Raw genomic sequence first — 72,089 nt, forward strand, 5'->3', positions numbered from 1 at the left:
AATGATAGAGCCCAGCGCCAAGGCACAGACCTATTTAAAGCATACATGCCATAGTGCAGAGCACTTCCTTAGCCCTTGTCCAAGGATCATGGGCACAACCAATGTAAGACTAACTTCTCTCACAGCCTGACTCTCTATGCTAGTGCGAAGCCCTATTGCATATTTATGCCTAGTGTAGAGGATTCTATTACCAGATACTAGATGTTAAAGAGTTGGCCTCACCTCATCTTTGGCATATAAGGCCTACAATGTTGTTGGACCGACGGTGCTTGTGTACACCAAAGTCGTTACAAGCCTTCCTCTCTAACCCGATTGAGGACCTAAATGCTCTAAAGATTAAGGATCATGGATTAGGATTAATAATGTTATTCCCCAATGGGACAACTGTAATGCCTCAAAACCCGACACCTGAGTACGAAGACTCAAATCCCGAATTCGATAGTGTTAGATTAAGAGCCAGGCTGGCTTCTTGAAAAGAAGAGTGTAGAGAACGATAGAGCTCGGCATTGTCAGCAACCAACCAATTGAAAGGGAATTGGTTGCAAGTTTTTTTGGTGAATGGATAGAGGACACATTAAACTAAACTGAATTGCCGAGCGAGCAAATTCAGGCAATACTGTTCCATCCTAGCCTTTGCATTTTTGTCAGAATCAATTGTACCTCCATAGGGAAGGTCGCCATCGATGAGGTAATTTTCCCAAGCCAGGTGTGTATGTGATGCCTCTTGGTCGTTCTCCTGTGCAAATCAACTAGTGAACCAGCCAAGACCATATTCTCTATCATGAAATGAAGTGAACGACCGATTTCATTTACTTCTACTCAAAGAGAAAAATAATGTATTCATGTACACTGAAAAAGATTGAGTTTCTTAGGGAGAGTTGATGATGCGCTCGGCGGAAGAAGTATAAATGACTTTGGAATAGATGGAGTGATGTACAACGGAGGGGTAGAAATATTCATAAATCCACATCTGAATAAGCCACAGCGGTCCTCCTCTAATAAATAGACCTTTCCTAGTCACTTAATAAATACCTCTATACAAATGGTCGAGTACGAAAGGTGGCAGGGCAAGTTTTCGACCTTAAGCAAGGGTCTCGGCCAAAGGGACATATTTAATGGTGACTTGCAGGGTGTTCATACAGAGCAGGTGACGGTAGATCCAAAGCAACAAAAAATTTGTGTATTCATCGTAATCGATCGGTCCGCTGCTATTACGGAAGGCCTGCATGAAGTGAGAATAGGCTTTTCCAGCCTTGTTCGAGAAGCGCTTGGCTTCTTTTTGGGCGAAACTTGGATAAACAGCTTCAGCAAAATGGAGAAGTCAGGTTAAAGCTGTGATATAAAAAATAGTCAAACTCATGGGAGTGTAATTAAAGAAAAATGCGTTGGTCAATGTACTCCTAAATGTCAAAACTGTGACAAGAAGAGATGGATCTGATAGATAGTCATAGATGGAGAGCTTGCTTAATACACTCATAGACGCCCGATTCTCTCCATGTTGTCTCATATTGGGATGAAACATGGGCAAACTAAGCATCCCATTCTGGAAGAGGCTTTGTCCATGATCAAGGGTTCTTCAAAGCGTTGGTGGAATCAAGGATAGACTCATATTGAATCAACAAAGTTTCGCTAGGGAAGACGAAAAATAAAGGATCCATCATGCCAACTTCTTCAATGCCCGTTGTTAGAGTGAATGTTGGGCCCATACAGTAATAGTCTCCAATGGGCAATTGGAAGACTGTCTTGTTAATACACTTGTCAGTAAGAACATCCATCACTTTGACAAGATCATTTTGCTAGAACAATGGGGAGGAAGATGGGGAGGCAATCATTGCTCGAGAAAAGGATGAAGTTCAAAGTTGCTTAGAAGAAGAAGGAATAAGATTGTAAGAATGAAAAGGATTTCAAATGATGGTTATATCGGCCGAGAGAGAAGAGCATTTATTAGGCCATCATTACGATTGTGTGGGAAATGATGTAAAAGCACGTGTCGACGCAGGGTTCGAATCTTGCTTCGATAATGTGCAACTATCCCTGACGTGTTACAATAAATCGGCCGAGGAAGGTTATCGGCTCGCTATCTCGCGTAAGCAATAAATGTTGCATTAATGAGGGGTCGCACATTGTTTTCACATTTTTCTAAAGGCGAAGCGACATGAGAGAGCAATGTTCATCTCCATTATTGTTATTCCTCATGAGGGCCAATCAAAATAGATTACGTGTGATTTGTACAAATCTTCATGGTATATTTAAAGATATGAAAAGATTTCTTACTAACAATAGCAAGGACGTATCAAATAATGCCACGTCACTTTCTAGAGCGACCGATATAGGAACAATTGTTAAGGAGCGGTTACGGGACAGATGGCAGAGGAAGCAAGTAGTGGTGAACGGTTATACTAACCGTCAGAACGTGAGAAGGATTTAAATGAACGGATTAAAACTATAAATAGCAAAGGAATTCAACTAGAAAAATCGTCTCATACTAACCAATCAAATCAAACATTACCTTTCAATTATCCTTTCAACTACCAGTCAATTTACATTCCATAGTGTAACCATTTTATCTTTTTTGCCAGACAAATTACATTTCTTAGTGTAATCCTTTACTTTTTGGCCTGTTGTTTACATTTCATAGTGTAATCTGTAGCGTTAATTAAATAATTGGTAATTTTTAGGTATAATTTGAATCTACGCTTGCACATTGGATTCGGTTCTTTGCTCGGAAAGGTGTTTTGTAGTTGTTCATTGTGATCGACTGTAAGAGTCCCTTTCTCATTTTTATTTCATCCGTATTGAAAAGTCCTTTCGTACGAAAGGCAAAAGTGTAACCCATTATCAAAAGACGAACTCAACCCTCTGAATATCGCCTGATCTATTTACACAGAATCGAGTTGCTGAATAGGCAACTGATCTCATCAAATCTCAGTCATACACTACATGTCTGCCTATCTCGGCACTTGGGGTCACAGCTATTCGGTTTGAATTGAGCCGCAATTCCAATTTTGGCACCCCCACACACTTAGAGCCAAAAACTGACGACCAACAGTTTCTTCAACTAGGTTTTATGACCTTATGAACTGGTTGGAAGAAGATATTTGTGTGGTCTCTTCAACTATAGGTTTCATGACCTTATGAACTGGTTGGATGGCAAAAAAAAACACTCCAGCATAATGCATGCAGTTTTATTTTCGCGTGGGATAGAGGCAAATGTGTTAAATTAATAGATTTAAGGCATTTTAGATATTTGCTAGCAAACATATTATTTTATTTGATATTCAATACTTAATTTTCAGATTTAAGCATTTTTCTTAGACAGTTGCCAAACAGGTTTTCTGACTTCCAATTCAGATTTCAGATTCATGCTTGGAATTCAGATTTAATAAACGATACCATCTCTGTTGATGACATATCTACGGTATATCTGGCAATTTACATTATGGAATTGGAGTTAATGTGGTCTGTATAATTTCTTAGTGGCCGAATGCAATTTGGAATTCAATCGTTGTATAGAATGCATTACCCTAATTATGGTTCACAGATTAATATTATAGTAATTAAGAAATAAATTTACAAATTGAACCCTTTATGGTGTAATCCTGGCTCTCCATCCATCTTGAATGCAATCTATTGGTTTCATTCTCCTAGAATGCTTATATCTTTCTGCATGTCTGGCCTACCTGATCAACGGATACATTAAGAACATTCAAGTGAGAAATATTTTATCAATTTTTCAGGCGGGGATGGATGGAATTGGATTGAGCCTGGGCCCAACCAATTTTTTCGTGCACTAGCTTGGGCCAGCTCGGCAACCTAACCCTGACCCACCTGAAAAGTTGGTTTGTGGGTCAACCCTATTTCCTGTGTATGGGTTGAGTTCCGGCACTGTCTTGTCAAGCTTCTTTGCCCGTGGAGTGGATTAGGCATTGCCTGAGTAACACCCACAGTGGGTGTTACCTTTACCGTGCGAGGCCCACCATGATTTTTTTATTTTTATTTTTTTGTAAATCCACGCCGTCCATCCATTTTTTCATCATATTATAGATTGTAATCCCTAAAACTTAAGAGATCTAAATCTTGGTGGATGACGCCACTGGAAAAGGTGGTGAATAGCCATTAAAAACATTTTGTTTGACACGAGTTTTGGATCAAGTTGATCTTTGTATTTTCTCTTCACCCAGGTCTGTTTGACCTTATCAATGGCTGGGATAGTAAAGAAACATTACAGATCTGCTTATGGTGGGCCCTGGGAAGCTTTTAATGGTGGGCATTCAATCACCACTATTTCCTCTGGTGTGGTCTACCTGTGATTTGGATCTGCCTTTTTTATTATTATTTTTTAACCATGTACTAAAATGGGCTGGAAAAACAGATGGACGGCATGGATGTACAACACATCACCTAGGTGGGCCCCACGGTTGTTACCGGGGTACCTAATCCTCTTCCCCTTCCTAAATGTTAGCTGTGTGTGTATTCTATCTAATATAATATAAGTTCAAAAAAATTCTAAACTTGATTAGGGTGGTTTAATTTGAAATATAATAATTTGATTTTATATTAATTAAGAGTTTTGAACGTGTTGATATTTTTATATTTTTATACAAAATAACAATATTGTGTTTTAATATTGTTTAATTAAATGTGTAGGTAGGTTAGGTTCGGGTTGACCCATCTTCACTCTGACAAGAACCCAACCCATTTCTACAACCTTTTTTTCATCTAAAGAATAAAATTTGGTTTGAATTTTTTTTTCCTTTTAAACAGGGAAAATGGTGGAGGTGATCACTCCTGGGAAGAATATTAGCTATAGAGCTTTGCTAAGCCACACGAATACACACAACACGTGCGGAATGGCACCACTACATTGATGCCCAAGCCCAAGAAGCAAGTTGATCCACTATTTACAAAACAAATGTAGAGCCCAGAAGGAAAGAAACAACTGCATTTTTTAACAACAAATTCCTTTCTAAAGAAGATTTTAACCTCAGATTCATTTTGGAAGAAATTTGAATTTTTCGGACATGCAGTTGCGCTTCATGCCCCAAGGCCTATTTCTGCTGCTTGGGACCTCCCAACCGCTTACTTCCCGGTCCATTTTCCTTCTCTCCTTAAGAGTGGAAAGGGCCTTGCTTTCTAGGAATGATTGAATCCTTGCCTGCGCTGAAATAATCCCATTTTTGGTGGATTTCCTTTGTTTCTCTTCTTCCACATGAACTATTTGGGTGCAACCTCTGCGTTCAGCAGCTCATTATCTGAGGCACTTCAATGGGCGAGTCCATATCATCTCCAAACAGCGCCGATCCCTTATAGCTAAGCATCCCCTCCAGTCGTATCCCTCACGTCGTTTCTCATGTGGAGCTTGCCGATTTCTTATGGCTAGGATGGCTGGCATCCCCTCCGGCCATATCCTTCGCATCATTTCTCATGCGGAGCTCTTAGTATGAGGCCTGTCTTGTTTTGGCCCTGTAGAAGAGATTCTCTTCTCTCATTAGCCTGGGGTGTGAGCTCTCCTCTAGTTGTATGCCCAGGATGTGGCTTTCCTTGGCCCAGGGTGTGGGTGTTTTTTTTTCCTGCTCTCTGTTCTTTCCTGACCCAGAGTGTGGGCTTCAGGTGCCTCTCAGTCTTTTTTTTTTGTTTGTTTTTTTTTGGACTACTGGACCTTTGATATTAATGAAGAAGTTTACTTATCTTCCCATATACCTGTTTCCATTATTGGGGCGCACATGCTGATTGGACCAGATTAATTTTGGGAAAACATGTAAAAGGTCAGACCAACCTGATGGATGGATTAGATCTCGCATGCATGTACCATGTAGGCACGTGTGGTGCGTACGCCAGATTTATTGGGTGAGTGCGCACCCAGCAAAGTTCTTAATTATGTACATTTTTCATAGAAGAATGATGTGGTGCAGCAAAAGGCAACACCTTACGTGGGGGGAGGGGGGGAGCAACCACCTACTTGGCAATCATATGATTCTTATCCATGGTGGGCCCACTAGGGGTCACTGTCAGATCATATTCAACAAGAAATGGAAAAAAAAAAGTATATCACTAATCAGCAAAGCATGATTACTCTCATCCTATCAAGCTACAAATGCAAATGGGAAACTGGACGCATAAAAAATTCTACAGAAATTGTGGGAGGGCACAAATAAAATGTCAGTTTATAACTAATTTATACCAAAATCTGTTACAATGGCATACGTGCTTTATCCCGCAAGGTGGTTCTCAGTGATGTAAAACAATGGCATTTGTTACCTGTATTAGAAAAAAGCTTGGAGATGGACCACTACTCTTTCTTGCTAGACTTCGTATCACCACCGCTCGTCTCTCCCTCTTGCAACAGAGAACTACAACTGCTGCTACTACTACTAGAATCAGCTGCAGCCTTTGACTCATCGAACTCCAACAGCTACATCAGATCACATACTGATCAGAGAGGCTCTTCACCATCAATTACCACATACAATAATAACACATAAAAAGAATGGTTTCTAGCTTGAAATTTTGCTCTACCTAATAGAGTAATATGCACTGTAAATAACCCAGAAGCAAAATATTCCACCATATACGACATTGATGCGTTCTGCTTCTTTCATTTTATATAACTGCATACTGATATCTACATTCTATACCCACCATCATTGATTGGACCAATCACCTACAACCTACTGTAGGTTGACGTGTCCTATACATAATTTAAAAACTTGAAAATTCAGCTGGACTGGTTATCCCACCAGATTGGGTTGACTTGAATACTCGATCCAACTCGTCTCAATATTAAATAATCAAACTAGGAATTTAATTAGTAAATTTGCAGTTTTGAGCTTAAAATCAGCTTGTGGTCAGCTGGTAAATGCCATGGGCTGGCTTGGTTGTGGTTGTGAGTTCAAATCACTCCACCTTTTCTTTTTAATTTTTAATCAAAAGTCTCTTCACTCAATCAGAGTGACTCAGTTTTAGTCATCCCAAGTTGTGTCGACTAGACCAGGTAGGTGAACCAGCTCGACGAGTCAGGCTGAGTCAGAACCAAATCAGACTCAGCAAGTTTCACACAGAATCAGCTCAATTTCTGGTCGAGTCAAGTTGACTTGGCCAAGGTTGAGCCACTACATTCCTACAACCCATTTTACAAACATTCTTCTCGCAAGACAAATTCTGAAGGCATAAAACATGGGTTGGCAGTTGTAGGTGATTAGTTCTCGATTGGTAAGTACCCGTTCCAATTCTAAGTTTTCGGATCATGATAGTAAATCTAAATCTTGAAAGAATGGATTTATCGACCAACAATCAACCAACAAGGGTGGGTGTAACTAGTCAGTCCTGATGAAATTTTATTTTGTTGAAAAGAGAAAGCTATACTTTGCTCATCAAAATGCATGAGGTCAATGCTATTAAGAAAATACAAAAGAAACATCAAACTTGTTGTGTGGGGGGTGATTTCAATGTGATCAGATTTACGCATGAAAATGCATGAGGTCAATGCTATTAATGTAGATGGAGAAGGATTCTCAGATCTTGTCAGAGCTGGGCACAGGATGACTCGACTCGGCAAACTCAACTCGTCTGACTCGTTAAGATCCAAACCAAGTGGCTGAGTCGATCCAAATTGAGTTGACTTTGTCCAATCCGAACTCAAACCGAGTCGAGTTCGAGTCACCCAGTAACTCGACTCAACCCGAAATCCAACTCGGTACTGACTCAACTCGATCCGAAACTCAACTTGTACATATATATTTAAAATTAAAATAAAAAAATAAAAAATAAAATAAAAAACCTCAGATATAAAGTTTCGGATCTGAGATGCGTGTAGCTGATGGAGAGGCTGCAATTCTGGCAAATGAATCTAGGTTTTGAGTGGTGATTTCAGCCCGTGAATACCCGCTGCACTTGACCTGACTCAGTACTTGTGACCAGGTCGGACTCGGTCTGTATTAGTCCAGGCCAGACCCGGACTCGGATCGGGTCAAGCATGCTAGACTCAGTACCAAGTCGGGTTGAGTTTGGGTCAGGCCAATTTCAAAATCGGATTGAGTCAGGTCAGCCCTAACTCGGTCCGACTCGACTTGATACCCAACTCTAGATCTTGTGGAACAGTGGTGGAAATTCTTTGAGGTGGATGGTTTCCGGGAAACAGGTTGTATCGAAAGTTGTGATCAGCGCTGTCAAAATCGTTATTGTATTGCAAATCGTAGTAGGGGTCAAATCGTATCGGATCACAAATCATATCATAAATCGTAAGATTTTTTACAATTTTCTTTAAAAAAATAAAAAATATATATGAAAAATATAAATAAAACAGATTTTTAAAAAAATAATAAAATAAAAATAAAATAAAATAAAATAAAAATTAAAAAAAACTCTTCTTCTTCTTGCCATCAATACGCACCAAGTAATACCATGTCATGATAGTGTTAAAGGATTCATATTCCCCTATTTTTTGTCTTCCATGAAATTTCCCTTAAAAGAACATACAAGGGTTCTTTAATAATTTATAGGGTTCTTTAATAATTATGTTCTTGTTACCTTCTTGAATGTAGAATCATGGTGGAAAAGCAGCCTTTGATATTGTAGACCAACAAAAAATGATATTTTGATTTCTAAACATCATTCGATAATACATATAAGTCAGCATGACCATAACCATCCATAAAAACATTACAGGTAAGTCATACTGATACATCAATTTGGTTTTTCGACCAGTTAAGGAGTAAGAAATCACAACAACAACAACAAAAACCCTACATGATTTAACGTTGAAGAGAATATATATCGTTTAATCTCTTATAAAGAACATAAAAATAATTTACCATTTCTAAACAATTCTTAAAACCCCCACCAATATAAAAGCATAAAATGAAAGCCAAGTGAAGCTCAAAATAGAAGAGAACAAGTATAATTTGAATCATAAATCGGGATTTGTATCATAAATCATAGGATTCAAATCATAGAATCATAGGATTCATATAAAAAGGGATTCAAGGTTTAGGATTCAAATTTTGCTTAAGATTCGACTAAAATCATGTATCATAAATCGTAGAATTTTGACAACATTGGCTGTGATTACCAGTGGGGAAGTCGAATGTGTGGAAGGGGGAAATTTTTGCACAGAAAAATGCGGAAGCAGATTGTATTTTGAGCAAAATTCACACCATTAATTTGAAATAAGGAGAGTAGATGATGGAAGAAGAGAGACAGTTGCATAGAAAGTTGTCTTCTACTACTCAAGCCATCTTAAGATGGAGGAAATAAAATGGAGGCAATGCTCAAGGGCTATTTGGTTAGAAGAAGGCAACATGAATACCCATGCAAGATCAACAAATAATAGAATATGTAGTTTGGTGGTGGATGGGAATAAGGTAGAAGAGAAGGATCACATATGCACAGCTATAATGCAATTTTACTCTAAACTGTTAACAGGGGAGAGATGGAGAGGCCCAGATTGGACAACCTGATGTTCAAGAAAATATCAGATGGAGAAGCAAAGAATCTGGAAAAAGCGATAACTGAGGAAGAAAATCAACGCAGCAGTCAACTCCATGGGGAGGAATAAGGCGCCAGGTAAAAATGGGTACTTAATGGCTTTTTACCAGGTCTTTGGAATGTTGTGAAGAGCAGCATGGTGGACTTTGTCAAAGAGTTTGAGAGAGGTAAGCCATCCAAGGAAATAAGGGCCTCCTTTATTGCCCTTGCTCCGAAGGAGCAGATAAAAGATTTCAGGTTGCTTAGTCTTATAGGAGGCCCCTATGAGTTAATTGCAAAGATCCTCACATCAAGGTTTAAGGCAGTTATGGTGAATGTTATATCGGAAAATCACGGGGCTTTTGTAGCAGGTAGGCAGATTTTGGATGGTGCGCTCATGGCTTATGAATGTGTCAATTCAAGGTACAAGGTAGTGGAGGCGTAGTATGCAAATTGAATATTGAAAAGGCATACAATCATGGAGTTGGGAGTTTCTTGACTATATGTTGGAAAAGGTGGGTTGTGGTTCGAAGTCAAGAAATTGGATTCGAGAGTGCATTCACTTGGCAGCGTTGTCAATTTTGGTTAGTGGATCAACACAAGAATTTTTCAAGGCTACAAGGGGGCTTAACGTTGGGGGGTCCGCCATCTCCATTTCTGTTTGTGGTGGCACAAAGGATCTAAGTAGGACTTTGGACAAAGGGCAGGAAGTGGGTCTAATTAGCAGATTCAAGGTGGATAGAGATGGGGTTTGGATTTCTCATCTTCAATATGCAGATGATACCATCTTGTTTTGTGATGCGGAATCATGAACGGTGGATAAGCTTAGGAAGAGGAAGATGCTAAGATGTTAATAAGCAGTTCCAGGTCTGAAAGTTAATATGAATAAGTGTAAGACGCTAGGAGTGAGATTATCAAAGCTTGACTGATATATTTAGATGTGAAGCTGGAACATTTCCTTTTACATACCTTGGTCTCCCATTATGTGTGGGGAAGCCGGTAAAGCATCAATGGAGTAAGGTAATCGAAAGGTTCGAGGGGAAATTATCTTCTATGGGAGAGCTGTCGTCTATTGTTGGGAGGTCGTATAACGCTCTCTAAGGTGGCCCTTTCAAATATGCTGCTATATTTTATGTCATTATTCAAGTGCCTTAAATCAGTTAGTATGACTGGAGAAGTTAAGAAGAGTGGCAGAGACAAAAGTTTCATCTTCGAAATTGGGAAGAGGGGTGGAAACCTATTGCTAAAGGGGGAGCGGGTATAAGTTTTGGCAATGAAGAAGGGAGAATGTGGAGAGAGGCGGTTTGGTTGCAGCCAAGTACAGGATATTGTGTTTGTGTCTTGGGGGGGGATTCCTCAAGTTCAAGAGCTTCAGGAATATGGAAAGCTATTATCTCATTGGCTTCTATGTTTAAGGGCGGGGTAGCTTTTTCACTTGGGGTCGGGAACTGGATCCAAATATGGGAAGATATTTGGTGCGGGGAAAGGCCGTCACATGTTGAATTCCTGAGGCTTACATGATTGACGCCAGATAGGAATGTCACAATGGCAAGTTGTTATTTCAGGAGTGGATAGACTGGAATATGGTGTCCTCCTTGCCATAAGGATTTATTGGAGGGGGAAATGGAAGACTTCACCAGGTTGTTGGACAAGCTTAAGAATTATTACCCGAGCTAACCAGAAAAGGACATGATGGTTTGGAAGGTCCATAATTAAGGATGTTTCTTGGTACAATCATTCTATATGTTATTATGAAAGCCATTGCTTGTGACAGGATTGGACTATGATCACTTATTTTGGCACAATGGGGGCCCTCCCAAGGTGGCAGCTTTTATGTGGTTGGTGGGAAGGAAGAGGATTCTTATGATAGATAATCTTCAAAAGATATCTATGATCATTCCCAACATGTGTGCTATGTGCAAGATTAATGCTGAGACGATAGACCATCTATTCATTCATTGCCCTCTCGTGAGGAAGGTGTGGCATAAATTCTTAGTTATTCTCAACATACATTAGGTGGTGTTTTGAAATATTGGGGGGGGGACAGAATAGACGATGTTTCCAAAATAGGGATGGTTCAATGGAGGAAATTGTGTGGAAGAAAAAAGGAGGAATTGGTGGAATGGGTGTCAGGCTTTTAGAGAGTTGAAGTCTGCAAGCTCGAGTCCACGTTGCTGATTTAATATCAGTGATGTATTTTTATGCCTTGAATATTGCCTTGGTAGTTAATGAATAAAGGAACAGCTATAGAAGGCATCTTTTTCAACTTCATTGATAGCTACTCTCCCTTGGCAACTTCTTTCTCATCCATGGGGTCGATTGAACAAAAGGAGTATTTCCTCAAATGAAAAAATAAAATAAAAATAAACACTCCAGACAAGAACACCCAGGCCAGCTATAAATGAAAACAGAAGGAACACATTCCAAATGATGGAACCCCCATTAATTCATAATAACCCACCACCTTATTCTTTTTATTCATCATAAGGAGAATAAGAGAAAGAGCTTGCCAAATTAGTGGCCCCAACCAAACATCGTTACCCTATCTCCACGTCAAACAACAACTTGAATCCCTTCCTCGAACAAACACCCGACTATACCAAGAATTTACTGCTCCACCTGGTTGAACTTCCTACCAATCATGCTATTCGATCCTGCATTGCAAGGAATGTCAATGTATACCCAGATCCACGGGTGCCCAGTGGACCCGATCCAATTTAATGTAACCGACCCTAATTAATTGGGAAAAGGCTTTGATGATGATTAAGATGATGATCGATTGTTTGGACCTATCAACAAATCGGGTTAGGTTTGGGTCTCACTTTCTAGACTAGGATAAAATCGGTTCTATCCAGGCTCAGGTCAGGTCCATCAACTTGGATCGAGTTCAAATCAATTCAAGTTTAGTCAAGTCGGGTTCGGGTCTGGTTCAGTTTGTTTTAATACTATATTAAATTATCTTGATTATTATAGCAACAAAATGAGGTTTCCTAAGCCACATGCATGCAAGAGAGCCCATTTCCATACCATGCATGAGTCATAGCGGCACATGTGTGATCTAATCCATCGGTCAAGTGGACCCAACCATGTAATTCATGGTATTAAAAAAAGGTAATATTACAATTGTATCAACCATTACGGAAAGAAAATGGTCACCCCATTACACGATACGAGTGTGAATCAGTCCATTACCAAAAAAAATTAGAAATTAAAAAAATAATAAAAATAAAAATAAAAATAAAAAAAAGGGCCGTATTGGCTTATATCAACAAATGCAACCGCTATAGGCTAATACAATAATGAAAATTTTCATTTCAGTTTTAATTTTCTCATTTTTCCACTTTTTCCTTCATTTAACTATGAAGGAAGCTTAGAAACTAATTGTACACTAGATCTAAGATTGAGGATAAAAACACAAAATTTGAGTGGGATTCGATGAACCGAAACGAAGGGGACCATTTTGGGAAATATTAGAAGGGGTAAGCCATCACTTTATTTGTTGTGTTTATATGTAACAGGCCCTAATCCACCCAGTGTTGGAAATATCGGTATTGCGCAATGTATCGCACCCTTGGGATACAGATACATATCGGTTATTGCATGGGATATATTGTTTGTATCGCATAATTTATTGCGCTTTTTGGGAAACATGGGGAAACATTGGGAAAATGATTGAATTTTTCAATGAAACTTCAGGCATCGTTAAAAAAGATCTTAATTCACACTTTTAAATCATAACATATAATAATAAATAAATAAATAAAAAGGTGCACACAATAGGTTTCCTTTGTATAGGGTCCTAAGTTATGCGTTGTCTGATTGAACTAAGGCAACTATATTCAAATATAATGCATAACATTTATAAATGTATTAAGACATGTATATCCACACCGTCTATCTGTTTTGCCACCTTAATTTACGGCACCATCCCAAAAATGAAGTAGATCCAATTATCTAGTGGACCATGCAATAGGAAACAATAGGAAATAGTATAGATTGAAGGCCCTACCATTAAAACTTTCTTAGGGCTCACCTTAATGTTTTTGTAGTGTTATTTACCATCCAATCTATTGATAAGTTCACATAAGCCTGGATGAAAGGAAAAAAACAAATATATGATATTGATCCGGAACTTTTGTGGCCCATTAATAGTCAATCACCACTTTTTCCTTTGGTATGGTCCACTTGATAATTGGATGTGCTTCATTTTTTCGATAATACACTAAAATGATTTAGAAAAATGGATGAACGGCGTGGATACAGAATACATACATTAAAGTGGGCCCGCAATAAGGGTTGTACCATCCCGGGTGAGTCCAGGTCTCACCTAAACATCTTTACTTTTTTTTTATAGGAATTGGCTTTATAGGAATTGGCTAAATAAAAAATTTATTAAAAAAATAAAAAAAAAGAGGTAGATTGTGTGGGCCCACAGAGTTCCCTTGATAAAATAAGGTTGAAATGTGTTCGTAATTCCATTGGTTTCAAACATAGGAGGTACCTAAGGTGGGGCCACCTCGACATAATATGATGTATTTACACCGTTAATTCATTTTGACAAATCATTTTAGGGTATGGGCCAAAAAATGAAGCAAATCCAAATATTAGGTGGACCACACCACATGGAAAAGTGATCATTGAATGGCCACCATTAAAAGCAAATCCAAATCTTAGGTGGACCACACCACCCGGAAAAGTGATCATTGAATGACCACCATTAAAAAAATAAATAAATTGGGGGTTACATAAGTTTTGGATCGAGCTAATATTTATGTTTTCCCTTCATCCAGGTCTTTCCTTTAAAGCTATGTGACGTAAATAGAGGTGGCGTGTGGCATACAAATGTGAATTGCGTACCGAGTAGCTCAATCTTAGTACGTTCACTTAGTACTAGCGTATTGAGTAAACTCTGTGGGACCCACCATGATTTATGTATTTTATCCACTCCCTCCATCCATTTTAATTTATAATTCTAGTTCTTTATCACATAAATGAAGCACATCAAAAGTTTAAGTTGACCACACCACATGAAACAGTATTAATTGAACGTCTACCGTTGAAAAAATTCTTGGGGTGCAAGGAAGTTTTGGATCAAGCTGATACTTGTGTTTTTCCCTTCATCCATGTATTTTTTATCTTATGAACAGGTTGGATGACAAATAAACATCACTGTGGGCCATAGTAAGGTTTCAACGGTGGAAATCATTATTCCCAGTCTCTCCTGTGGTATGGTACACTTGAGCATTGGATATGCTTCAATTTTGGGCTCAACTCCTAAAACGAGCTAGAAAAATAGATGGACGGCATGGATGACACACAGACATCCACAAATGGCCCAATAGAGATTACTCGATACCATTGATGGTACAGTACACGCTACACAAGCCAATCGACTTCCATAAAAAAGTCACGTGGAAAGCCTTTCGCATAAAGCTCATGCGCTGATGTGGTAGGTGGGTCCACATTGATGTTTTTGAGTAATCCACCCCATCCATCCGTTTTCCGATATCATTTTAGGACATGCTTCAAAAAATGAGGTGAATCCAAAAATCAAGTGGGCCATATGAGAGAGAACTAGGGAAAGAGTATTCTACCATTGAAACCTTTGTGGGCTCCACCATAATTTTTGTATGGCATCCAACCCACTTATAAGGTCTTCCCACGGAGATAAGTGAAAACACAAAACCGTTACGACTGATACAAATTCAAAATGTTTCAACGGTGGTGACTGAATCCCCACTGTTTCCTCTATTGCGGCCCACTTGAGTTTTGGATCACCTCATTTCCTGTCACATGTCCTAAAATGATCTTGAAAAATGGATGGACGGAGTGGATTTCTTAGAAAAATCAAGCTGAACCCCATCTATCATCCCAGCAACGTCAGACGTTATATAATGCATCTGCGTCCATCGATATTGCGAAGGTTCAAAGCCCATTTTATTTTTCAGAAGCAGCAGCAGCAGCCAAGCAGGGAGAGGGTCTCAGGATTCTGAAACCCTAAATCCCCACAAATCCCGCAAATCAGAGAAAATGGACATTCGAATGCCCATCGGAAAGCTTGGGATTTTATTTTCGATGCTCGAGAAGGAATCTCACTCACCTACAAACGGAGGTAGGTGGCTCCAGTAGCGAAAAAATTGCGATAAAAGTTGAATATCGCATGATTTTTAGTGATATCGTGCGATGCGTAGTAATATCGGCCGATATTTAGCGATATATCGATCGATACCAGCAATTTCTTGATTTTTTTTCCCTAAATATCTTTCAGATGGTTTCATATCACTAGAGAGCGATACCGATAATATCGGCCGATAATATCGATATTGTGAACACTGAATCCACCAAATTATGCTTGATTTGTACACAATTAAAGCCAACTGGTCAACTTTCAGCAAGTCAAGTTGACATTCCTTGATAGACAACATTCTTACCAAAGAATAAGCTTGTCACACCATCAAGGACATGCACACAACAATACATATTTGGGATGCTCAATTTTTTTATATAGAATTTTACCAATAATTTTTAAGATTTTTGTTGATGGGTACTCGAACGCGATCGAATCCAGGTCCAGGTCTTCAAGAATGAGAAACAGACTCGACAAGACCCAGTTAGCCCTTCCAGAAAACGACATCCTCATATAGCACTTCGGTTCTTCCCTAAATCTCCACCGCCATTTACCAAGAAGAGCCCAATTCTTTTCCCTATCCTGTCCAACCCAAGACCACCTTTCCCCAACATTTGAATGCCCAACAAACTGTACATTTTCTCAATTTCCTTAGAAAGAAAGTACATAGGAATATCTGAGAGAGTGGGACTCATAAGAGTTATTCCCACCAAAGAGGTAAGGTTCCCCGATTCCCCACCCCCCCCCCACAAAAAAAAAAAAAACACCTAGTTTGTTAGCCTGTATCAATTCTCTCGACTATCAGATCTCAAAATGAAGCAACATTCTCATTCCCACCAAGGCGAACCAAGCTACCTCATTGGAAGCTTCTCTGCCCTACACCCCAAGACCTCCAAAAAGCAAACCATCACAACTCCGTCAATGCCTACCCCCAATGACACTCTTCCTCAAGTTAACCCAACATAAGGAATGCCAAAATTAAAAGCACAGAACTTTGATCGTTATAAAGCAATTGCAAGTTTTTACAGGTAAGTGCAAATTCGCCTGTTCCACACAGATGGGAAATCAAATCACTCTCTACAGGTCAAACCTAATCATCAACAAGAATATGATTTCATGTGATTAGGATGGCCAATTAAATCATGAGGGAAATGGTTTTCCTTTGAAGAAGAAGATACATAATCCATCAGAAGCCAAGGGTTCTAGTCGTGTTGGGGACATGTTCCCAACACATTTTGGTTCATATTGTTGCCTAAAGATCGACAATGAGAATCGTCCTAATGGGCACTACTTGCTCCCATGGAGGTTGCAAGCAGATTCACTCCTGGCTGTCTGTTACAACGGGTCTGGCCAGAGCCCAGGTGACTAGTGCATCCAGAATGAATTCAACAACATTGTTCACAATTGCCACTGATGTAAGGAAGATATGCATACTAAGTTCATATATGAGATTGGGTTAGAACAAACCGGTTTCACTTCCCTATTCCATACACAGTGAACAGCAACTGATCCAATAACGGCAGGCACGATATATAGAAGAGCAGGCTGCAAGTACAAGAAGTAAACAGTAAAAGACAAGCTAGGAAAGATACGGAAAAAGGAAAAGTCAACACATTCCAAGAGAGGAATAATAAGTAAATACCTGTGCAGCTTGAAACCAATTCATCACAACAATGGTGAGGATCAAACCCAGTGTGTATCCAAAAAATGCACTCTTAAAATATCGAGTTTCTTTCCCCCTCGACACATCAAAACGCAGTGCCAATGCAACAAAAATACCTGTCCAAAGAAACAAAACCATTTTAATGATGAGAATCAGATTTGAACTACTACATGCTGAGCATCAAAAACTGTTTTGTAGACGAGGGCTACTATAAAAGCAATAAAGCTAACCAACTAAACAATGATTTCATAATACTCTATACAACTCAATAAAACAGCCCCACGCCAGCATCATTGTTGTCTCTTTCCAGCTTATTTGCAGTCAGCTTTACAAATCCTGTTTCACCAATCATCACAATCCAAAAAGGAATTCCCATGGTTGCATGGCAGAAGCTTCCCCATCCAGCCAGCCTCCTGACATTAGTCACCCTTTCAAGTTCCCACTGCTGATTACATAGCTGCTGTGTGTGGTTGTAGTGGGTAGTTGCTGGTCATTATATATAAAAGATGCGCAAGGTTAAAGAAAACTTTATGGAAATAAGGGTCATCTAGGCCATCTGGGTTAACAAGAAGACACGGTATGGGAACAGAATTCCCTTCTAATCTCGTCGTTCTTACCATGCAAATCTGCAGTCTTATGTGCGTCTTCATGTATATGAAATTATGACTGAAAGAGGGGGCATTGTACTCTCTAATATGGGTTGTTCCTTTTACCCCGAGCAATGCTGAAACAATTCATGCAGGAGAGATTGGAAAAAGGTGATTCGCCTCACAAACGCCAACAACAGCTGTGTTCAGGAATGGCCACTCTAGATGGGGGCCACCACAAACATGCACTTTCCCAAAAAAGAAAGGTCCACTCAATCAGACAGACCACATGTGTACATTGAATATCGATCATCGGTGATCTCTTCCTAATCATCCATCTCCCCATATACTTGAAACCACTTGATGAGTGATCCAGCCTGATTTTTTGGGCCAGGGCATGTTCAGTGGCACCACATGATGACTGGACCAAACCTCAAACACGTGCACCATATTGGCAAGGGTAGCGTATCACCTTAGCAATTTCTCTTACTTCTCCATTTCTTATGTGTCTTTACATTTTACATTCATACAGGTTGCTGCTATCAATAAAAAAGATGTTAGCAGAAAAAAGAAAGCAAATCCTGCACAATAAAGAGTATAAGCAGTACGTCCTACAAGCTGAGAACAATTCCACATGAATAAAATGCAGAGTGTCACAAGATAACAATCTACAGTTGAATTTCTACCAAGGAAATCTACAAAGACCCTAAAAGGGCAAATGAAGGCCAAAGGGACGTGGGTGGATGTTGTAAGAAAAGATTTGATGTATCTTTCTAACAAAAAAAAAAAAACTTGATGACTGATGGTCTAACTGATATTATGGCCACTGACTTAGTGGAATGGAGGAACAGGACTTGTGTAGCCGAGCCCAATTAGTTGGTACAAGGTTTGATGATGACAGCAACAACAATGGTGATGATGATGATGGCTATATGAATATGGAACCAAATCTGCAAGTACTTTCAAAGAATCTACCTTCTAGAAAGAGTCAAGAAGAAACAAGAGGAAACAAAAGTATGAATGAAGGATCCAAAATATCCAACCATATAAACTCGTATCAATTACTCAATTCAAACATAATTACAGCTTTTGTAACATCCCCAAGAAAATGATTGTAGGTTGGTTTGGTCCAGCTAATTAAAACCCTGACCTGGGATTACAATGTCCCCAAGCCCAAGCATGGAGAATGGTCTTGCAGTGTCCGATGTTGGAAACAGAAGCTGCAATAAACGGGAAAAAGTTACAGAGGCTGCATGATAGAGAAAAATGAATTTGACTTCAACTTGAAATCACACTGTTCAGAAATAGGTAAAACAAACTGTTCATCTTACTAACTTACTGTATTTACTAGAAGCGAGAGCTAACCTTTATAGGGGCATCAAATGACTTTGCAACACTAACCATCACTGGGGTAAAGAAGACCCAGAAGATATCATACACAAACAATCCAGCCTGCCAAAAGGATATCAAGTGTGAAACAAAACATATAATGAAGACCATGAGGATCTTTAAACGGCAACAATGTTTCTTTGAATAATCTGACTCGCTGAAGAAAGACACTATTGCACAACATCTTCAGAAAGTGCTAAAAAAATTTCATGAAGATGAATTGCAGTAGTGCCTGGATATTTTAGAAGCAACACAACAGTAAAGCTAGAACACCCTCTAGAGTGCATAACAAGTAAAACAAAACCCAAAAGAGGGCTACATGTCCCACAATAGAAATAAAAGCAATAAATGATCTCTAAAGTTGGACAAAAAGTCATGAAAGTTACAATTTCCAATCAAGAAATCATTGTGTTAATAAACTAACTTGGTAGAAAACTAACAGTCTGCTAACAGGAATAGATGTAAGAAATGAATAATCTTCTCCCTAAAGAAGCTGCGCTCATGAAAAATATACATACTGAGATCATGAAGATGATTGCACAATGGTCTAACTGATAAGATTTACTATTGACATCATCAAGCTGACTGCAAAAGAACATCACCAGTGTAGGCTAAACTTGTCCCGTCTAGTGTTGGAGGGGTTTGAGGCAAATCATGGCCTACTAGAGCTAAGGACCTCGAACATAAACTATGGTACGAGAATGAAAGTCTAAATGGGAAAAGGAGTTACGCAGATTGTGAAGTCCGTCAACTGGAGTTAACAATGGAGATGAGGTTAAAATCATTCAGGCATTGATGGTAGCAATAGTTTACTGTCACTTTCAAAATGGTGGTGACTGGTACGCAGTACACGTGTCATGTATCACAATCTCAATAGTCCAAATTATGGGTCCCATTGCGGATGAAGCAGAGCCAATAACCACACTGATTGGATGATCTTAACAATCTGTCTGCATCCATTGAATTTGGACCACTGATCATTGTATTTTTAGGCATGGAATTGACAACTGCAAATTGGATTTCTGGGATCTCTTTATCAGGGTGATTTTCAGTATGTGTTCCATCCACAATGGGACCTACCATTTGGTTGGTCCAGATGAGATATCATACAGTGCTCATGCCAGGAGTTTGTCCAGTATGTTGGGGTTTTCCATTTGTATAACTGAGGCCCATGGTTCAGTAATCCAAATTGCAGATACGATGGACCTCATTGTGGATGGTGCATGCACTGGAACATGCTAGCTATAGAATATCTAACCTTTTGGGGTGAATGTCAACCTTTGTTACATTTTATTTATTAACCCATATTTTAGGGGGCTTTGTTAACTGTATATTTGTTGGGCCACCTACTAAAAGGCTAGGATTTTTCGTCTGGGAGATTTTTTCGTGAGCAGACCATCCAGACTGGAACACGTGGTATCAGTGGACCCAACCTGTACACACTGAGAGCCTGAATAGTACTATGCAACATTTGGCCAAACCATCATCATATAAGTCCTGATAATTGCATGCCACTAGTATGAAAATGGTGATGAAACTATCACTATCGCACAGCCCGTCATTCAATCATATCAAACAGATTCCCCAAGCACAATTTCATTGAAATATAACCAAGTCTAGTTGTAGAATTTTGAAGTGTTTCCAGTAAAATAAAATAAGATTAAATAAGATAACCTTAATCAAAATAGAGGAGGCTGGTTCGATTGAAAGAAAAGAAATGTACCACCAGGGAATGATCCCCATAGAATACGGTTCTATCAAAATTTAAAGGAAAGAAATCAAATGTCAAGAGTCTATACTACACTAGCGGAATAAACATGTCTCCATTTCTGAACAAATAAGCAAGAGTTCATCGGACTACATGGGAAATTTCAACAGAATGGATACGAGGGTGAAAGACTACACATTGGAATGATGAATCCATACAAGCTGACACCAAACTTAAGGATAACATATGATTCCAGGTCAAAGACATAATCACTCAGGTACTATATTAGAGAGAGAGAGAGAGAGAGAGAGAGAGAGATGGGTGCAAACTGCAAAATTTCTTCAAAAGCAGAGGTGGGCACGGGATGACTCGATCCGGCTAACTCGACTCATCCAATTCGTTCAGATCCAACTCGACCCAAACCAAATGGGTGAGTCAGTCTGAACCAAGTAGGCTTCGCCCAATCCGAACTCAAACCGAGTCAAGTTAGAGTTACCTAGTAACTCAACCCGACTCGACCCAGTTATACTCGACTCGATCCGAAACCCGACTCAACTAGGATTTCGGTATATATATTTAAAAATAAAAATAAAAAAACAATAATAATAATAATAATTTATATCATCTCTAACCCTACCCGCCGCACCCTACCCCGACCCGATCCCAAACTCTCTCTCTCCCTCTCTCATCCTCTTCATCTTCCAAGCCCGGCCTCTCTCTCTCCCTCCCTCATCTTCCAAGCCCGGCCTCTCTCTCCCTCCCTCATCCTCCTCATCTTCCAAGCCCAGCCTCTCTCTCCCTCCCTCATCCTCCTCATCTTCCTGGCCTGGCAACCATCCACCATCATCACCGTCCTCCTCCGCCTCCTCTCTCTCCTCTCCACTCGCTCAGTCTCTACCTCCCTCATCTCTCAATCCGACTCGGTGCCAACTTGACCCGACTCGGTACTTCTGACCGGATTAGACTCAGTCCGGATCAATCCAAGCCAGACCGGACTCGGATCGAGTCGGGCGTGCTGGACTCCGTATCGAGTCAGATCGAGTTCGGGTCAGGCCTATTTCAAAACCGGATCGAGTTGAGTCAGCCCTAACTCGGTCCGATTCGACTCAATGCCCAGCTCTAACACAAACCAATTTTCTCAAATTACTCCAACCACACTTACCTGTGATGATTTCAAGATTTAGGAAGTATTAGGCACTACATAATTTTATATTATTAAACACACCAATTAACATTCTCCAAGAGAAATATCAAGAGGAACATAATAAAAATGATATAAACCACATAAGAGACTGAGCCGTATGGTTTCCAGTGAGCCACCATGCTGGTAGGCCACAGCCTAAAAACTCACAACAAGGAAACATCTTATCCATCCAGCAAATAGCCAGAAAATGTATACTTTGAGCGCTGAAGCATATTCAATGGGCAAAATTTAAACCCACTTGACAGTTGAGTTCTTTCATTATTGCCATTTTTGGACTATAGCGAAATTGGAAACAGATGCAGGTGTGGGAGCAGGGAAGCATCAGTTTCAAAACATTAGAAAGCATAAACAGCTAGGAAGCAAAATCAGGAGTGCGAGTCCAAAGGACAATTCAAAGAGAGAGAAGCGCCTAGTCAGAAGGATGATGTATATGCGGCAGGATGATGTACCAAGTCCCAACAGTATATGCAGCAGGATGATGTATTAATCGGGATTGGTTATCTAGTCGGCTGTAGTAAGGACAATGCATCAATTTATGACTGAAGACCAATTCTATTAGCAACCTGCATATGCACATGTGAAACTCAACCATTCCACGTGTGCAAGATCCAGGAAGTCCATTTCAGTCGTTCAGTGCCCAGCTGAAAATCAGGCTATAAGCGCGCTAAATGCAGATAGTCTATGATACTTTCCCAACCACACGTTTTGTCATACACACACAGCCCATCTGATGTGTGGACTGGCTGGCATTGGTGCTAACGAACATTCAACATGGAGACACACCTATTGAACAGCCCGGATCTCGCTCTACAACAGCAGGTGTGAATCCACGTGGGTTGAGCAGGTGCATATGAGCTGCTGCAAATAGCATGTCCACATAACCAGAAACAGTACATGTCATCTCAGGTCTGTAAATGGAATGATAAAAATATTGTGGAATAGATAATACGGTAGAGCCTGAAGGAACCAAAATATGGTAGAGCCATCTATCCATAGTACACGTAGCAGGGTGATCAAGCTATCAGGCCCATCCATCTACTGGGCCCATGAATGCCAAGTTGGCACATGTGCATCACGCATTGCAAGCGGCACATGTGAGATGGACCAATATAGCAATGTAAAATGACCAAGATGGGCAATGGGAATGCATCATGGATGGTATTTAGACATACATCAGCAAGTTATTAAAATTGGGGGGGGGGGGGGGAGGGGGGTGCGCGAATTTCCACCTTTTTTGTGAAAACAAACAACAAAAATGTCATTTCCTTTCCAACCCATTTCCTGAAAATCATCCCTTCTTTTTTTTTCTTTTTTCGTGAATCCAAACAGGCCCTATATAGATACCTTTCCTCCTAAAAGAAAAACAAGAATTTAAGCTTGCTGCTAGTTTTCTGCATGCGGTTCCACTGACAGCCTTATACAATACAAATTATTCAGTAAAAATGTTTTACTATCTCCCAAATGCACGTACCAGAATAGATCTGATGTCATGAAAAAATAGAACACGATGCTGTTGGAGTATTTTGGCTTGAGCCAGAAGAAAGGAGGACAATGAATAATTCAACTTAAATTATAAAGGAAACAAAAGTATTCCTCAAAGAGCACAGTTCAGAGCAAGTAAAAAGAGGAACAGAACACATTTTGGAAAGACCGGCCTGATTGGTACTGTATATTCAGAGACTAGAGCAAAACTAATAGAACCCTAGTTCACAGCTACAAATATATTCTTGGATAAAACATTTAATATAGGATCCAGTTCTTACCAATAGAATGCCACCAGTTTTAAAAGACCCAAGAGAGAGCATTTCTATTCCCTGCAAAATAAATTTTGGAATGAATTTGCCAGACATCTCATAGTGCATTTATCACATAACCAAATTCTGAGACAGACAATAATAAGCAGAGGAAATACGACTGACAGAAATTCTCGATCAGTTGTCATACATTCCATGAAAAGAGAGAAAGTACATGAACCAAATTCTCAGGCATAGTCAATGATAAGCAGAGGATATCCAACTGATAGAAATTTTCGTCGGCAATCATGCATTCCATAAAAATAGAGAAAGTACATGCCTTCCCAAGACATTAGATAACTAAAGGTGTATCATCATCATCATCATCATCATCATCATCATCATTGCATCCTTGTCCAAGACATTAGATAAATTTTCTAATCGATGAAAATTTTCATTGAGAAAGAGAAAGCAGAATAAACACTGGGAGAACAAGATCCCAGAACAAAACAGCGACCAAGGGAAACAACTGCCTCACAACCGAAATTGTGGCTCCAGAGTCCAGATCCAGGGAAAGGAAATGCTCGACCAGGACATAAGGACCATCACCCCAGCCCCAAAACATTAAAAAAATGAGTGGCAGTTAGAGACAATATCATCCATGATCATGCCTTCAAACTCTTTGCAAGAGAGAGCTCAATCGATAAGATTCCTAGTTCTACACCCCCAACACCTCTTGTGTCAAAAGCATCATCACCCAGCCCACCAGTTGAAATTCCTTCTAGTTTTGCACACCCCCTTCTTGAAATACATGAGCTGCTGAACCTTTCAAGCACCCATGAGATTCCAAAGAGAATGAAAAAAGGCACAAAATGTACATTGCCATTCCGCAATTGACAAAGAGGTGGTGAACTGACTCCAAGCACGATAGATAACTGGAGGCACAAGATTTGAAAAATAAGATAATGAAAGACCACAGGCTTCCAGACCAATTATCCATGAACCATGAAAAATCAGCAACCTGCAGCTAGCAATAAATTCATCAAACAGTTTGCTTGCCTATAAATCTTGGATCACTGAATTACACCTCTACTTTGGGCCTTGACACTCAATCAAATCAAATAGGAGAGCTACATGAGATTTTCATCTTGCACAGCTGCGGAGTGATAAAAGAAAGAACTCATCTTCTTTCTTTTTCTATTACCTTCCTCATGCATGTATAAGAACGAAACCATCCACAGTCTGCCTACCCAATAGCATAAAGGGAATTCCCATCGATTGCAGAAGAATAATATGGCAATTCTCTGAAAATACTGTACAACCCTTGGTAGTATGAAAAGGGGAAAGGAAAAGACGCAAAGGAGAAGGGAAAGACCGAATGGCCAATAATATAAAGCATTCCTATAGAACAAGAAAGGAAACTAAACAGATCGAATAGTGAAATGCAGAAAATCACGGACCTAAGTCTCAGTAACATGGGACCCTTTTTTTTACACACTCACTCACACCCACAAAGGTTAAGCGATAAAAAAAGCTTAAGAATGTAAGGACCCTTTTTTTTACACACTCACTCACACCCACACACACCACATGGGTACTCGAACCCATGACCTCGGTGTGGAAACGCACGCAGTCTACCACTGAGCCATGAGTAGGGACCCAAATGTTAGGACCCTTATTTCTTAAACCCCTTACCCCTTTTAACCAGCATACCCAATCGCTCCTGATTCAATGACATATTCTAGCCTCCCCCTTCCCTTTCCTTAAAATGGATAAGAAAAGAAAAGAGAAATAAGATGGAAAGGAAAAGGAGAGCTTAATCAGTTCTCCCGATTAACATTTTATTTATAATATCATCCTAAACCAAAAAAAGACATGGTGCACAGTGGGGGTACCAAAGACCATATACAATATGTAACACTTCTAACAATTTACAAGCATGCGCGCCTTCAGTTCATAAGCTGATGAAGTACCAAACAAGATTCTTATGAAGAAAATTTATCCAGTAATGGGCTAGTTATTCAATAATATGGATCACTTGTCAGTGGAGGTAGGCCCAAAAGGAGTGGGTGGAATTAGTAATAAAAGACCTGGGGACCTATGGTTTACCCAAGGATATGGTCCATGTGACAGAGTGCAATGGAGAAAACAAGATTCATGTAGCTGAGCCCAATTAGTTGGGATAAGGCTTAGACGATGATGCTGATGACTCTGAACAGAAGTGTACTCCTACAGAAGTCACAATGTTGTAGATGGTATAAGTGAGAATTTCATCCAAAACACATTCAAACAGCGGGCCCACACCTTTCCCTTCAAGGGTTGAAAGGTCACCAATCAATTCGCCATTTCTTTTCCTGGATAAATTCATGAATTAGTAAGTCAGTCTGCTTAGACATTTATTTAGATGGTTTTGGCTAATTTTCTTTTTCTTTTATTTCCCAATAGAGGTGCTTTGGAAATATGTTCAACTTTCCAATTGAACCTATGATGTTTCTTACTTCTATTTGTAGATAGCCTTAGTTGTCCCATGTTGCCTCACCATTACCACCACAATCTTTATTCATTTTTTAAGATTGTTTTGAGATCTAAGTGGTGGTTTTTTAATTGGTAACAAGCTAGCAGCTGATTCGTGCTGTAGCAGAAGGTAAATATATGTGATACTAAAGCTATAAAATGTTTGATGAGATCCTATTATTTGCTTCAGACCAAGGAATGCCAAATCGGTTACGTATCGGCCGATACGGCCGATACGTAACGGTAACGGTACGCACCGTTACCCGATTCGGGGCCGTATCGGCCGATACCAATTTTTGTACCCGTATCGGCCGATACGGGCGTAACGGCTGATACAGGCGTAACGGTCACCCGTAACGGTCAGCCCCGTAACGGTCGAAAAACGGCCATTTTTTTTTGCATTTTAAGGTCCGTTTTTGATGTTTTTTCGAAACTTCTTGCTTCCAAACTCCTTCTCACTCCTTCTACTGCTAATTTCGACCAACCTTGGCTGGATATTTGAGGAAAAAACACATTATATTGGCGGATTTTGTTGAATCAAAGCTTGGTGGGCCATTTTTCATAAATTTATCAAAAATAGGTATTTATACTTTTTTTAATATGTTTTGCTGTTTTAATTATCTCATATGATGTGTTAATCATAGTAGAACATGTTAATATCCATTTTACAGATTTGGGGTGCCATTTAATATTTTTTTAATATTTTTTTCTATTTACGCATGAATTTTGCCCCTTTTTTTTAAAATTCAAAAAATCAATTTTTAATGATTGTTTTGCTGTTTTAATCACTCCATATGATGTGTTAATCATAGTAGAACATGTTAATGTGCATTTTACAGATTTGGGGCCCATTTTATATTTTTTAAATATTTTTTTCTATTTACGCATGAATTTTGCCCCTTTTTTTAAAATTCAAAAAATCAAATTTTAATTATTTTTTTGAAGTTTTTAGCACTACATATGATGTGTTAATCATAGTGGAAAATGTTAATGTGCATTTTAGAGATTTGGGGTCTCATTTTATATTTTTTAAATATTTTTTTCTATTTACGCATGAATTTTGCCCCTTTTTTTAAAAATTCGAAAAATCAATTTTTAATGATTGTTTTGCTGTTTTAATCACTCCATATGATGTGTTAATCATAGTAGAACATGTTAATATGCATTTTACAGATTTGGGGTCCCATTTTATATTTTTTAAATATTTTTTTCTATTTACGCATGAATTTTGCCCCTTTTTTTTTAAATTCGAAAAATCAATTTTTAATGATTGTTTTGCTGTTTTAATCACTCCATATGATGTGTTAATCATAGTAGAACATGTTAATGTGCATTTTACAGATTTGGGGTCCCATTTTATATTTTTTAAATATTTTTTTCTATTTACGCATGAATTTTGCCCCTTTTTTTTAAAATTCGAAAAATCAATTTTTAATGGTTGTATTACTGTTTTAATCATGCCATATGATGTGTTAATCATGGTAGAATATGTTAATGTGCATTTTACAGATTTGGGGTGTCATTTTATAATTTTTTTCTATTTTCGAATTAGTGACTTTATGTTTTTATTTGCTTATATTGGACAGGTTTTGCCTTGGAGCTTCTTAGGGTTTAGTTAGAATATAAAATCATCTTTATTAACATAGGTCATACACAGATACACTCATACTCAAATCTAATTATCTAGTGTCTACCTAAGCCTAAAGAAATGTCTGGATCTGGCCAACAACAAGTAAGTGATGATATTGGATGGCAACATTGTGAGAGGGTTGGTGGTACTAGGCACCAAATGAAGTGCAAGTATTGTGATAGACTAGTGACTGGTGGAATTACCCGTCTCAAACAACATTTGGCACATCGAAAGGGTCAAGTTGCGCCATGTAGTAGAGTACCGAAAGAGATAATGCTTTTAATGCAAGCTAGTCTGGATGAGTCGAAGGGTAAACGTGCTGCTGTACAAAAGAAGAAAGATGATATTTTGGATGCAGCTCGACAGGAAGTGTTTGGTCCTGAATATATGGGCATTCGTGATGAAGATATTATTGATTCAGACGAAGATTCAGATCGAGAACTTACTATAACTAGGAGAGAGAGCTTGCGTCTAGCTCGTGAAGAGGAAGAACGTCGCCGCATGTTTGGCACGCATGGGTCAGTGCGTGATACGGGGGGGGGAGTGGGTGTGGGAGTGGGAGTGCAACTGGAAGTGCAACTGCTTCTGCAAGTGGGGGTGTGGGGGGTAGGTTTGGTGGGTTACGACGTATGTTTGGGAGCCGACGATAGACATCTTCACATGATTCCCCTATACGTTTGGATGAAGAAGTAAATGAGCCTAAGAGACCCTCTATTGATCCAATCCTATTTAGAAAAGAATCAACTAAACAAAAGAAGATAAAACAAATGTGGAGTAGAACTTCCGTTGAGAAATTAGGTAGAGCAGCAGCAAAGTTATTTATACATGCCAACATACCTCCTAACGCAGCCAATTCTCCATATTGGCAGGTGGTAATTGATGTAGCAGCAGAAGCAGGTGAAGGAATAAAAGCTCCTACGGCTAAGGAGATTAGGGAGAAATGGACAGATGCAGAGTATGCGGATGTGAAAGCATACGTGGCTACCTTTAAACCTGTATGGCAAGTCAGAGGATGCACAATCATGTGTGATGGTTGGACTGGCCCAACCAGACGTAGCATGATCAACTTCATGGTATACTGCCACTTAGGAACTATATACCACAAGTCAATTGATGCCTCAGAGGCAACCAAAAATTCTACTTATATTAATGAACTAATGGATAAAGTTGTGGACGAGATTGGAGAGGAGAATATAGTGCAGATTGTGACAGATAATGAAGCAACATATAAGCTTGCAGGACATATGTTGATGGATAAGAGAAAACATCTTTTTTGGTCACATGTACTGCCCATTGTATTAATCTTATATTGGAAGATATTGGGAAGAAGAAGAATATTAAGGAAATGGTCGAAAGGGCAAGGGAAGTGACGACGTTTATTTACAACCATAATCAAGTAGTTGCAATAATGAGAAAGTTTACGAAAGGACGAGAGTTGTTGAGGCCTGCGGCGACTAGATTCGCAACAAACTTTATAGCATTAGAGAGTTTATTACAGAATAGAGAAGAGTTGAGTGAGATGTTCGCTTCCCGAGAATGGCTCAACACAAAACATGGGAAGAAGACATCAGGAATACCGGTCGAAGTTGTGAACACCATACGGGACAATAAATATTGGAAGAAGGTCAAGGCGATCCTAAAGGTGATGGAGCCACTAATGAGGGTACTCCGTCTTGTTGAATCCGATGAAGCACCTACCATGGGCTTCATATATGATGCCATGGATAAGGTAAAGCTTGCAATTCAACGTGATTGTAGAAGTTGGCAGACTTATTGGAAGATGATCGACAAGAGATGGACAAACCAACTCTATCACGATCTTCATGCAGCAGGTTACTACCTAAATCCTAGGTATAGATATGCCCAATCATTTGTTGTGGATGATGAAGTTCGTGTCGGGCTAAAAAATGTGATAAAGAGATTAGAGCCTGACTTAGATCTGCAAATAAAGGCATTAAATGAATTAGATACATTTGGAAATCGCCTTGGTAGCTTTGGAGATGCTCTTGCACAGCATGCAGTATCTAGATTGCAACCGGCCGAATGGTGGATTAATTTCGGAGAGAGTACGAAGGCTCTCCAAAAAATTGCAGTAAAGGTTTTGAGCCAGACAACATCTTCCTCTAGCTGCGAAAGGAATTGGAGTTGTTTTGCGCTCATTCATTCAAAGAATAGGAATAGATTGCAGACTAGAACATTAGATAGACTTGTCTTCATGCACTACAATATAAAACTAAGAATGCGACGACATCATAGGAGCATTACAGTTACTGATGAGGATAATATTTATGATGAGGATGACCCACTTCTACCTTGGTTGGAAATAAGGGAAAAACAAATTGAAGAGGATAGTGAAGAATTGGAAATTGATGACCCAGAAATACGCAGAGCGCAACAAGAGAGTCGTGCAGATGTGTTGGACCCAGTAAGAGGGGCAGCGTTTATGCCACGTACAGATACGGCTCAAGATCAACAAAAGAGTACGAGCAGTGGTAGCGTGACCGTGTCGGATGAAGACGATGATCCCCCTGCCCCTGGTGCTGGCACTTCTGGTGTTGCTCAGTGCCCTATACAGCCGTCTACAGATCACGATGTCGATGAACAGCGACGAGGTGGTACACGAGGTTGGACTTATGAGTGTACCGAGTCACGATACAGCCAGCAGGAGGTGGGTACATCTAGTGGTGCACCGGGTCCGGGAGGTTCGGAACATCAGCAGGCTCATGGTCTTGGTTATTATGATGGATATTCTTATGGTGAATTGAATTATGATGGTTATACTGAGCCTGTTCCATCACATTCATGTTGGAGTAGCCCTCCTGATCAATATCCATATGATTATAGATATCCGATCCAAATCTAAGTTACTCATCACAAGCAGACGCACTCTCAATCTCAAGATTCTCAACTGAGTATGGGCACCAGTATGGCTATTCGACGCACTCGGTAGATATCCTTATTCCGGTCGAGTCGTTGCCTAGTCGAGGATCACCATCCTCTAGTTTCGTTGATCTAGTATTTCCTTCCACTGGATATTATGGATATGTAGCACCTACACCTATCGGATAACCTGATGGTGACGATGACGATGATGTGGAGGTCGAGCAACCACAAAAAAGCGATTTTCATTTTGGTGGTGACTTGTGATTGTGACTTGTGAGTATATATTTGTGTTAAGGTAAGTATTTGTTGCAGCAGACAGCTCACAACAGTATTATTGCAAGACGCGAGTACACACTTGACACTGCCGAACTTGTATTTAAAATAGCTCCCCTGACAACCAATCAAGTAATCCTTAATCAAGTTGCAGGGGAGTATATCAGACACTACTAATTATTTTTTTTAATATTCTTGACTTGAGGATGGATGATAGGTCATAGATAGGAATTACACTATCACAGTCACGTGCATGGTGCACCACACTGCACAGGACCACAGGTATGTTCGAGAAATTCCTCAAAAATAATTGCAAACACCTGATGTAAGATATTTTCATTTTACATTCATTCTAATATATCTATCATTGATAGTAGATAGTTAGAAAATTAAATATATGATCAAATTCAGGTTATCTGGTTCATAAATTCATCAGACAGTCCGATACAACTTCTCACCAAAGAGTGGACCGTTACACCACCATAAACATGTTCCAATTTATAAATGAATGCATATTTGGAATGCTTAGAATATTCTGGATTTAATCCATATTTTTTCATATTTTTTTGGCAAAAAAAAAATTTTGCGCCGTTACGGGCCGTTACGCCCCCGTATCACTGTTACGCCCCCGTATCCGTATCGGTTTTGGAAGACACCGTTACGCCAACCGATACCGATACGGGATACCTTGCTTCAGACCCTTAGGGAACCTCATTTCTTTTGCTAGAATAACCAATATTTACTAATATATAGAATAACCAAGAAACTTGCCAGTTAGGAGTGAGTTGATACGAGTTGAGGGCTCTCAAAGGGCAAGGGAAAGTCCCAAAAGGACATGGATGATTGTAGTAAGAAAAGACTTGATAAGCTCTTGTCTAACTGGAGGTATGGCCCTTGATAGAGTGCAATGGTGGATCATGAATCATGTAGCCAACCCCAAGTACTCGTGATGATGATGATTTTACAATTAAAATTAACCAGACCCAACTAGACTCAGCCCAACTTTAATTGTGTCCATCACATGGACACAATCTGAACCTGACTAGATCCGATTTTTAAACGGGTCCAAAAGGCGAGACCCGAACCCGACCCTTTTTCTTAACAGGTCCAATAAATGGGAGCCCAGGCAATTAAAATCAGGTCGGTTCCATAAGGTACCCACAGGTCTGGGTACGCATTGGCAGCCTGCATAGAACCTCATATGGAATAGCTATGGCCATTTACAGATGATGTTCAGAAATCCTGAATCTCTGGAGGAAAACGTGAGATTTTTAGAGCATTATCATTGAAAAACTGAAGCAACACTGATGATAAATGTTTGGGCATATGGTAAAAATCACAGGTCCAAAGGAAAGCATTAGAATTTCAAAAGCAATGTTGCAGGGTAAAAACTGAAGCAACGCGGATAACAAATGTTTAGGCATATGGTAAAAATCACAGGTCTAGAGGAAAGCATGAGAATTTCAAAAGCAATGTTGCAGGGAAAAAAGTGAAGCGAAACTCATGACACATGTTTAGGCACATAGAATCACTCACTAGTAGCTCTTACTGAAAACCATTTTCCCAATGCAATAGAAAAGATAAAACACACGAATAATATATAAGCTCCATGAAGAAATTATCAGAAATGCCGCTTTTTGTTGATGGGGTGCAAACAAACCTGAATGCAAAATGCAAGCCCCAATATATTGTTTGCAAGCCAATGCTTTTTTGAAGCATACCATGCACAGAAAAAAGTTCCGGGAATAGCTGCAACAATCTGAGACTTTGTGAACTCCACCTCCACAGCTGTTAAAGAAATGCAGGAAAACATCATCGGCAAACGAGATGCAGAATATAGGTATACCTACAGCTCAACTAAGTTGGATGACAAGAAATAAAAAATTGAGAGAACACCACCGACACACTGCCCAACTATTGCAGTCAAAAACAAAATCTATCGGCTTCCCTCGGCAATCCTTTTACTGTCACAACTATGTAATTCATTCAAAAATGGATGTGCTAAAAATCTATTACACTGGACAAACAGAATATGGAAGTCACTGTTTTCCCTTCATAAATAAAATGCAAAAGCATTTATTACCTTGGGATATATATCTTGACAGATGAATTAATTAAATGAAACTGCATGTACATCCTTTCTAGGGTGTTTGAGGGTTACAAGTAATGCATAAGATCTTGCTGCAATCAATCATCCCATGCCGGGTGGGTTGTCTACACAATCAAAATTTTAGATGATAGCACATCCCCCATACATGCCACGTGCCAACATGGCACACGTGTGAGACCCAAGCTGTCTGTTAGGTGTATGGTGTGTGCACTAATGGATGACCTGGCCCAAGAATCGGCTGGTCCACTAATCATGTGGACCACGATGTACAGAACAAAATAACAGTCCAAAGAATAGTTGGTGAATAGTCGACATTCAATGTCTATTTATGCCCACCTGATGAACCCACCTAACGGATAGCTTGGATCTCCCAAATTTGTGACATGTTGGCATATGCAGAGGTGTGTACAGGAGATGGGCTATGCATGTGGGGGATCAGCAGATGTCTAAACTGAAGTATTGAAATAAAATAAGATATCGGTGTGATCTGATGTACAAAATTTCAATATAATGATATTCCTCGAAGTGTAACATGAGAACAATTTCAGGCTCCACATGCTACAATACAAGAAAAGCAGCACAATGCGGCAATCGACATTCTTCATACCATTTAAGTACACTGACGCATGGGGAATGAACGTCATTCAGAAGCCAGAAATAGTGAAGGTTGCTCAAATAATGTTACAGTTTGTTTACGTAACTCCCACTAAGATACTGGAAATGCTTGGCATGGGATGGATATCAATCCAACAAAACATTTCTACAATAAATGCATTCTTGGTTTCTAGAGTTCTGTGCACAACCAATGCAAGATTGCCAGAGCAGACATACGAATACGAGTAATCAAAACATCATATGAATGACAAAACTAAGCAACCCAGATGAGGAATCAAGTATGCAACTTAGACATGTGGTGTGTGTGGGTGTGTGTGGGTGTGAGGGACTCTACTCATGGCTCAGTGAAACCAAGGTCATGGGTTCAAGTACCCATGTGGTGTGTGTGGGTGTGAGGGTGTGTGTGGGTGTGAGGGTGTGTGTGTAAAAAGAAAAGTGTACGACGTAGACATGATGGAAGCAAATTGGTCAATGTGACATGAGAATCTGCATAGAAAGAATGAGAAATAGCACACATACAGTGGAAATATGGAAGATGCCAGCAAATGAGGTCCTCGTTCCAACGTTTTGGAAGAAAACGCCTAATAGCAGGTAGTAAGGTCGCACTGCTCAGAAGAATCAAAGATGAATGAGACATCAAAGCAACAGATTGCATAGTTCCAATAGCCAACATCAAACAAGAAATTTTAGCAGTAAGAACCATACGGAAAGAACATACGAAAGTGCGATGATCCCAAGTATAAAAAAGTAGCATGTCAGTACAGCATTAACCAAGTCTTTTGATAGAAACTTGAAGAGTAAAAACAGCGATAGAAGCATCGCACTTCCAACCAGAGGAAAGCGCATGGCGTGCTCATTTGACATCATCTCCTGCAAGTATTAAACATGTCACAAGAAAATCCTGATGAATGCACATCAATCGAACTGAGACAAGGAAGACTCTACCTACCGAAGGAGGTGTTGGCTTGACAGACCGATGGCAACCCACATAAACTGCCAGGCATGCTGTTAAAATTACATTCAAATTTGGATCTACATTCACGACAAGCGGTGCCAAAGTTAAACCTGCAATACCATGAGCATTAGTATCACATCTACATGCTAAAACTCTTCACAAATGAGGAGGATTATTACTGAAAAACCTCACTTCAAGCATTACTATAATAAATCAAATCAAACTATTTCACGATACTTGCAAAGATCTTGTCATAAAAATAAGATATCCAGGTCACATCAGCATAAAATAGAAAATAATCCAAGTAACAAGCTTCCAACTACAGGCACCATAAAAAGAAAAATGATCTCTGCAAAAACATGACAAACAAACCAGGCAGGTACTGGTTCCATAATCAATAAAGATTATCAGAAAGAAGAAGAACAAGAACAAGAACAGGAAGGAGAAGAAGAAAAGGAAGAATAAGCAGGCCAAGAAGAAGAAGAATGAAACAAACATGTGCATCAGACAATTGAATTGATCAGTATCAACCACTTGCAGTTGACTCAATCAGTCAAGACCAAGGTTGGCCGTGGGATATTTCAATTTTGTAAGAACTTGAAAAGAAAATCAGGGTGCATTTATTGCAGGCAGACCAATACTGAATTGCGCCCTCATTGCCAATGAATCCATTGATTCTTGCTTCAAGGAAGGTGTGAAAGGCATAGTATGCAAGCTGGATATTGAAAAGGCTTATAAAGGGGTGTTTCAATCCTCTTGTAAATACCCAAAAACATATAATCATTATTTACTTTTGTAATTCCATCAGCGTTCCCAATGTAACATTGGCATGTACGTATGCCATCTCTAAACCCAAGGCAGAAAACATAAAATCAATGGGGGCCATTGTGATATATGTGACTTATCCACGCAGCCCATCCCTTTCGCAAGCTCATTTTAGAGCATGAGCTGAAAAATGAGACAAATCCAAAGCTCGCTCAAGTAGACCACACGATAATAAACAGCGGGATTTGAACGCCTACCATTGAAAACTTCTTAGGGGCCCAGTAGTTTTGGATGAAGCTGATATTTGTATTTTCCTTTTATTCATTGTCTTTGTGTCCTTATGAACAGGTTAGATGACAAACGAACATTAATGTGGGCCCTAGGAAGGAAATAACTTTCAATGGTGGACATCTTTAAGCTCATTGTTTCCAGTGGTGTGGTCCACTTGAGCTTCAGATCTGCCTCATTTTTTTTACTCATGCCCTAAAATGAATGGACGGCATGGGATAAGTCCCATACATCATGGTGGGGCCCACAAATTTAAGTCAGCCCTTTCTGAACCGATTTTCGAGGACAAAATATTAATTGATCACCATCTCTTGGGAAACATTTGTAAAAAGTAATAATGGCTTATTTCTATGCATTTGCACAAGGATTTGAAAAAACAAACACCCCCATATGACCACATGGATTGGACTTTTTCGGATTATATGCTAGGTCGCATGGGATGAAGCAAGAATTCGAGAGGATGGATCAGGGAGTGGATTCGGTCAGCTAGTTCACTATTTTGAGAATACAGATGTCCACCAATGTGTTGAGGCAGTTGGTGGGAGGTTTTGGATGTAAGGCAGGGTGTTTTCCTTCCACATATCTGGCCCTCCCTCTATGCATTAAGAAACTAGCAAAGCACCAATGGGATAGAGCAGTAGAAAGGTTTGAGAGGAATTAGCTGGTTGAAAAGTAGATATCTGTCATTGGGCAGTAGGGTAACACTCATAAGCCAATATTATGGATTTGGGAAAGGAACTTGGCACTATTGAGCAAATGGTGGTGGAGGTTTGTGACAAAGGAAGACTCCATGTGGAGAAAGGTTATAGCAGCGAAATATGGATGCGAAAGGGGGGGATGGTCAACTAAGGACTCATCCTTATATAAAGCATCAGGAATATGGAAAGGGGTGTCAAATGTGAAAGCCAAGTTTAAGGGACCGGATTTTCCCTAGGTAATGGGGAGAAGACCCGATTTAGCGGCAGAAAGTGACATCTTGGTTTTAGAGATGTTACTCAATAGTGCGTTTGCATGGCTTTTTTTGTAGAGATAACTGAAATTTTATTAAAAGACTTGCCAAGCAATGGGGAAAGAATATAACCTGAAGCTAGGACTAAAACCAAGAAGAAAAATCAGCAGATTTGAGGAAGGAATCTTTCTGATGAGAAGATCTAAGACTTTGTGACGCTCCTAGATAGTATCCAACTCAATGCTCCATCTATAGGGAAGAGAGACCAAATGGTGTAGTGCAAGGATAAGTCTGGTAGTTTCTTGGTTCTCACTCTTTCTACAAGATGTTTTGCTACCCTTGGATGGACAGCACAAACCTCTTTCAAGTGGAGCTATGGGGCTCCTTTGAAAGTGACAGCTTTTGCGTGGTTAGTAGGAAGGAAACATATGCTAACAGCTGACAACCTTCAAAAAAAGGGCAAGTATCGTATCAGTGGATACGGCCATATCGTATCCGCATCGGCACGAGATGATATGTGATACAAGTCATATCGGCCTGATACGAAAAAATGGACCTATAGTGGCCATATCGGCTAATACAGGGTGTATCGGCACTCATATGGGGACGATACGACTGATATGCCTATAAAAGGCCATTTTTTATTTTTTTTTATTTTTTATTTTTTTCAAAATTTAACTCATGTATCCTCTTCTTCTTTTTTTCATTTAAACTATGGAAAGAGCTTAAAACTCATTTTGGGCTAGATCTAGACCTATTTTGGGATCAAAACAAGTTATTTGAATGGGATGCGACAAATCGAAGCAAAGTGAACCATTGTGGAAAAACTTGGAAAGTAGGGTAAACCTTCACTTTCTTTTTTATATTTCCATCTTCTTTTTGTTGTATTTCAATGTGTGGACCTAATGGGCCCTAATTCACCAAATCATACTTGATTTGTGTTCAATTACGGCCCATTTAGTTGACCTTCAACAAGTCAAACCGACAAACAACATTCTCATCAAAGAATAGTCCGATACACCATCATATGCATGTCCAAAATACCAAAAAAATGATTGATTCTTGAATATTTTATTATTCTCTTTTTTTCCTAATATTTTTCTTAATTCTTTGACCGATATAGGCCGATACAGTCCCGATACCAATACATGGAGCCGCATCGTATCATTTTTCCGTCAAGCCGATATGCCAACCAATACTGACATTCAGAACGATGGCAATGATAATTCCAAATGTATGCATTATGTGTATGAGGGACTTGAAATCAATAGATCATTTGTTTATTCATTATCTGTTTGCTCAAGAGGCGTGGTCTAGTTTTTTCAATTCATTCGGTATGTCATGAGTGCTACTAGGTATCATGGAGGTGATGTTCTTATCGTGGCATGGGGCTAGCCTTGGGAAGCAAGAGAGGGCTGCATGGAAGTTATCATTGTTGGCCGGATTATGGACCATTTGGGAGGAAAGGAATGGGAAAGGTTCCAATAATTTGAGTTCCTCTGTCTCATGTGGTTTGTAGGGCTAAGCTATGTTTGGTAGGGTGAATCTCTTGTATAGAACCTTAAAGAGATACAAATTTTCTTTCCTTTGACTGGGTTGTAAGCTTTTGAGCCATCTCGGCGCCTTTTCAATAAATTCACATTATTATTATTTTTTTTAATGAATTTGAAAAACTCAAGTAATGCAATCAGGTTTTTTGAAATTCAATAACCTTACAAGTCAAACTCAAATGACTTGATCAAGAATTCAACCAAATAACAATCCACATTCAATCAAACTTGAATCCTTGTTTTTGGATGTCCACCAAGTTTGATGGTACAGACATTACGATGAAAGGGATGCTTAACATTTACAACAGCACAGTTTCGAGATAAGCATCCAAAGTTAGCACACTAAACCAAACCCCTTTTTACTCTCGCTTCTTTTTTGCGCAAGGAAAAGAAACACACCTGCTAGAGCCAGATTTGCAACCCGTTCGCTGGTCTTCATTGCCAACAACTCGAAATCAACAGCTATATTGTAGATTCTTGAACACAAGAAGAAGAGATATAGGATCAGTTTGTCAAATTTGCACTGAAGAGTTTGCCATGTGATGTTACTGAATGCATACAATTCTTGAATAAAACTTCTACAATCAAATCAAAGAAAATCTCAAGCAGAGATCTTTCCCCTTGACACAGGCCCTGCAATAGAAAACAAAAGTAAATTAGATGGAAGCTAAATGCATTTGCTTAACAAATGCCTACATTGAAAAAATTTTCCTATTGCATGAATGGTATATACATGTATGATACCCAAAGAGGGTCACTTATTCAGCAGCCACTTGCCATGTGTGTGGATATCCTGGGCCATGCATCAGGTGGGCCCCTCAGCCCTCCATGTAGATGCCCTGGCCCAAAAATCAAGCCGTTAACTCTTTGGGGATACCACCTATGTATGTATGTTTAGTTGTTTACATTCATCTGTTATACATTTTTATGAATATGCACATGCATATATGAAGTAAGGGATTCAATGCCCCCAGAGGCACAAATTTTGCATGCCTCCTTATCATGTACCATGCAAGTGGCACATGTGAGTGTTGATTTGAACCATGCATCATGAGGGCTCTGAATTGATTGGGTACCACCGCCAACGTAGTCATCTTAGCCTTTCTCCTAACAATTAGGGGTTCGCTTCTGAACATAGATTCACGAAGTTATACAATCGGCTTCCCAAACAAGCCTCAATAATCCTCTTTGAGCTCTTGGAACCAGCGATATTAGAGGTTCAAATTCCACTTACCAGACTCGAAGAGCCAGGTATTTTATTTACTATCACTACCATCAAACAAACTATAACAGATTTAATAAGCCACTCATGGTTTCACTGTTTGAATTAATTCATGCTTACACATGAATGGTTTGATCTTGAGACAAGCCGAAAATTTGCTTGGAATATCATAACCAACTAACAAATGAACATTTTCTCACTGAATGTGAACCATGCTGATTTTTATCTTTTACTGCCAATTTAAACATGACCTATTAAAAGGTTAGGACTGTCCAAGCTGTTTTTTAAGGATATGATCCATTCACAACTGGACCTGCTGAATGAACAGTTCTGGCCTCATTCATGTGTGCCACATGCACTGAAATGATGTGGAGGCACGGTAACTCCATAGATTAGGCAGTAGATCAGTTCTAGCATATATACCAGAGAGATGATGTAGGGATCCCATTGCAGAATAGCATATGAACGCATGGGCAATACAATCAATTGATCTATACTTCCAATAGGGCCATAGCACACTTCATGGGCCAACATGCCAAAATCTCACTATCAAATGATTCTATCCACCCAACTGTTGGGTACCCTTTTTAGCCATTTGTTTTGCAAGCAATCGATCGGATGGTCAGGATTGTGTAATCAAAGTGATTCTATGCAACAATAAACAATCCAAGATGGTCACCACCAGATCAATGATCAAATTGAGAATACCTCTTGTTTGATTAACAACCTTGATCGTCCATTTTGTGCTTGATCAAATGTTGGTTAGAATCATCCTATGATTAGTGGGTTGAACAAAACAGACAGTCCACACTGACTGATCGATTTGTCCAATCAACAAGTCATAGCACTGCAACTTATAGTGCTTTGAGAGCCCAGGATCATTTCACACACATATATGGATATGACAGGAAGCAGATTGCCTGTGGCACGACATGGCCCAAGTTCTATGGGGCCCACCGTGATGTACGTGTTTTATCCACACCATCCATCCGTTTCACCAGCTCATTTTAGGGCATGAGTCCAAAAATGATGCAGATCCAAATCTCAGGTGGACCACACCACAGGAAACAGTGGTGATTGAATGTCCACCACTAAAAACTTTCTAGGTCCCACTGTAATGTTCATTTGCCATACAACATGTTGATTAGGTCACACAGACCTGGATGAAGGGAAAACACAAATATCAGCTTGATACAAAACTTCTGTGGCCCCCAAGAAGTTTCTAGTGGTGGCAATTCAATCACCACTATTTCCTATGATGTGGTCCACCTGAGACTTGGATCTGCCTCATTTTTGGGCTCCTACCATAGAATGAGCTAGCAAAATGGATGGACGGCATGGATAAAACACATACATCACAGTGGGCCCCACAGAGCTTGGGCCACGTCATGCCACAGGGATATCCCTGTGGCACCCACTACAGGCAATCCGCTTCCAATTTGACAACATTCACCATGTGGCAAAACTGCATATATGTTCACACGACGGAACAATCATCCATCCAGACCGCCTGTTTGATGGCCCATCCCTGTGACGGTCCATACGCCACCAACCATACTATTCAGATGACACTATCCATCCGATCAACAACAGACCTTCTGCACACACTCGATCACCCGAAAGTTAGGCGATCCATCCAACGATCAGGATCTGTGACTGGCACAAATCGCAAAATCCCGACAATATAAAAAGATGAAATTTCCAAAAAGAGGAGCCTGAGATTTTCATATGAACTTTCAGAAACAGGAAAAAAGAGAGAGAAATCCAAATATTTGAATGAAGAAAATAAGGATACAAGCAATTAGGGTTTTTTGTTATCACCGACAATTTCCAAGGGCAAAATAGGAAAAAAGAAAAGGAAAATTGGAAGAAGAAGGAGAAGCGGTTTCGCGTACCGGAAACGGAACGAAGCGGGCAGAGGCTTTGCTCGCCCGATACCGTTACAGATCCGAAAGCTGTCGATGGTGTCGATGGTTTTGGTGGGCAGAGAAGGAAGGGTTTTTCTTTCGAAGAATTATAATAACCTCAACCAGCTGGGTCGCGGACTTCCTCTACCTAGGTCCTGCTGGGGGTAGTAACCAATCCGCGTTCCCCAATCAACACGGTGCGACCCTTACCGTGGGGCCCACCTTGACGTATGTATTCCGTATCCACACCGTCCATCCGTTTTTCCAGATCCAATTATCAGGTGGACCATATCATAAGAAACAGTGGAGATTGACCATTAATGGGCCACGAAAGTTTTGGATCCAGCTTATATTTGTTTTTTTCCCTTCTTCAGCTGGGCTTACGTGACCTTTTATCAACGGATTGGATGGCAAACACACAGCGTGGAAACATTAGGGTAAGATTTGAAAACGTTATTGATTGGCCGCGCAATCACCACTATTTCCTATAGCATTGTCCACTTGATAATAGGATATGCTTTAATTTTTGGTTAATGCTTTAAAATAATATGGACAAAAAAAATGAACGGACAGCATGGATACAAAATGGTTACATCAAGGTGGACCTCATGCTAAGGGGGAGTGCCTTAAGTGAGTCCGATGTCTTCCATAATCCTACTTCCCCGTAACTTAGCTACCATGGATGGTCCTGTCAAGGGTTCCTTGATGTATATGTTTTATACATACCATCAATCTATTTTAACATATCATTTTAAAGTATGAGCCAATAGACATCCTATCTAAAATGATGACAAGTTACTCTTTGAGCTTCAACTTAACTTCAATAAATTATTTTATATTGATTTAGAAATCATTAAAAATTCAAATGAATTAAACTGAAAGCATACTCGGCATTTTTCAGAGATAACCAATGGACTTGATCAATTAGCGCCAAACCCAGTAAAGATTTGGTCAGGGATATACATCCGAACTCTAGAACCTCGGAAACTCTATGCACATAACAATTGATGTGCGAAAAATGATAGAATGAACTCTATTTACCCAATGATCGCTTTCTGTACTACTTAATCTTCCTTAATAATGTTGTGTTTAGGCATGATAGGTCATATCTTTAAGATTTACGAAAGTACGGTCGTTCTTGTACATAAAAAGGTTATGGTGTTATTAAAAACAAATTTTAACCAATCAATATGATTTATAGCTTATTGGAAAGATAGTTAAATTATTTTCTTAATGAACTTAAGTTTCTTCCCATCCGGGTTATGATGAGGAATATCTGACCTATTTACCAAAACCACGCATTGTCGAGCAAACAAAACTGTAAAAACTCTTCCCGCACTTAGACTAATTAGACAAGATCTAATTGAAGTGATTCTAGTCTTGTTAAGAATGTCATCTAATTATCTTTCCAATGAGACTAAGATTACGAAAAATGGCTAAATAATAAATAAAATATAAGCATTTAAATAATTTGTAGGAATATCAAAAACTAATAATTACATTATATATATATATAAGTAATTATTACTTTTATAAAAATAAATATATATAAATATTTATTATAAAATCATAATTACTTTTTTACTTTTATATATAATATATTATATATTATGTACAATCATACCAGAGAGAGAGAGAGAGAGAGAGAGAGAGAGAGAGAGAGAGATATATATATATATATAAAATTTTACGAATTAAACAACGGGTGCCCATAACGCAACCCAACAAGCTACAATTATTGGTTGTGGATTATGGCTACCAACACTTATATAAGGAACTTGTTGCCAAACAATGAACGAAGAAAATGGAGGCAAAGGGGAAGGGAAGGAAAGTGAGACCGAGAGGAAGAGAGCGAAAGAGAATGAAACAAATAGCAAAAAGAGGGGGAAAAAAAAGAGTAGAAAGAGAGATAGGAAAATACACAAAGAGTCTGTGGGTTGGAGTTCACCCAAAGGTACTGCCCAAGGTACCTTAAAGATTTCCAATATGTCGACATGCTACCCAACATATGAGATAAAAATGGTTATTAAAGAAGTCATTGAAGCTAATAGCTTGTCTATCTATATTTAATTAACATTCCACTCCACACATTTCAAGTGCGTCAAATATATCCACATTTCATTTTATCTCATTGTACATTATTCTTCATTTTCAATTTTATCTTACTTTATTTGTCTGCTTAGGATTTTAAATCATATGAAGTATGAGTAGTTAGCATTTAATTTTACTCAACGCATTTTAATCTATTTACCTACCCGAAGTCGCCTGGCTCTACGATGCAAGGCTAGATATATATATATATATATATATATATATATATATATATATATATATATATATATTCTTTTCATATTTTCATCTGACCGGCCTTTATGGGTTATGCAAAGTATGGTCAAATACAAAAATGCCAAAATTATGTTGAATCCCTGAAAATTGTAAAATATTTTAAAGTTAAGACCGCATATTGTGCAAGCAGAAAAATTGTGCTTAATTCATTCTTTTTTGGTCACAAAGACACTTATTCAGAATCTACGGTCGTAGACCAATCGCAGGAGTCACTTGAGTTAAGGAATCATGAGATTCCCCGACCCCTTAAACGATTATACGGTTTCTAGCCGGCCGTGGATTTTAGGCTTTATTTGGCTAGTGGTAACTCCGAATCAAATGCATTTTTACATCTGAGTCAAGAACATACTTTGGTTATACTAATAAATCGATACCAAAGCCAAAAAAGTGAGGGCACCGCTGCGCTCGTGCGAGGGGAGGCATTCACAAAATTGCAACTCCACCGAGGAGTGCTAGTCATTAGCCTAGGCCCGACCTGAAACAAGAGATTTTTCAATTTTTGGGGATTTTATAAATTTGGCACATTTACTTTCCTATACTCTAGTGAATATCGATCTTATTTACTTTCCATATTGTGCTTTCTATTGTTCTAGTAAATACTAGACTCCAACTAACACACTAACTCACTAACAGTCCAGTGTATACTAGTCCATTTACTTTACTGCCTACATCTTGCATTCCAGTGTAAACTGGTTCCTTTTACCTTTTTATGAGCATCATGCATTCCAGTCTATACTGGTCCACTTTACTTTCCTATATGCATCCTGCATTCTAGTGTGAACTAGTCACTTTTACTTTCTCGCGAGCATTTTGCATTTCAGTCTATACTAGTCTGCTTTACTTTCCTGGCCACATCCAGCATTCTAGTGCAAAACGGTCCCTTTACTTTCCTACGAGCATCCTCTATCTCAGTCTATATTGGTTCACTTTATTTCTCCGTTTGTATGTTGCATTCCAGTGCAAACTGGTCCCTTTACTTTTCCACGAGTATCATATATTCTAGTCTATACTGATCTGCTTTATTTCCCTATCTGCATCTTGCATTCTGGTGCAAAATTGATCCCTTTACTTTCTCGCAAGTATCCATCATTCTAGTTGTCATGGGTCCGTTTATTTTCCTGCAATTCAGTTCATACTAGTCTATTTATCTTTCCTGTTATTCCAATGTGCACTAGTCCTCCTATATTTTCCTAACATTCACGTTTACGTGCTTGCCTTACACACACACACACACACACACACACACACACACATATATATATATATATATATATATATATATGGGAAAAGGTACTATGCGCTTGACCTCGTCCCATGAGGTCGAGCTGTGTGGGCCCCACCGTGATGCATTTCGAACATCTACCCCATCAGTCAGAAGCACCATTCTATTGTGGGCCTAGGTCTCAAAAATCAAGTCAATCCGTGACTTATGTGGGCCACACCACATACAGAAGTGGGGAGGGGCCGTGCACCATTAAAACATTCATAATCATTTTTTGGGCCTACCGAGATGTGGTTTGTAGATCCAGCCCATCCATTATGTGTGTCCCACCTGGATGAGGGTTCAGACCAAGTTTCAACAGCATTCAAAACTCAAGTGGGCCCCACCAAGTGCTTTTATATGTTTTAACGGTGTCTTCACATGATTTTAGATGGTATGGCCCACCTGAGTTTCGTAAACGGCTGATTTTTGGGATATCCCATAATGTAGAGGGCACCCATCAAATGCACGGTGTTGATGGTCGACACGCATCACGGTGGGGCCCACACAGCTCGACCTCACGGGAGCTTATCGTGAGGTCGAGCGCATAGTACCTTTTCCCTATATATATATAAGTAAGTAAAAAAGAAAAAGAAAAAAAAGAGAGAGAGAAATTACAGAGTAAACCCGTTACAAGACAGTAGCGGGCTATTCTGCAACCATTGAGTCCAAAAATCAGTTGCGGATTTGCCGCCTTATGCAATAATCACGCACCTTCAAAATCATCATTCGAACCCTTACATAAGCAACAATGTCAGCCCGAGATGACAATACTCTAACTTCTCCAAATTCACCGAGGTCACAAGCCTCTCAACCGGCCGCATCCACTCCCTCAACGATCGATCTCGCCTACGGCTTGAACAGGTTAAAGGACATTGTGAACCGCATTCACATGAAAATTACACCGCTCATTCATAACATATGACCATTCAGCATCCATGTAGGTCTGTCAAACCCAACTGTCAATCAGTTCCAACCCATTCCCTTTAATGGAAATCGGGTTCACGTTCAAAACCCACCAGTCACAGCTATTCAAACTCTAACACACCCTCCCCATGATGGGATATAATGACAGACGCTGGCAGAGGGCCAATTTCCTATCCACGTTCCTCCCCCTAACGAGAGTCAACCAACACTTCAACTAGCACATTCTAGTCAATCACACTCCAGTCAATTTCAACAACCTTCTCTCAACGGGAATTTATTTCAATTTCAACCTACTCAACCATAACAAGTACCTAATGTTCATGGATACCCATCCAACCAAACTCGCCCTCCCGGTGGGACATTATTTCAATTTCCTCACACCACCGGGCACTCAATCCCTCTAATCAAGGAAGATAGGAACATCAAAGAAATCAACCATTATGAAGAAGAGGTAACCGAATGCCATAAGGGGCATGACCTCCTTTGACCTAACCAAATGAATTCAATCAACTTCGGTAACACTTCGAGGACCAGTTAAGGGTCATGCGAAATGAGTTTCAAAAACAACATGGGATGGAACTCCAGTTTATAAAAATCAAAGATCTTTGCATATTCCTTGATGCCAGAGTATCTGCAAACTTCGAGGTACTCAAATTTCAACGGTATGATGGCATCAGATGCCCAACTGTGCATTTAAAGGCATTATGTGGTGAACTTGATGCCATGGCAGAAGATGACGGGGCATTGATCCATTTGTTCCAAAAATCCCCATGGGGTGATACATCATATTGGTAAATGTCTCTTGACTATCACAAGATTCGAACTTGAGAATAATTGTCCCAAGCATTTATAGATCGTTTCATGTACAATCTAAATGTAGCACGCCAAAGGTTAGACTTAACAGATCTTAAGCAAAAGAGTGATGAAATATTGTCTACATACGTGGGTCGATAGAGAGTCATGGGCATACGAATGAAACTATTCGCCCCCATGTCTTCCAAGCATTCTTAACCAAAAGCTATGATAGGGACTTTCCCCCACTCATTCTGTAAGGAGTGTTATCCCCTCTTCCGTTGGTCCTTCAAGGGAAGGCCCCTGAACCGCATCCTGGTCTTGCTCATCACATGCAACAGACATGGGATCAACCATTGGTCGTAAAAGGAAGAGTCCCTACTTCAACACCAGTCAACAACCACCACCAGTGAAGAGCCTACCGGCCAGTGGTCCTTATCTGAAGGGCTCCATCCCCCATCCCCAGTCAGGTCCCATACATCATTGATAAAATTAGTCCCAAGGCATCCTACAACCATGAATATATCTTGGTAGCAGTAGACTATTTCACCAAGTGGATGAAAGCAGTATCTTTTACTACCATACAATACTCTCACGTGGTGCGGTTCCTAAAGAACAACATCGTCAACTGATATGAAATCCCACATGCCATCATCACAGACAACGGGATGCCCTTCATGAGCCAAAAAGTGGACAATTTCCTCGAGCAGTTTAAAGTTAAAAGGCATTGATCAGGCCCCTAGAGGGTGCAAATGAATTGAGAGGTGAAAGCTGCTGATAAAATGCTCATTCGTATCCTTGAAAAAATGGTGAAAATATATCGTGATTGGTCAAAAATGTTCTCATACGTACTTTGGGCTTATTGAACATCCATGCGTACTGCAATGGGCACTACTCTATACGAACTGGCATATGGAATTGAGGTTGTTCTACCTGTTGAAGTTGAAATTCCCTCACTACGTATTCTATTAGAAAGTGAAGTGGAAGAGGGAGAGTGACTACAAGCTTGTTATGATCAATTGCATATGGCAAACGAAAAGCGCATGCGAGCCTTATGTCATTCCCAAGCTTATCATAAAAGGATTGAACGAGCTTACAACAAGTAGGTCCATATTAAAACATTCAGAATAGGAGACGTAGTAATGAAAAAAATTCTACCCTCTCATCTACCAGACCTAAGGGGAAAATTCAAACTCACCTAGAAAGGCCCGTTCATTGTGCGAGAGGTGCACTTCGCCTCACTAACATGGAAGGAGAGGATCTAGCTGAGCCGATCAATGCCGATCATGTTAAAATGTACTATGGATAACGAGTAAGCTAATGAAGGTTTTCTAAGACCAGATCTTACTATTCTCTGCCTACTTGCCCTCAATAACACAAAATGACACGAAAAAGGACATATGTACATACGGTGATTCAAACTACCTAAATTTAAAAAAGAAAAAAAAAAGAGCAATAAGGGCAAAAAATAAAAATAAATAACAAATAAAAAAAGAGAGAAAAATGAAGACCCAGAGAAAAATTCAAGGGCAAGCTCCCATTAGCCTTACCCCATTTCTAAGAAAAATTCCGATCTTAGGATGAATTCTTAAGCCACTTATTGTCTTATAAATCATTATGAGCTAACGGTGAGAAAGTTTTCGGACAAAAAAGAAAAGAAAAGAATTATAAAAAATGTGTCTAAGTAAAATAGGCGGCTTGAATAAAAAATGATGGATACACAACGGACCTGGTGAAAACTTGAAAGGGTGCAAGGGGCAAAAATGCACAACTGTCAGGGAGTAGGTAAGAACATTTACTTGGGACATGGTGAAACTTAAAAGGGCATCACGGTCAAAACTAGACAAAACGAAAACTTACAAGAGCGACAACAAAAGAGAAAAAAAAAAAAGAAAGAAAAAAAAATAAGGCACTTCAATCATGGCAGCAAATTCGTTTTCAAAGTCAAAGATATGAAAACCGTGGTATTTCAAGAACTATTAAGCATATCCCAAGTCAGTGGACATGGATTCCCACTGCATACTCTTAAGGATACTATAAAAAATCTTCATGAATCAACTCCGAACTCGTATGGAATGAACAATGGAAAAGTCAAGTATTTGATCCATACCAATGCACCAAAACATAAACCATGCTCACAAGACAACTTTGGTCATCTAAAAAAAGTTTCCATTTTTATCGTACTTTTTTTTTATTTACATGCATGTTATTAAAAAAGAAAAAAAATAAAAAAAATAAAAAAAATCCTTGTAGGTTGCGTCATCAAGTCATGGTCGCTTCTCCGAAACACCCAGCCCGACAATAACCTCTGCTTGCTACTTAGGTCAGTCTCACTCCCTTTGCACCAAACTCTTCGATTATCATATTAAAACTCTCTCTCTCTCTTTCTTCATAGGCATCGAAGCTCACTCAACAATAATTTCCCTCGAGGTGTAGGGTTACTGTGTTAAATGCAAGCACACTTGAAGTTGGATAACGAATAAAGAATGTGCTTTAATAAAAACTGATTTCGATCAGGACCATTAAAATCCTCAGTGGAAATGTCCGGTTGAACTTATTAAAAAAAAGGCCGAAATAAAAGCCACTCGACGATGCCTCCCCATGAGATCAAGCGCATCTTTTCAAAATAAATTGTCTGAAAAAAAAATCGTTCAAAAAATTTGTTTTCTAATAAAACCCCATGGAACAATGTTTATAGGTGGGGATCTTTTCTGAAGAAAAAAATAAAAATAAAAAATACAACACGCATGGTATCCGAAGCACTGGGCGGTCCTCCATACTTCCCAGTAGGTAGCAACGCAAAAACAATAATTGATTTTAGTTTTATCTGAATATTCAGTTTTCTCTGAAATTATAAGTGGAACATTGGATGCTTGGTCTGAAATTTCAATGTCACTCTAATCGTCTTGGAATGCAAATTGAATATGTCCGAGGTAACTCCAGTTCAGGACACTTGTCAGTCTAGTTTGTAATATGGGAGATTCGTAAAGTCGCGAAAAGTACAGGCAATTAATCGTTACAACGACCAGTCGTACAAGTGGTCTTAGGGGATTGTGCAACATTGAGAACCACTTTTCGATATCAAATGTGATAGGCGGATCCCCATAAGGCCACAAAAGGTGCAGGGGCACTAACCACCCAAAATTCATACTTGCAAATTACCCTTGATGCAAACTGCCAATCACGACATGAGATGGTTTGATTTGATGCCTCGTAAAGCCACAAAATGCGCAAGGATAAATCACAACATTTTCCTCAACCCTTAAGAGACACCTGAATTACTATTTAACCAGACAAGTTTTTTGATAATGACACTCTGGTGGGAGTAGACTATACCACGTCTACATTCAATCCAAAAGGTGAGATATCCGCTAGCTTTGACATTCAGTTGTCCGCAACCTTTGTCAAAGAAGGGCACTGATAGACACCCCACCTAAAATGAGGATAATTTACTCTTTGAGTTTTAGCTTGTTTTGAATAAATTTTCTCCTATTGACTTAAAAATCATTGAAAATCCAAACAAGTTAGAATTGAGAGCATACCAGGCACATCCTTAGCGCAATAATGATTTTAATATTTATTTACCATCTAACGTGTTCATGAGGTCATATATACCTGGATGAAGTGAAAATGTAAATATAAGCTTGATCCAAAACTATCTTGGCATCCGATGAGTTTTCAACGGTAGGTTTTCAATCCCTACTGTTTCATGTGGTGCAGTCTACCCAAGCCCTCGATCAGACTCCTTTTTAGGCTCATGCGAAAAAAATAAAAATTCAATGTGGATGGACGGCGAGGATAAAACATATACGTCAGGCGGCCCCGGTGGATATCCTACAGGACCGTCCGTCACTGGTTAGGCCTGGCGGGGTTAGTACACAATCCGCGTTCCTCGAGCAGGGACGGATCGTTGGGTTTGTATGAGTGGGGCTCCTCGATCAGTTGATCCAGACCATTGATCTGATCAGTCAAAGTAGATAGAGACTCGTGTTATGTCTCCGATTGGTAAATCTAATCCATTAATCTCTGGTCTATCCATGGGTTAAGATTCGGACAAAGGTATAAGTGGGGCTCGTAAATCAGTGGATCCAGACCATTGATCTGATGAGAAAAAGTAGATAGGGGATTCATGTTATGTCTCAGATTGGTAGATCTAATCCATTCAATCTGTGGTCTATCCATGGGTTAAGATTCGGACAGATGGAATTTTGGAAATCTGAGACCATAAGGTCAACGGTCTGGATCACAGCTCCACTTCTACAAATTGAAAGCTGGAAGATAAAGTGCATGTCTTGCACTAGGTTTTCACTTCGTACAGGTGGGCCCGTGATTCCCTGACCACAGCACTGGCATATTTAATGCAACGGCCAGCAAGGGAAGAGCCGTGCAAAATTCCTGGACCGGAGATCATGGAAACAGGATTCGGATTCGGTAGTGACCCCTCCAGTACCAAGATTGGCTCTGGTCAGTGCTGAAAAATCTCTGCGGACCCACCATGATGGATGTGTTTTATCCATGCCGTTCATCCATTTTGTATCATTATTTAGGGTATGACCTTAAAAATAAGGAAGATGTAAATTTCAGGTGTATCACACCACACGGAAAAACAGTGGTGATTGAACACCCACCGTTAAAATGTTCCTAAGGTTTATCTGCCATCCAACTTGTTTATTGGGTCACACAGACCTGGACGAAGTATCAGCTTGATCCAAAACTTACGTGGCTTCCAAAATTTTTTAATGGCGTGAGTTTAATTACCACTATTTCTGTGGTGTGGTGTGGTCACCTGAGATTTGGAACAGCCTCATTTTTTTTTTTTGAGTAATGCCTTAAGATGAGCCGGAAAAATGGATGGACAGCATGGATAAAATACATTCATCATTGTGGGGCCCACGAGATCAAGTCACTACCAAATCTAAGTTTATGGAAAGACCCGCGTGTAACATTTCACAAAAAATGACCCCCTTCGAGGTGGTTCTTTCTAAGATTTCTATTAAGTGGATAATAGTTTGGATGATTTAATTATTGAAATATTTGGATTAAGCATACTAATGAGTCCCATAACGGATGTGATGGGTTCAAATACAAAAGGGATGGTGCACTTGGCGTGGACTCTAATAGTGTGGAGACTTTGGATGAATATTTTTGGTGAGTTGAAGTCCGTCAGGTTTTCTTCTATATAAACTAGTCATGGTCTCATCAACTAGCATGCGCAAAATCCAAATTTCATTAAAGGATATTTTAAAAAAGATGTAAGGTGCACATTATCAAGGTTCAAACGTAAGGATTCAAGTACTACATTAGCATCAGTATCAAGCTGAAGTATATACACCCCATTTAGGTACATGATTAAGATTAAGCTCTGACAGTCCCTGTAACTGATGCAAATGTGAGTCTTCATTCCACAATTTCATTGCAATGGGTTGCTGTGGCGGTGAGATGCACCACATGTTCGTGTATTCGTGCACACGGCCATGCATGTGAGGTGAAGCCTGCTTTCCTAGGATTTGGAGATTGCTCTCTCCACTGGTGTAGTCTATATATAAAGAGGGCCATTGACAGAGACAGTGGTACTAGTTCGTTAATTCGTCTTGTGCAATATTCCTTGGTTTAAAATTACTTATACAGGTATAGAGAGTTAAGCCTTTTACTTTTGTTTCTCTCTCTTTTTTTCTTTTTTCTTTTTAGTGAAGAAAAAAGTTTTGTATTACTGCTCCATAGATAAAATACATACATCATTGTGGGGCGCATAACATCAAGTCACTACCGAATCTAAGTCCATGGAAAGGTATGCGTGTAACATTACACAAAAAAATCCCAACCAATTAACCTGACCAAGCTTCACGCCCGCATAAAAGTTCCTTAATGACCCCGTTAGAGGTGGTTCTTTCTAAGATTTTTATTAAGTGGATAATAATTGGGATGATTTAGCTGTTGAAATATTTGGATCCCATAACAGATGTGATCAATTCAAATATTTAATGGGCGGTGCACTTGACTTTGTAATGCATCCATAATACCTCAGTTAAATATGGACTCTCACAATGTGGAGACTTTTGATGAGTTGAACTAATCCGGTTTCTCTTTTATATATAGAGGCCATGGTTTCATCAACTACGCGTACACAAAATCCAAATTTCATTAAGGGCTTATTTGATTTTTCGATTCATTAGTAAATACCTTGCAAAGGGGTAATAATTATTTCCTTGAGCATTTACAACATTTTCCCGTGCTTGATTTGACTACCACTTTTAGGACAAAAAACCAAGAACATTGCAAAATATCTGTTGGTCCCATTGTGATGCATTTCGATTATCCACACCGTTCATCCATCATGCCAGCTGAATTTATGGCATGAACCAAAAAATGAGGTATATCCAAAACTCAAGTGGACCACGCCATACGAAAAAGGGAATCGAACACTTACCGTTAAAGACTTCTTAGGGCTACTGTTTATTTTGGTGTGGAGCACTTAAGTGTTGGATCTGCTTCATTTTTCATCTCATGCCTCAAAACATTGTGGTAAAATGGATGGACGTAACAGATATATCATATACCTCACCATTGGGTCCAAAAATTTAAACTAGCTCTTTTGAGCCGGTTTCCAAGGCAGAAATTTGGATGAATTTTCAAACGAGGTGAAAGGGTAATAATTATCCATTTACAGGGTATTTACACCTGCTTTGAAAAATAAAAGTCCCTAAAGGATTTTAAAAAAGGTGTAAGGTGCATATGATTAAGATTCAAAAGTCAAGATTTAAATACTACATTAACATCGGTATCAAGCGGAAGTATATACTCTCCATTTAGGTACATGATTTGTTTTAAGTTCTAACGGTCTCTATAATTGATGCAAAGGTGATTCTTCATTTCACAATTCCAGCCTAACTAGCTGTTGTGGCGGTGAGATGCACCATCTTGGGTATTGACGTCTCCTAATGGGAATCGTCTCTTCCTTCTTTCCTTATCTCTCTCTAACTTCCTCTCTCTTGTGGGTATGTTCGAACATTCATGCGTACGACCATGTATATGAGGTGAAGCCTGCTTCCCTAGGATTTGGAGATTGCTCTCTACACTAGTGTAGTCTTTATATAAGGAGGGCCATTGACATAGAAAGTGGTTATAGTCCGTTAATTCGTCTTCTGTGATATTCCTTGGTTAGGAATTCCTTGTACAGGTGGGGGATATTTATGTAACAACCCGTACTTTTCAATACTCGGGTGTTACCATGAAGATCTAAATGCCGCACATGCGACTTATCTTACACATCATCACTTAGTGACCCACAATCTATCCATCTTAACCAATAGGTACAATTTTTATTTATACATTAAGTCATCTTACCGTTGGGAGTGTGGTTCACCCATAAATCGAGTTTTCTAGTTAACTGATCCTTGGGATGGATTACCACGTAAGTACAAAAACATACTTTAAGATATCAATTCCCTTGATAGTTAAATCCGACCGTCTATCTTAGAATTAAAAGCCCAAATTATGAGATCCACTGTTCATTGAGTTCACGCCTTCCTAGGGATGATTTGACACTTAATCAAAACACCAAGCCATCTGACCTATGGGTCTGCCTCACTTATTGATTCTTGTCCTAACTTGGACAATCGAAGCTAGTGATCAGTGCAAATCCCATGATGGACCCCACTCTGGGACCCCAATATACTTTCACTAACCAAGTAGAAGGTTAGATCTGTTCGTGAGGCCCATAGCATATCATTAGACGATATCCACTAAGTGACCACCTAATTCAGAAATTCCTAGGACCATTGATTCCCGTCCTAACTTGGACAGTCGAAGCTAGTGATCAGTGTAAATCCCACGATGGACCCCACTCTGGGACCACGATACGCTTTCACTGACCAAGTAGAAGGTCAGATCTGTTCATGAGGCCCATAGCATATCATTAGACGATATCCACTAAGTGACCACCTAATTCAAAAATTCCTAGGACCATTGATAGTCAAATATTAATCGATCCAACCATCGGATCATTCAAGTAAGAGATCGAAGATTGTTAATGTGACATTCGTATGGGATGGCCCACATAACAGTCAACCTAGGGGTGTCCTAACCGTCCAAACAAACCCCTAGTGCCTTTTTAGCTGTTGATAGTCGAATCAGGATCAATCTAACCATTGGATTTATATGGGCTAACAATTTGAAACCCATGTATTAAGATTCACATAAACAACCTAGGGGAAAAGTAGAATAAAATCTACAAGGACCAAAATAATGATAATAATAATAATAAACAATATTATTAAAAGTGTTGTAACATGACATTTAATGTTATAAAAACATAATAGGTCATAAAATCCATAATCTAGCCATTTAGTTTTACCTTAAATGGTCCCTTAAACCTTTTTAACCATTGACGTTCAATTTCGGGAAGATCCGACCATTAGATTAACGGAAATCCACCATTAGAACTAAAAACCAATCTGTATGGCCCACCTAAGCTTTAAAGCCGCCTAGTCTTTGGTTAAAGACATTTTGTGGGCCCTCCAAAGTAAATGGATGGAGTGGATTTCTTAGAAACATCATGGTGGGCCCCACCTCGCAGCGCGTGGGCACAACAGAGACGTGCACCCACTGTGCACTGGTCAACCCAGCACGGTCAAAGCGGGCTGTAACACCCCGACTTTTCAGGACTCGAGTATATGACCCGTTTCCCAAAAAACCCGAGTGTTAACCTTAAAGGATAATCAAATTCGAGTGTGTGTGTGTGTGTATATATATATCATCAGAGTAAGCAGATGAGCGTAGAATGGACAAATCAACGTAAAAGAAAATTTCATTACCATTCACATATACAAGAAGCTGCCCATAATGACTTATACAAACCAATGTCCCCATTCTTACAAATTACAAAGTGAAATAATATTACATGTGAAATAAAGTAAATTACAACAATCTTGGGATATGAAATCTTATAGCAACCTTTAGCAATTACAATCATGCATCCTTGTCAATTATAGCCTACTCCTCATCAATATAAACATGAATGTCATTTGGACCTCCTGTGTCATGCCCCAAATCCTGAGATCGGACTCATAGGAATCCCGATCGCCGAAATCCGGTGCCGACAGCCTCCATAGTATTCCATTCTCAGCTCCTAGCGCCAATATGCCAGATTCCAATCCTGGGATCCTTCAAGGAGGATTTTCCAACATACAAGGAGGATTTTTCAACGTACATTTATCTCGTAAGAAGCATAACCACAAGTTTATATAAATCACAAAGGTAACATCATCATCACATATCCACTAATATAATCATTTAAATACAATGCTGAAAGGGAAATACATATGTAAAAAATTTAAGCTCTAGAGGTCCGCTGCATGCTCCAAGCTCAACGCTACTGCACCCTAATGCCACCTGCACACATCTATTATGCATAAGCTTATAGAAAGCTTAGTGGGTGGTGAAAGCGTGTGCACAAGGTAATTACCAAGTAAGTAATATCAGAGTAATCAGAGTAAGCGGAAGTACTGACAAGTCCATGAGTCATACAATATCAGGGTACGTAATGCAAATCAACTATGCAAATGAGGAGTCAAAGATAGCCAAATATTAAATGCCAAGGTTGCAATGCCATGAATCATACAATATCGAAATAAGCAGAAAATACTGATAAATTTATGAGTGCCATCAGCTGTACTAAGGCTATGCGATGCAAGACATGAATGCTAACGACCATATCAATGCAGAAACATGACAATCCAAAATACTAAGTTCTGCGGATGCAATGTAATATGCAGTGCGAATGAAATGAGCAAGCTGGAGTGAGGTCGGGATGATAGTACATAGTATCGCAGGCTATAGGGTCCATCACAAGAGACTTCTATCCAAACCAGTCCCATACCTAAATTTGGATAGCCAGACTTAATGTAGTAGACTCTTGATCTCAGGTTAGTCGCGCGCCCAGCCAAAATCCTGGCCATTGCAAAGGTACACATAACAAATAGTTGTGCACCACCAGCCCGAGTGGATAGTGAATGAATGAGTATGCAACTCCTGCTTAATAAGTCCACATATCAGTACTGTTCATCTTTGGGATCATCACCAGGGTCTATTACACTCTAAACCAGATTGCCGCCCCATCGCGCGCAACAAGGTAAGTGAAAGAGACCTTACTATCCGCTTGTCAATATCGGGCCCGGCTCGTTGATAGCAGACCCATTCCTCGAGCTGGTCAGACTCAGCCTAACATTGCCCCCTTCTCTCGGGCAGGTAAGGCCGTACCTCCTTTCAACCGACCACGACATAGTGGGAGACGCGACCTAATGGTATACGGTTCTCATGCGCTTATGCATCTACTCAGTCTAGACATTGGAGCAACCTCTGAAACCAAGAGGGTTTAAGGACTTTCACCCAGGGATATCTATAGCACCTCATGTAGAACAAATTTTCGGTGTCCTATCTGGCCATCCACGAAATACCTGTGGAGGCTACACCCTGATGTCACTAGGGTGTACAGTAATCACAACACACAATGCAAGATGCATGAGTCATACAATCCAGTCATGCATCAATCATGCGCATACCGTGTGCTCATGCGAGACAATCTCCGCCTATCAGGGAGTCTCATAACAACCGACACTATGGCATATGCAATGGTCAATCCCATCTTATAACAAACATGCAGATGATGCTTATGGGCATGTATCATGATGTTATGCTGTCACATACTCATAATTGGTATCAATAACTAGCATTGACAATCAACCTCGACAATGTGGACATTTAACTAACATTGCCCCCAAGGAATGACCCATATAGAGCCAACATACAGTGGACCCATGGCCTCACACATGGGCCAAATATATAACACCATGGGCCTCACTCAAGAGCTTAATACACATCACGATGGACCTTTCACATGGGCCTAGCATACCTCACAATGGGTTCCATCGCCTGACCCTCAATTGCATCACAATGGGTCTCATCACATAAGCCTCATACACATCACGTTGGGCCTTAAACACGGGTTGAATACTCATCACAATGAGCCTTAAATATGGGCCGCATATACATCACATTGGGCCTCAAAACACGGGCCGAATAAACATCACAACGAGCCTCAAATATGGGCCGCATATACATCACATTGGGCCTCGAAGCATGGGCTGAATGAACATCACAATGGGCCGCTTATATACATCACTATACACATCGTAATGGGCCGCATACATGGGTCGGAAACAAATCACAATGGGCCTCAATAATCAAATCGGCCTCTATGCTCGGCCTTGACAATCGAAATTAGCATCGACAATTGAAATCGGCCTCGATAATCAAATCAGCCTCGATGCTCGGCCTCAACAATCGGAATCAGCCTTGATAATCGGAATCGATATCGACAATCGAAATCGATCGATAATCAGAATCGACAAATCGGTCACGTCAATCGAAATCGGCAATCGGTCATGACAATCAAAATCGATCGATAATTAGAATCGGCAAATCGGTCACGTTAATCGGAATTAGCAATCGGTCATGATAATCGGCCTCGATTGCTAATCGGCAATCGATCACGACAATCGGAATCAATCGATAATCAAAATCGGTAAATCGGTCACATCAATCAGAATCGACAATCGGTCATAACAATCGGAATCGATCAATAATCAGAGTCGCCAAATCGATCACGTCAATCGAAATCGATAATCGGTCACGACAATCGGAATTGATCAATAATCAGAATTGGCAAATCGGTCACGTCAATCGGAATCGGCAATCAGTCATGATAATCGGCCTCGATCGCTAATCGGCAATCGGCCACGACAATCGGAATCGATCGATAATCAAAATTGGCGAATCGGTCATGTCAATCCGAATTGGTAATCGGTTATGATAATCGGCCTTGATCGCTAATCGGCAATCGGCCACGACAATCGAAATTGATCGATAATCAGAATCGGCAAATCGGTCATGTTGATCGGAATTGACAATCGGTCACAACAATCGAAATCGATCAATAATCAGAGTCGGCAAATCGGTCAAGTTAATCGAAATCGACAATCGGTCACGACAATCAGAATCGATCGATAATTAGAATCGGAAAATCGGTCACGTCAATCGGAATCTGCAATCGGTCATGATAATTGGCCTCGATCGCTAATCGGCAATCGGCCACAACAATCGGAATCGATCGATAATTAGAATCGGCAAATCGGTCACGTCAATCAGAATTGACAATCGGTCATGACAATCGGAATCGATCGATAATCAAAATCGGCAAATCGGTCACGTTAATCGGAATTGGCAATCGGTCATGATAATCGGCCTCGATCGCTAATCGGCAATCGACCTCGACAATCGGAATCGATCAATAATCAGAGTCGGCAAATCGATCACGTTAATCGGGATCGGTAAGAATGGGCCTAACAAGGCCTAATGAAAGGTCACAATGTGGATATTCAACCATCATTGTCCATCATGTGGACATTTAACCAACATTGTTCTTAAGGAGTGGCCCACATAGAGCCAAACGTATAGTGGACCCATGGCCTCACTCATAGGTAATATATGTATCACATTAGGCCTCACTCATGGGCCTCAAATACACAGCATGTGAGCCCTACACATGGGTCTCATATACATCAAATGGGCCACGTATCTGGACCTCGAATACATCAAATGGGCCACACATCAAGGGCTTAATACATATCACAATGGGCTTTGCCCATAGGCCACGAATACATCATAATGGGTATCATATCTGTGCCGCATATACATCACTACGGGCCTCATAACTGGGCCTAAAATATATCTGGGTGGGCCCCATGGATGGGCCATAAATACATCAAGGTAGGGCCCACCATAACGTTTATTTTCCATTCAATTTATTCATACAGTCACAGAGACCTGAATCAAGAAGAAAAACAATATCATATTGATCTAAAATATCTGTGACCCAAGAAGGATTTCAATGGTGGACGTTCAATCTCCTACTGGTTATGCAGTGTGGTCCTCTTGATAGAGGAACGGTGTGGATCACAAATGTATCACGGTGTGCCCTACACAGCCCGTCAGATGGACGACATGGAAAAATAACACATACATGATGGTATCCCAGAGGGTAGGATAGCGTCAACCAGCAGCTATGTGACTGCACTGTCCAGATGGACAGTTAGGATATAACACATATCATGGTGGGCCGCAGATGAACGGTAGGATGAAACTCATATATCACAGTGGCCCCACATGGATGGACAGTGAGATATAACACATTCCTCATGATCCAGACCCATATAACTTCCTGACGTGCACTGCAGCTACCAGCTGCGTGGGTCCCACAAAGCTTGCTGATGTGATGCAACAGCTGAAGCTGCTGGCCCACCGTCCCAAAAGATGGACGGCTGGGATGAAATACATACAATCAAGGTAGGTCCCAACGCTGGCAAAACTGACGAACGGTGTGGTATAAAACAAGGTGAGGCCACATAATCTGCTAACGTCTGTACACCAGCCATATAGCTGGTGTGGTGGTAGAACATCCAATCCATCTACCAGGTGGGTCCCACATGGGGCCCGCCACACACACATATATAATATTATATAATATTTTATTTTATTTCTTTGATTGAAAGAGGTCCAGCGTCCAGGTCTGGACGCTGGACGGCATGTGTAAAACACATACCCCTTATGGGTTCCACACCAATGGACTGTGGATATCACATATATATGGGATTCAACACCTGCTGAAGTCAGCATACAGCTGTATAGCTGGTGAGAAGGTACTCCAGCCGGTGAGAAGGTACTCTAGCCAATCCGTATACACAGAGGTGGGTCCCACGTGGGGCCCACCATATAACACAATACTATATTATTATATAATATCTATATATATCAAAATGTCCATCCACACAGCATTGCTGGCGTAAGGTACACTAGTCAATCCACTCACCGTCCAAGATCTGGACGGTGAGGATGAGTTACATTAAATTAAGGTGGCGTTCGCGTGAAAGGATTGGACGGCATGGATTTCATGTAAACATCATGTGGACCCACTACCCAGTGGGCCCACTAAAACAAACTAGGAAAAACGTATGGACGACTGGATTCATGTACGCTTCAGGTGGCCCCACCCAAATGCGCTGGAAAAATAGATTCATCAAGGTAGGTCTCACGTCCATCAGCTGGACGGTGGGATTAAAACACTATCATCAGGTGGTCCCACGTCCATCAGCTGGACGGCGTGGACACAGTACCTCAAGGTGGGGTCCACACGTTAGTGGGCCACCCCACCACAAAAGATTAAGGTGATATTTGCGTTTTCCTCCATCAACGCCAGCTGCTGGGCAACAGCTGGTCCGACTGAAGATGGGTCACCCGGCCATGGTCTGGGCGACCAAATGATGGGTGGCGAGGATACAGACCACATACATCGAGAAAGGGTCCACTAGGTGGGGTCCACGCAGCTGGGGATCATGCCCATATTCGTGTTTTTCCTTCGGTTCGGGTGCTGGACGGACGGTGAGGATAGACACATAAATCATGAATCATGGTGGGTTCCCACCGTCCAGGGACTGAACGATGTGGATATACATCATATACATCAAAGTGGGCTCCACCGTGATGTATGGCGTGGATATATCACATGCATCAGTTGGGTCACACGGCATCAAAGGGAGAGAGAGAGATACCGGCGGTGGAGGGGCCCCGCCACTATGGGCCCCTCATTGATACAAAGCATACATTTAGGTGGCCCACCAATGTGGGCCCTTAAATCACAAAGAAATACATGAATAAATAAATAAATATGCCAAAAATGTAGATCTTAGATCACCCACCTATGATCTTCTCTTCCTCTTTCCGCCAAAGCACACTAGAGCTCCAAAGGGACAATTCTAATGGTTGAGATGGAACTTGGAAGATGCAGATGGGAGATAGAAGTGGGCCACACAAAGCTTCTCCCATGGAGAGCTATGGACGTGAGTTGCTTGGGAAGAAATGAGAGAGAGAGAGAGATGAGAGAGAGGTGTAAGAGAGAGAGAGAGAGAGAGATGGGTGAGGGATGGGTGAGTGATGGGTGTACTTAGGTGAAAGAGAGAGAGAGTTGACTTTGGGGTTGCTTAGGGATGGGGTTTTGTACTTAACATGAGAGGTGATTGATGGGATTTGATGTGATGTTCTCTTGGGTTTTGCAATGCACGGTGTTTTTCCTCGAACTGAATGTGGGCCCACATCTTCTGCCCCGGGTATCGCCTCAACGTGCGAGACGCGGCGTTGGAACCGCAGCGACGGCGTAGTCGTAAGGGTACAAGTCTCAGATCGCGCTGACTCTGATATATGGGACACGATTCAGGATCACGCGCAAATGCCGGTAACAGATCGCGGGTCGCCGGAATTCGACCGGGAGGACCACGGAAGCCTATTGAACAGTACGGTCTAGGATACAGGCCTTACAACCTGTGCTACTGCTACCTGTATGGTTATGTATTTGATGGATGAGTGACCAACTCACTGTAAATTCTCCTCAAGATTACGCACCGTCGTATTAGGTAAGAAATAATATAAAACATCCAGACAACCAAAACAGAGTAAATGCAGTCTTATTATATGCATGGATGCGTGAATGTAATCATTGTTTCAGGTAAAACATCCAGACGGACATTGGGGTCGTCACTCATGAAATCATTGTCCCAGGTAAAACATCTAAACGGACATTGGGCTCGTCACCCATGATATGATTGGTCATCAGTGTAACACTCAGCGTAATAGCATGGGCATGATGATCCAAGTCATCATCATAAATCGATTGACTGGTCATTAGCGCAACACTCAGCGTAATCGCATGAGCATAATGATCCAAGCTATCGTAATATGCCATGTATGCATGATTAGTCAAGTCATTATTAATCAATTTACAACCAGCCAAGTTAAGAAAGCTCAAATGTCACTACAGGGAGCTTATAGTTTAGCGTAGGCTGACAATTTGGATAAATGTCCCGTACCACCATCCTCAGCTCATGAGACTACCACCTTAGGATATTTAATAGAAGCCCGTTAATTAGTAGCTAATCATATTACAGTATATGGGGCTTACCATCGTATAGTTGCACAATATAAAACATCGAACCCATATAGAGAAAATACTAGAACAAAGCCATATAGGGTGATATCAAAGCAAGCCACATAGGGCGAGTATCAAAATAGGCTACATAGGGTAAGTATCAAAACCATACGATAAAAGACCATCCTTGAAAACCATTGGACACAACAACCCTAGATGGTAGGCCCACATCAATGGTCAATTTAAACCACCATTCAATAACCACTAAGTCGAAGGTCCATTACAATCTACATTCAATCAAGTTACATCCCAAGTATGCGTGTACATTTGTAAGTGGGGGTTTCCCACTAATGTACCAGTTTATATCCCCGAAGCAATCCACAAGTAATCCAATAATATGAATTAAATATATAGGATAAACATTTAGCATGTGATGTAGCAACTCAATTCCAACAATTAACACATGTAATTATATAATGGAGATATCATTTCTAAATTAAAATAAAACTAAAACTTAAGCTAATGAGAAGATGGGAAGCTCAAGGGGAAGAATCATCACCTTATGATCCGAATCACCTCCTAGTGTCGCTAAGTGCTCGCGCCCTTAGAATCGGATCTTATCATGAATGACGAAATTACGTGAGATCAATGTTCTACAAAGTGTCTAAGGCCAAGGTTAACATAACTTAGGACTTGGATTACTTATTTTTAGGATTTTGGTGTAAAGTTAAGTTTTCGTCCTGGAGTTTAGTTTGATGTTTAGATTCTAGAATTTGAATCCTAGATTAATAATAATAATATTATTATTATTGTACCATGGGCCAAATAATATTCATGATAGAAGTATTAATCCATCCATATTACTAATGATGGTTCATAAGTTCATATTTAAATGTACCGACATTATCAAATATCCTCATCATGACTGATAACCTCTTAAATAATATAAGTAATAGTATTAGAATCTTTACTAACGATAGTATAATAAGGACTAATACTAATAGTTATATTAACAAGAATTATACTAATCCCATAATGGAAATGATGATATCCTCTAATGATAGTAATAATAGTTATCATTAATGAATCTAGTTATGATAATAGATATTTTGGTCCACCATGAATTATGAAATTCTACACTTAGACCCAGGCCTAACACACTAACTATGATTAGAGTATTGACCTAAGGTTTAGATAACTTAGATTTCGGATTTCGTCCAAGGGTTTAGTTCTAGGCTTAGATGTTAGGACTTAAATGTTAGTCGATGTCCAACTGTTAATAATATTAATAATTTCAAAGTATTCATAAACATTAGCGATATATTTAATATTAGCCAATGTGACAGTAATAACTTTGTGATGCAATTAAATAGTGTGCCCTACTATCAGTGATAATATGAGAAATAAAATGCCTAATAATTGAAATTTTGTCTGTAATGACTAATATTAGTATATATAATTTACTAATGGTTAATCGTGTCTAACTTTAGTAATCCTAGAAATGATAGTAATGGTAACTTTTATGATTGAAATAATTTCAGACTTGTAAGGAAAAATGTGGACTCACCTTAGTCGACTCAGTAGCTCGACTTGGCCCAGCTGGATTTGGCCTCAACCGGGTTGACTCGACCCAGCTGACTCAGCAACGAGTCAGCCCATGACTTAGGCCGAAACTCTCCCTCTCTTCTCTGTCTCTTTTCTCTCCCCTCTTTTTAAAATGCTGGGACGTCCAACAATGGAAATCTAGACTACCTTGACTCGGGACGGACCTGGCCGACTCGGCAATGACCCATGTCTGGCCCAACAGTTTGGTCGGGCTGAGATGGTGCAATGGCTGCACCTCTCCCTCTCTTTCTTTCTTTTCTTCTTTCTTCTTCCTTTGCTCCCTTTTTTTTGCCAAATGCTGGAACATCCAGCAACACCTGGACCGGACCTGAGTTCTCCTCCTACACCTTACTGTCAGACAGTCCACAACGCCTGGACTTGGTTTGGCACAGGTCTGTGGCTCGGGCGAGCTGCTGCTGCACATGGCAGATCCTCTCATCCATCCTCCCCTCTATTAACTAGGTCGGAAGGCATCTCGTACCTCTTCTCTTACTGATGAAAACGGATCGATGAACAGAGGTCAATAAAGGCCGCACGTTTGCTGCATTTTGATGGGGAAGACAATGGAAGTCTAATGGCGGATTACCAACCGATGGGTCTTTCTTGATTCCACTGCTTCTGGACGGTTTGTATATGCCTATAAGAGCTGATGGAAGCTTGGGATCGAAGCTCTAGAGGTGTTTGGGTGGTGGGTTTAGAAGGAGAAGGAAACATCCGATTTCCTCTCTTTCTCATTCTCCCTCTTTTTTTTTTCTTTTATCTAGCTGGATCAGCTGGCATTGGACGGCCAGGATCTGTTTCCCATGGATGGCTAAGATATAGAGACAGGGAGGCACGCAGATTGCTGAGTCGACGGAATGACAGGTTTCCATTTTTAGAAATAATGTGTTTCTGGGACCTGTTCGTAGTGACATTCGTGTGCACGTACACGCGTTGAATCATGTGAAACTTAAGGGTTTTGGTGTCACGTGTGCCCTCTGTCAGATGGACAGTTCAGATCGTGCTCGTGTGTATGATGGTGGGCCACATTCGCAGCAACAGGCGACTTCTGTTTAGTTTTTAAAAACGCCCGCAGGCAGGAGCGAAAAAGAGAGAATGCTCTTTCGGAATTTTTTGGTCAACACGCTTTGACCGGGTCCTCTCGTCCAATGCACAGCTGGTGCACCTCCCCTGATGCACATGCGCACCAATGCGGGGGTCCAACGTGATGCAACTCATGAATCCACCCCGTCCATTCCACTTGGAGGACTCCATCAAGGCCCCTGGCCAAAGATCAGGCTTACCCAAAACTCCGGTGGGCCATACTCTTAAGTTTCGACTTCTAATGGTTGATTTTTGTTGATCTAATAGTTGGATCATTGTGAATTTGAATATCAGCAGTTAAAATGGTCCTAGGGACCACTTACGTGAGAATCAGTGGCTGGGTTAGGGAATTGGTGACCTAACATGCATTTACGATGTCGAATAGGTCCAAGACTTGGTGCACTGTGGGTGCACACCTTCTTTTTGTGCACGCTGCCCTAAAATGGGGCCCACCGAGGTGGTTGGACAATCAACGCCATCCATTCCATTTGGAGGTTCCTAAGAAAAGCCTTTGATTGAAAATTTTATAGATCTAGAGCCTAGGTGGGACCCACATCTTGATTTGGATCATATTGGTGGACTTCCATCAATTCGATGGCCAGATTATCTTCAGATCTGACCATTAATGTTTTTAAAAGTCCTTAATCACTTTTAGGGGAAATTCTAGTGTTGGTTACCATTACCAGATGGTTGAATTACTTGTTTATGTGATGGTTTTCAACGTTGATTGACATAAGCCTGATAAAGGATGGACCGAGTGGCCCACGACACAAATCTATGGATAAATGGCCAGCTACATTCCTCAAGGGGCCGCACGGGTTGAAGTTTAGGTTTTAAATGGTGACGTTATATAGTCTATCACAAAGATTTGACGGTCAGGCCAATTCTAAATATGATCATTGGTGATCCTCAGGGTCTCTAGTCTAGTTTATAGGTGAATCCTGCTCCCAATGGTAAGATGACTTTATATGTGAATGAAGACTGTACCTATTGGTCGAGATGGACAGGTTGTGGGTCACTCGATGATGATGTGTAAGGTGAGTCACGTGTGCTGTCATACACGTGAAAACTAATTTAGATCTTTATGGTAACACCCGAGTACTGGAAAGTACGGAGTGTTACAATTTACCCCCCTTAAAGAGAATTACGTCTCTGAAATTTAGTGCTTCTATTATGATTAGGGATGATGATAATATTCATTATTTTTCCACATGTACAAACGTATGCTGCTAGGCGCCCAAAACTGAGGTCGTTACATGGGCTGACCCACAATCTCTCCAAAAAGAGAGATTTTTCTCTTTTGCCTTGCTGTTGACAGCGGACGGACGGGCGTCCGTTTGTGCTGATCTGTGGCCCATCATCATCATCTGCCTAGTTGATCCAGACCGTTTATCGTGTCCAGGGCTTGGGCCCCACCAAAACCCAGCTCATCTCGTGTGTTGGAGTGCTTGTGCCTGAACACAATCTCTGGCGCAAATTGGCCCTAAAACACACATTTCCAAAAGCAGAAACTGTTTGCACAACCAGCTTAGCAATCCGCATGCGCTAGCTCTTGCACCATCTCAGTCCTCCATTCTCAAGGAATCTCAGCTGTCCATTCTAGCTTAGTGGCTTAGGGTTTTCCTCCACAACAAAAACCGAAACAACCGTTTCCTTCTCTATTAGAACCCAACACCCAATCAGACATGGAGCTTTGTTCACTCGCTCCTAAAAGCATCGCATGGAAGGCCTAGGCCCTCTAACAACATTGTTTCAAAGGGAAATGGGTTGCATCTAAGTCCACCATTAGAGCCGCTTCGTCTTCCTCGCTGTTCTACCACCCGAGTCGGACCGAGTCCCGACTCAAGAAGGATGGGCCTGGTCAAAACCAGACATTGTCTGGTGGTGGGAAAGAAGAATGAGAGTGGGTGCTATTGTTGCACCGCACCAACTTGGCAGTAGCTCGAACTAAGCTGAGTTTGGACCGAGTCAAGCCGGGCCTGGCACCCATTTGCTGGACCTCTCCAAGTGAAAGGGAGAGAGAGAGAGTTGGAGAGGAAGTAGAGGGAGAAGAGAAGAAGAAGGACATGAAGGAAGAGAGAGTGCATGGCTGCACTAGCTCAACTCGAACCAAGACGAGTGGATTCAACTCACTGAGATGTGAGGTGAGTTGAGTTCTGGTCCAACAGACCTGTTGGACAGGCCTGATGAAGGAGGAACAGAAAGAAAAAAAAAAGGAAGGAAAAAGGAGGAAGAAGTAAGGAAGAAAATAAGAAGGAGAGAAGGTGGTGCGGCTGTTGCTCCGCACCAAGCTGTCGAGTTAGGATTCGTGACTAGGTCTCACTCGAGTTGGGCTGAGTTGCTGCCCAACATTGTCCAACTGAACTACGTCTGAGTATAGGCGCTGCTGGTCATTGCAATAGGAGAGAGAGAGAGAGAGGAGTTGGGTCCAAGGCATGCAACTTGCCACTGAGTTGACTCAGCTGACGACTCACGACTAGGGCTATTATTGGGTTGATGGTTTTGTTAGTCATAGAAGAAAAGGAGGAAAAGAAGAAAGAAGAAAGAGAGAGAGAAGGAAAGGAGGAGGAGAATAGAGAAGAAGAGATGGTGTGGGACGTCTCCTTTTTGGTGTAGCTGCCGAGTCAACTCGATCCACATGAGTTGAGTCGAGGCACTGGCTGAGTTGGAAGGCATGATAAGATGAGTCCACCCTTTCTCTCCATACCGAAATTCTCTTAATTTCAATTAGCATTGTTACCACTTCTATCATGATTAGGATTGTTAATGTTAAAAATGCATAGCTATTAGTAATTATTTGTTCTAATCATAGTTATTATAGACAAGAAAATAAAATAATATCGTTTTTAAATACCAGCGTATTGTTTTGCCACTTTTAAATATTCTCATAGTAGATCATAATATTAATTATCACCATAATGATTACTATTAACGTGTTATGCTAATATTAGTTATCATAGATGAAACTACCATTAATGATATTAGCATGGTAACCATCACTTGAAAATATTATCTCTAATAATAGGTTATACTATTTTATTACAATTGTAGTACTAATTATTACCATGGTCACAAATATTAGTTGTATCATCAATGCTAAATAGTAACTGACCATATTATTATATTGTATTTAAGCTGCAAATGCATCATAGTTCAAATCCTAGAATCTAAGCATTTAACTAAACTCTAAGATGAAAACCTAATTCTATATCAAAACCCTAGAAGTAAGCAAATCCAAGCCCTAAGTTGTATTAATCTTGACCATGAATACTTTGTAGAAACCTGATCTCACGTACAATTTCACAATCCATTGTAAGATTCAATTCTAAGGGTGCACGCACTTCCTAACAACCTCAGTTGGTGATTCAAAGTATCAGGTGATGAATTTTTCCCTTAAGCTTTCCATCTCTAAATTGGATCAAGGATAGCTTTTAAATTGATTAAGAATGATGCCTTAGAGTTTGATTAATTATATGGTTAGCTTACTTGGATATATATTTGTGTAACAACCCCAGTCCTAATAGTTGATCATGAACACTTGCGCATATAAATACAAGTAGTAGAAAACTAGTAAATGCATAAAGACATTGTTGCTCCCATCTAAGGTATAAATATTGAATTTTGGGGGCGAAATTCTCCTTAAGGGGGGTAGATTGTAACACCCTGTACTTTTCAGTACTCGGGTGTTACCAGAAAGACCAAAATAATTCATTTTAAATGGGATATAATTGTATATATATTATAATACAAAAATAATTTTATAATTATTTGTAAAAATACGTATGTTACTTAAATTATTTAAATTATGTATATTATTTAAACTATATATGAAACAAATTGTATACCAACACATTATTATATAATCGATGTATATTAATTAACATTTATGTTTTATAATTTTAACTATATACTAATGTATTATATTATATATAAAATATATATCTCTTAATATTAATTTTGTTATACTAATATGAACATATATAATCACCAAAGTACATTACAAATATTAATGATTGTAAATAAATACTTATCTATGACTATTAATGTATTATACTAAACAAATATAAAAAAATATTTTTATTATATAATCTAAGATATTATTTACAAATATTATTATAATGAAAGTATAAGAATATTACATTAATTAACTATAGTACACTTGGAATGTTATTAATGATAATTATGATAAAAATATATATAATATTACCAATTAAACTTTATTAATTGATAAATGATTATTAATATAAAATATAATATGTTAGTAATTATATTCAAATATAAAATAATGCAATATACACACACACACACACATACACATATACATATTTATATGTAAGATGATACTGATATAAATGGGTTGTGGACTTGATTGGCCCACTAGTTAGGTGAATGGTTCTGATCGTGGGAGTGGACCTCAAATCACCGTAAATCAATGGTGTTTGGCACTTACGGGCCACAATTTAGATGATATGGCCCACCTAAGCCATGGATCCACCCCATTCTTTGGGTCGGGCCCTAAATTGACCTGAAAAAATGCATGAACGGAGTGGATCAGATCACAGACATCACTGTGGACCCCACAATTGCTGCATATGCACAGAAGGTACGTGCACCCGTTATGCACTGAACCATGAAGACCGGTTAGAGCAGCTTTGACTGAAAAATTTCCAAAGAAGGAAATTCCTTCTTTCCTTTCCCGTGCCCAGCCACTTTTGAAACGGACAAAGTATCGTCCCTCTGTTCCGAGCATAGCCCACCATCAGGGATCAGTCTCATGATCTGAACCGTCCATCTTGGAGTGGGGGAAATTCTGACCAAATCCCCCAAACTTCCACTTGTTGGATTGCACACACGTGCACACAATATCAGCAATAAATCAGCCTACAAACACACCCATTCCAAAAATGAAAAGGAATCTGTTCCTTCGCCTTTCCACGTTAGCGATCCGCGTGAGGCTGAATTCGCCTATCCTGACCTACCATCTTGAAGCAATCTTAGCCCTATAAATTAGGACTTTTTGTTTAAAAGGAAGGGGATGAGGGAGAACCGGTCATTTCCCTTCTCTATTCGAACCCACCGACCCATCCTCCTTCAAGCTTCAATGAAGCATCTCTACAAGCTTCCAAGGGTCCTTACAGACCTCCTGTTAGAGTCGAAATGGAGGGATATAAAGGGATGGTGAATCTGCCATTAAAGCTCATGTTTCTTCCCTGTTCAAACTGCACCGTCTATAGACTGTGGGCCGCACCTGAGTTTCAAACTCAGCGGGCCACACCATGCACTCCACGGTCAGGTACAACTCGAGAACCCATCGTCCCTCCAAACTCAGTGGGCAGCACCATCTCCAGACAGTGGGCTGCACCTGAGTTCCAAACTCAGTGCGCAGTACCATCTCCAGACAGTGGGCCGCACCTGAGTTTCAAACTCAGTGGGCCACACCATCTTCAAATAGTGGGCCGCACCTGAGTTTCAAACTCAGTGGGCCACACCATCTTCAGGCAGTGGGCCGCACCTGAGTTTCAAACTTAGTGGGCCACACTATGCATCAGTAATGTGGGCTGAGAACAGCCTTCATTTGGGCCATGATCAGAACTGAAAACGGTCTCTGGTTGGACCGTGAAACCAGTCTCTGCTGGCACGTTTAACTGGGCCGTGAAACCCGCCTTCTGACCGTTCATTTGCTGGGTCTTAACCTCAAGCTGTGGGCTGAAACCAACCCAGAAGTGTGGGCTGAAAGCACCCTCAGGCAGGGCCCTGATTTCAGTTAAAAGACAGGCCTCAACTGGGCCTTGATTAGGTTTCCAGTTGGGTGACATTTGAGTTGCAACACCTCTCAGACGGATTGGAAAAAATGCAGAAAAACGGGCCTTTAGGCCGGCTTTCAATCTTGCTGAAAACATCCTTCAGTTGGCCCACTATTTAGGGTTGAAACAGGCCTTCAAATAGGCCACAAATGAAGCCAAAATCAGGCCTCAGCTCGGCCTTGAAGCGAGCTAGACACCAGCATTCAACCAGCCCTCAGTTGGGCCTTCCATTTCTTAGGCCAAAAGTGACATAAGCAAGCCCCATTTTGGGCTTGTATTGGATCATATTGTTGGGCCAAAACAAAGGCCTAGTTCAGCCCTTAGTTAGGGGTAATTTTGGGCCCCAATTTGGGCCCTTGTTGGACCAAAAATCTGGTGGGCCTGGTCACTCTAATGCTAGCCCAAATAGCCTTATCCATGGGACCTTTCAAACCCACACGACTTCAAAGTGTTAGTTAGTTAAAGCCTTGGGAACATTTGACTAATACAAATGTGACTTTAGGAGATTACTTGTGTAATTTTGGGTCTACAAAGTACTCACGGGAACTTGGATCAAGAGCGATAATATAACCCCCTCAGGTGAGGAATTAACCTTTAAGCTTCCCACTTAAATTCATCAATCTGGATGTAAATAATACTTTAATTCCATGAAGTTAGTAGCTCTAAATTCTCTCATTGTTTACTTGTCTTATTAGATAATTTTG

The 72,089-nt window shown here is 40.1% G+C and overlaps 1 protein-coding gene across 1 annotated transcript; it reads right to left on the reverse strand.

Annotated features, from left to right (window-relative positions):
• Window positions 1-6,135: 6,135 nt before the first annotated feature.
• Window positions 6,136-41,684, reverse strand: LOC131251226 (signal peptide peptidase 1-like). The gene is made up of 13 exons (XM_058251830.1): window positions 41,523-41,684; window positions 38,966-39,038; window positions 38,805-38,881; window positions 34,848-34,963; window positions 34,617-34,768; window positions 34,418-34,503; window positions 32,834-32,961; window positions 23,904-23,954; window positions 19,205-19,291; window positions 18,990-19,059; window positions 17,232-17,368; window positions 17,057-17,134; window positions 6,136-6,412 (listed from the first exon to the last, which is right to left on the reverse strand). The coding sequence occupies exons 3-13, from the start codon at window positions 38,842-38,844 to the stop codon at window positions 6,290-6,292; spliced, it is 1,068 nt and encodes a 355-aa protein (XP_058107813.1). The 5' UTR covers window positions 38,845-38,881; window positions 38,966-39,038; window positions 41,523-41,684; the 3' UTR covers window positions 6,136-6,289.
• Window positions 41,685-72,089: the final 30,405 nt, after the last annotated feature.

Source organism: Magnolia sinica, chromosome 7 (genome assembly GCF_029962835.1).
Source record: "Magnolia sinica isolate HGM2019 chromosome 7, MsV1, whole genome shotgun sequence".
Taxonomy (NCBI): domain Eukaryota; kingdom Viridiplantae; phylum Streptophyta; class Magnoliopsida; order Magnoliales; family Magnoliaceae; genus Magnolia; species Magnolia sinica.

Bases quoted from the DNA above. Each gene is read 5' to 3' on its own strand.
- LOC131251226 (XM_058251830.1), bottom strand. From the start codon at position 38,844: ATGAAGACCAGCGAACGGGTTGCAAATCTGGCTCTAGCAG. The intron at 19,292-23,903 runs GTAAGAACTGGA...TCCTTTTGGCAG, and splicing joins AAACTGGTGGCATTCTATTG to GCTGGATTGTTTGTGTATGA. The intron at 6,413-17,056 runs GTTTGTTCTAAC...GATCTGATGTAG, and splicing joins GGAATAGGGAAGTGAAACCG to CTGTTGGAGTTCGATGAGTC.